This window comes from Copadichromis virginalis, linkage group LG17, assembly GCF_057382275.1.
Source record: "Copadichromis virginalis isolate Kocher_CV1m ecotype Utaka linkage group LG17, C_Virginalis_male_GT1.1, whole genome shotgun sequence".
Lineage (NCBI taxonomy): Eukaryota > Metazoa > Chordata > Actinopteri > Cichliformes > Cichlidae > Copadichromis > Copadichromis virginalis.
In genome coordinates, this window is record NC_140634.1 from 25,709,491 (window position 1) to 25,781,579 (window position 72,089).

The 72,089-nt window shown below is 39.5% G+C and overlaps 2 protein-coding genes and 1 long non-coding RNA gene across 3 annotated transcripts in view; 2 read left to right on the plus strand and 1 right to left on the minus strand.

Moving 5' to 3' along the window:
* The first annotated feature begins 24,982 nt into the window (after window positions 1-24,982).
* On the plus strand, window positions 24,983-34,219 carry LOC146689515 (uncharacterized). Its single transcript, XM_085437129.1, has 8 exons — window positions 24,983-25,350; window positions 25,844-25,912; window positions 27,531-27,602; window positions 28,575-28,639; window positions 28,775-29,767; window positions 29,850-30,011; window positions 33,444-33,539; window positions 33,826-34,219. Exons 5-8 carry the CDS (start codon window positions 28,790-28,792, stop codon window positions 34,132-34,134), a joined length of 1,545 nt encoding a protein of 514 aa, XP_085293255.1. The 5' UTR covers window positions 24,983-25,350; window positions 25,844-25,912; window positions 27,531-27,602; window positions 28,575-28,639; window positions 28,775-28,789; the 3' UTR covers window positions 34,135-34,219.
* An 11,287-nt stretch (window positions 34,220-45,506) lies between these two features.
* Window positions 45,507-47,629, minus strand: LOC146689516 (uncharacterized). The gene is made up of 3 exons (XR_014916016.1): window positions 47,489-47,629; window positions 46,481-46,573; window positions 45,507-46,350 (listed from the first exon to the last, which is right to left on the minus strand). It is a non-coding gene; the product is annotated as an uncharacterized LOC146689516 (long non-coding RNA).
* Window positions 47,630-64,430: 16,801 nt separating this feature from the next.
* Window positions 64,431-72,089, plus strand: part of mtpn (myotrophin) — a 20,850-nt gene continuing 13,191 nt past the window's right edge. The window contains exons 1-3 of the mRNA XM_085436734.1: window positions 64,431-65,051; window positions 68,173-68,286; window positions 69,149-69,232. Of these exons, the coding sequence (XP_085292860.1) occupies window positions 64,980-65,051; window positions 68,173-68,286; window positions 69,149-69,232 (270 nt within the window). The 5' untranslated portion in view covers window positions 64,431-64,979. The remainder of the gene's footprint in view (window positions 65,052-68,172; window positions 68,287-69,148; window positions 69,233-72,089) is intronic.

Sequence of the window (72,089 nt, forward strand, 5' to 3'; positions counted from 1 at the left end):
CCCATCACCTCTGTGGACTCATTCCGCTTCCTGGGTACCACCATCACCCAGGACCTGAAGTGGGAGCCCACCATCACCTCCGTCATTAAGAAAGCCCAGCAGAGGATGTACTTCCTGAGGCAGCTGAAGAAATTCAACCTGCCAACACGGACGATGATGCAGTTCTACACCGCAATCATCGAGTCCATCCTCACCTCCTCCATCACCGTGTGGTACGCTGGAGCCACTATCAGGGACAAACAGAGACTGCAGCGTGTTGTGCGCTCTGCTGAGAAGGTGATTGGCTGCAGACTCCCATCTTTGCAGGACCTGTACACCTCCAGGACACTGGGGCGTGCAGCTCGGATCTCAGCTGACCCTTCTCACCCTGGACACAGTCTGTTTGACCTGCTCCCCTCAGGCAGGAGGCTCCGGTCCATTCGCACCAGAACCTCTCGCCATAAGAACAGTTTCTTCCCCTCTGCTGTTGGACACATGAACAATAACCATATGACTGTTCCCGCTACTAACACATGACCCTACGCTGTGTTCACTGCATCATTCCATGTTTGGCACTGATCACCACCTGCACTCATGTATATATCTTTCAACGTAGCACTCTTAATTCTTATTCTCATGTATATATCTCATGTATAGCTCATGCACATATCTTTCTACGTAGCACTTTTAATTCTTATCCCTACTTTTATTTTTTCATGTCTATTTAAGTGCTATTTATGACACTATGTTTGCACTGGAGCACCGCAGCAATTTCCTAATGTTGTAAACCTGCTCAACATTTGGCAATAAACCCTTTCTGATTCTGATTCTGATTTCATTTGTATCTTACCTTCATTGTCATTCAGCCTTTGTCTCTGCAATTACTACCTCCAATGCAAAAGGTACATTTTTGCATTAGGTAGTACAAAGACTCCTGTGAGAATTGTGATGTACAATTGGATTACAGCTAACGAGTTTGCAATCAATTCACTACCTAAAGGGTAGGAACAGGCATCCCACTGGAAATGTTTGTGTGTTTTCTGCCTGCTATAAAGCCAGTATTTACTTGAGTTTGGGCCCAGTTTTGGTCAGTCATATTAAAGGACTGGAGTCCTGAATGGAGTAAAATAGTCGAAACACAATATGGTGAACATATTAAAAGAACAGAAATAAACAGCGGTATTATTTGCATTGCTAATTACTAATAAAAAGGATTTGTCTTGGAAGTAGGCACAAACCCTTGTCGAGCTTCAAGAGACCACTATACAAGCAAGAACTTGAATCAACTGTAACAAATAAGGCACAGTGACCACTTCTTAAAGTTAAATATCCAGTCACGATGTGAAACCTTTTGGTCAAATTAAGGAATAGAACTGTAATGCTTTCAATAGCACATACCATTAGCCTTGCAGTGCTTCACAAAACACATGGCAAGTAATAGAAAAAACCTTAGATTTGTGTTTTTAACAAGTTCCAGATATATTAAGCTTCTGCAGGCAGAAAGGTCTGTTAACAGTCTATACATGTTAAATAAGCAACCTGGCACCACGCAGGGAAAAAAGCCACAAACCCTGCAGCCTTTCAGTTGAGGTACCAATCAGAAACATTAGCAGAGACATCTGTTTACCTTCTCTTTATCCAAACAACCATCTGATCAATAAACATACCATTTTCTATACACTTTATTACAAGTTTAAGCCATTAAACCCACCCAAATACATATTAATTGACACATGCATGGCTTGTCTAGCTATATACTTGCTATTTGCACTGAGGAAGGTGATGAGCTTAGTATAAACTACACTTGGTGCATAAATAGAGGAGCAGGTCTATTAGGCCTGACTATAGATGTCAGAGTGTGACAATGGGAGTCCCAGAGGTACTGTTATATCTCGTTTCTCAGCCATTGCTGCTCTCTTGACTTTCAATCAGAGCGTCTATTGCTTAATTAGTGATCTGATAGAGCAGAGGGAATGAAGTCGGGCAATTAAATGTCTCAAAAACGACATTTCTGTCACAGAGGTCAACTATGCAAATGTTTTTTGTTTGTTTATTTGTTTTCTCATGTTGCACTGTTTGATACAATTTATTGGTTGGAACTTAAAAGCAGCCTCTGTGCAATGCTCTGTGGATCCATACACAGACGAACTGTAGGCGTATTTATTTGTTTGTTGTTGTGTGTTGCTGAATCTATCCGCAGATGCTTTGATGCTGTATTGATGCACAGTATTGCAGAGGATCATTTGCTGTGCCTGGAACTGATTGGTGCAACAGGAGTGAGCGGGGATCACCTTTTTTTCTTTTCCTGTGTTTACACCTACACATCTTAATGGCTCTGACCAAGCTGTGAGACTGGCTATTGATCAATAACCGCACTCAAGTGATCTCCAAGGAGAAGACAGAGAAAGACGCTGAGTGATATCAACATATAATACACAGTATTTATTTCTATTCCCAATGTGTGTTTGCCCTTTCTTTTATTCCCACTGTAAACACTGCGTTGTTGATGGAACCAATGATAAAACGAGATGTTAAATCATATTGCCTGCCTTTACTCTTTGGGCTCTTTTGTCTTGTTGTGCACAGCCACTGCGAGCATATGATGCGAGCCACTTCATAGTTGAGTTTATTCAGCCTGGCCCGATAAATCCTGAATAGAATAGTGCGTCAAGAGAGCTGCAGAGATGGCATCAGCATTGGATAAGACAGCAAGAATAGAAAATGGAAATTGAGAACACTCACTTCAAAAGACGAAAGCTTGGATTCAATCTAAGTTGTATTCACTGGTCAACTGATGATAGGCGCTGGCTTATGGTACAAAGTTAAGAGAAAAAAAAGGAAACGTAGTCCTGCATAAAATATGGTGATGAGGAGGAAGGATTGTAAAGGTAGTGGAAACATGTTTTGTAAAAAAAAAAACTAATTAGAAGGGCAGCATAATGTGTTAGCGATCCTTGAGTCCTGTGCAGAATTTCAAATTCTCTCCTCAGCATTATTCCTGTTACAGTAATGACTGCTTTGCTCTAGGCCATGGCTGCTCAGGCCAGAGGGTCTTCTCATAATTTACACCTTTCCACTTGCTGTTTCTGTATTTTCACTTACCGCAAGTCAAAGAAAGCACTGTATGATATCATGGCTTGCGCTTGCTAATGCAGTCCAATTTGACCTTGCTCTTGTAGGTCCATGCAGTTTCTGAATGGTAATAGTTATTGTTTTGAAGTCGTGACCTTCTATTTAGCTGGGCCATTTTCATCCAGGCATGAGAGCGAAACTGACAAACAGCCTTGCCTGTAAGCGGTTTTCTATTCTGACCTTTAACCTTACTGTAAATACTGTTATAGCCTGGGATCAGCGTTATTAATTTCACAGACTACTCGAGTTGTGCACACAATATACAGTATGCAGCATTGTAGAACATTCTTGAGATGCCTCATTTTGTTAGGTTTCTTAAGGCTTTTCTTTGCACATTTCACTTAATTTCAGTCCAGTTCCTCTTAGTCGATTTTTACAGAAATGCTTTGTTTTTTTCTTTTTATTTGTTCATCCACTTAACACTGACCTATGAATCATTCAAGCATTAAAACGGCACTTAACTCAAGGGGTGAAACAGTGTTGTGTCTCCACATAACGGACAATTTAGCAAAGAACAAATTTGTATCTTTAGGCACTTGTTACTAACAGCCTGTTGAAAATCAGGTAATTTGTTCCCACTTCTTTAGGTAAATCTATAAAAAATGCCAAACATACCACAGTTTGACAGGCATAAAATAGAAAGCGCCATTAGCTAAAAACTTGTTATATTTCAGATTGGTGCGCAGGGTACCTTTAAAAAATTTGAGGAAACTGGACAATTGGAGCATAAAAGAAGAAGTGGCTGGCCTAAAAAAATATTTACATCATTTTTTAATTGCATACTTTAGCAACAGCTACAAACTTCCTCTTCATTCATTTCTACAATCAGCAAATAACATCAGTTGTAACAGTATGGGGGGGGGGGGCATCCCATGACATGTGTTTCTGCGCTTCCTCCTTGGTTGTCATGTTCTACTTTGTGCGCACATTCACACGTGTACAAGCACAAGAGCACACACAAGTGAGATAACACAGCAATTTTTGTCCCACGATAGCTGCTCTCCATACCAACCAGGCTAAGAGCTTCAGACACCTCAAGTCTTGAATTAGCAACAAGTGCACCCATCATCTATACTGAGTCCTATTATGGTAAAGCTTATGCACGTGAGACCGGCCTGTGGGAAAGAAAGTTCAGAGTGTACTTCTCTTCATCTGTTTTTTATCTCTTTGCCCTCTCTTCAATGACAAAATGCAACCAGCTGTTGTGAAACAATCAGGTGCACATGAGGTGATAAGGATTAAGAGGCAATAACGAAGAGGGGGGCGGGGGGTATTTCATCAGTCAGATTAGTGCATTAATGGAATCAAGGTCAGATCCTGATGCTTTTAAGAGCCAAGTCACGCTTTTTACACTCTCACAAGTTCGCTGGATATATGAGAAGAGCTTAAACTTAAAGGCATTACCTCATCTACAGAAAGATTGAGGCATATTAGCAAGTAATATGCCCCATTCAATAATAGGAATAAATACTGCTGTTGGTTATCGATTAGATAGGTAGGCTGTTCACTAAATTGGAAGAGTAGTTAAGACTAAACACTGGAAAGGATAAAAAAAATAGTTCACCTTAAAATGGGCATATAGTAATTATCAATTTCCTTATTTGTCATAAATGGCAAATGGACAGGTATTCTATATTACCAAGCACTCAAAGCATTTATCTCCCACGGACAATGGAAGGATATATGATTTGTTAAAATGTAACATTGTTTCATTAATAAGGTCAGTGTATTCTTAACTAAACCCTTGCTCTCAGTGTTCAGTTTACAGCTGTTTTTGCTTTTGTTTTTTATTTTTTCAAATAAAAGGGGATATCCCTGGTCTGCTCATATCACTGACAGATCTGGCTGTACATGAGATGATAACAGCAGTCCCACCCACCCATCTGCTGTTCAAACCATCTGTTTGCACAAGGGAGCAAATCAGAAGAAAGATGGTTTAAATGGTGAATAGCCTAAAGGGAGAGAAGCTAAAATGGCTTGTTTTGTACATTTGATGAACTGAGAGGGTGGACATGGTCCAGTATGAGATATTTTCAGTCTTGCAAAGCTACTGAAGTAGTCCAAGGGTAATAATACAAAGACAGAAATGACCACAATATGTCTGCTTTAACATAGCTCCTAAGGCGAGAAGCAAAACTGTTAGGAGTGAAGAGGAGGATTTTTAAGAGGCTTATGAGGCTTCTTAAGCAGAGAAGAAATGGTGGAAAGACAAAGAGCTGAGAGAAATATTCTTGAAACACTATATTAAAGTGAGTCAATCAAGTGCTACAGACTAGACCATGCAGGGATTAGGTTTGTGGTCGATCTCATTAGGAATGAAGTCACGACTCCAACCAAACACATTAATGCTATGATGCCAGAAATGAGAGTGATCAGAGCAGTGGGATGCTTGGCAAACAGAAAAAAGCAGTGGAGCAGTGATGGATTTGATCTGTCACAGCCTTCTATAAAGAGAGTAATCACACAAGCAATTGCAGCACATTAGAAGTAACACTTTGTAAATGCAGTATGTTTCATTTGTTCTATGGACAAAAATATTTCTTAATACCAGCTAAGTCTACAATTAGGTCTATTTATTTTATTGTCCATTTTTTTGCCCTGTTATCCCTAAATTATAATTTTTTTCCTTTTTTGAAAAGTGCAGTAAGTAATTTTTAAGGTTAATAAAAGAAAAAGAATATTGTACTGCATATAAATACACTGATTAGTTTGTAATTACATCTTCCAAAAAGTTGATGTTCTCATAAACTTAGAATTAATCAATTAAAAACATATGAGTGGGCATTGGTTTCATTGGTTTCATCCACTCGCTAACAGAGATTCTTCGCGTTAATGCGGTTATGGAGTTAATGTCATTTTAACAAGATTACCGCTGACAGCGCTAGCATAAACGTGTTCATTATTCCCAAATGAGACATGCAACCGTTCTGTTTCTGGACAGCTGACAACAAGCCGCTAAACAAAACCATTATGCCAGCTAACATTATATCAGCTAATATTAGGCTCAAGTCTCCTAAAAAATCCCACTTTCCTCCTGATAAATAATTTGATATGCATTCGTGCATCATATGAACATTTATTCGCTAAGTGACCAGGTCCAGTTCCAGTTAAAAGATCCAGTTAAAAGAAAGTTTCATTAATGCTAGCTAACAGCAGATAGCAGAGGCAAACACAGCAACACTTGTGGATGGAAAAGTTCAGCATATTCTCAAATGACTCACCACAGTATTGCTGTCATCAGCTAGAAGTGAGCTTTCCTAACTCATCAACTCAAATCAGACTCCTATCTATTTCTCCTAAATAGAAACAGACACCAGTTGAGGTAAAGAGTGGACAGCCTGCACTCACTACGGATGAACGGTAGCCACAGCCACATAGGTAGCGCTTAAACCGAGTGGGTAGGAAAACATCTTCTGACATCTAGTGGTGAGATTTTACACACCATACTTTTTAACTATCCATCACATTTTGAAATGTGATTTACCCTTTCAGTTTGATAATGTTAAAGTTTTGGTCCATGCCTTGCCTTGTTACTGTAGCCTTGTTACTGTAGCTGTCACTTCTGTCATTTTCTTTTCTTTTATTTCAGCTTGACTTCTCCTTGGCAAGCTGTAACCTGTCAATCCATTTATAATTCCTATGATGAATTAAAACTTCTTGTGCTTTGTCTTAGTTTAATTTTACATGGCCTGATTTATGACTTTGAGTCATAAATTGAATTTGAGTAAATTATACTTTAAAATAAAAGGGAAGCCATGCTTTTAACAGCAACCAGGCCCAGGTCATATGATGTATTTTATTTTATTTTTTGCTAGCAGGTGATTGCGAGTATAATTTTTAAACACTTTTCTCAGACATAAAGTCACAAAGCATTGTAGAACAAAGTAACTAAGGACTAGGAATTATCAAAATAAAATAATCTAGAGTATAGCCTTTATAAAGAAAATTTAAAAAGTAGTCCACAGAGTCATTTTGGTGACAGAGACCAAAAGGCTCCGTCCCCCTTAGTTTCCAATCTTGAGGAACAACTAATATTAATTTAAATCCGTTTCTGTCTTCACCCACTCCAAAGAGAGTTTTATGACCTTTGATTACAAAAGCTCCTGTCATTTTCAACTAGTCCTCCAAAGCAACACCACCAGAATACTTGCAGTCCCTTTTCAATAATAAACATCCTGACATATCCTTTAGCAGTATCATCCTCTACTCTCTTTCTGCTCAGTGTTAATCATGTCACCACTATGGTCCACAGCAGCAACGCATACATTTGTCAACAGGAGAGTGCCTGTATCATGGCGTTAGAATGGATCCATCAGGAACTTGCCAAATGTATTTATATATCTATATTTAGAGATACACATGTGCTCTTGTAGTGTATGTTTACACACAGTTTACTGTTTAGAATTTCAATTACGGCCCATACCTGCCTGCCCCATGCTGGAGATGAAATGTTTGGCAGTGTGACAAAAGCAGGTGGATATTATGCTTGTGGAGCAAATGTGGCGAGCAAGGCCTGCGGGAAAGAGAGACAGAGAGTGAGGCAGGGAATATTAACGGGGGAATAAAATGATAGTGACAGCAGAAAATGGCAGCGAGCTCCAACACGGTGCTTATGGATTTATTTGCCTTGTATGTGGGGGAGAGGGGATATAGAGAGGTGGTGTTTCATTGCAACTCTTTGTATGACATTTTGTCACTGCATAGTCATGTCACTCTGTCTGGTTAGGTCTCACCAGACCTGCTTTGTGTAAAAACACAATGATCACTCTGTATGCATCGGGGGCGATTCCTGTGCACCAACATATGATTGTTCAGGGACTACATTTTCAGACTTTAGGGACGTAATTTCCTGAAGTGTGCAAAAACAATTATTTATCTTCTAAAACTCCAGCCACTTGGATATTTCTTTCTTTTTATCTCAAAAAACATCTGTTGGACAAAAATTTCCTCTTCTTCTCAAAAACTTTTTCCCCCCTCCTATCAGTTTTTACCTTTTATCAGTTTATCAGTTTTATTGTTTTCTTTATACAGAGTTTAACCAAAGTTTAACTTTAAATTGACTGTCAAACCAAGTTATTTGGAACCAAAAACAAAGGTCTTTGAGTAATTACAAGCAAAGTGAAGCCATTAGTGAAAATTCACCTTGCTTCAACAGTTTTACTCTCATTTTTCAGAGATTTTAGGGAAGCAAATTCTCCATGTAATCAGTTGTTAGGCACATGAATAATCAGCAACAGACCAATCTGTTAACACGTGACTTTCAGCCAATTACTTTTAATTATGTAAGAGTACTGGTGTTGGTTAATAATATGTCTTGTTTGGTCTGAGATGAACACATATGTGCTTCACTGAAATGAATGAATAGTATACTACAGTTCCCTCTGTGGCCATCCCACACCTGTAATATTAAATTATACATTTGTCCAGTTTCATCAAGATGATCCATGTAATGTGTTTCATTTGCGGTTGCTCGCTTTTTCTGTTTTTCTGTTTTTTTAAGGTACATCTCAAGTGTTCCTATAATTATTTGAAAACAACTAGAGAGGTATTTTTCTCCGTCACCTCAATCTCTCCTTGGTAGGATATGCACACGGAGTCTGTTTCAGCTCTTTTCCCTTCAATTATCTGGTTGCTTTTCCCATGTTAAGCCCCCTGCTGCTGCTCAGTTATCCTTTCTTTCCAACATCCTTGAGGGGGTTAAGTTGAAATGCAGTATTGATTTCTATCACTTTTCACATTGTTGCATTCAGTGGTTGGCTGGCTCTGGTTGTGTTGCTTTAATGCTTTTTCAGCATCTGTCTTTCTTTTAGTTAAAGTTTCACTGTACCTTGTGAGATAAAACAGAGTCATTAAAAGACCTGGTGTAGTGAGTAACTGTAGTAGTGGTTTAAAAAATAATCAAGTGTGGTTGGCAAACAAAGATGAAGAATATGAATAAGTGAAGAGTTATAATATTCGGAGACATCAAAGACATCTGTAAATGTATCTTCTACACCCAGAGGGATTTTTTCTTTTATTTTCTCAACTCTCTTTGTTCACTTACATTTTACACCTTTCATTTCCATTCTCCTGGACAATAACAAGGTATCAGGTGATTTAAGTGTCAGTATGAAAGATTCTTCTGAAGGCTTTCCAGCATGCATTCATGTGCAAACTGGTAAAATCCACAGCTTAAAATCTGACCACAGGTTCTTGTACTCTAGTAAGAATTTCTGTAGTTTTAGTTTTGGACCAAAATATATCCCGTGTAATAATGTTGGGAATAAAAAATACCAAATTTGTGTTTTTTTAGTAAATATAATGACATATAAAGACGTAAAAAGAAGTAAGCTACAAGCTATGCTCTTATTTTAACAGTTTCCAGATCCAACAGAGCTACTGAAAACCAAACAAACAGTAGAGTTTTGCTATGAGGTGATGGTGCTAGCCACTGGGGTGCACAGCATGAGCATCCACAGCAAAGTGAGAAAAAGCAGTAACCACCAAGCTAACTGACATCTAAAGATACCTACCTGAGCCTCAGGGCTATCATTTGGAGGAATAGAAACTTTGCAGTGGCAATATCTGTTCGAGGTTTTAGCATGAGGCTTGAATTATACCTAACTGACTTATTTTCAAGTACAGCAACTACAATAGAAAAGTGCAATCAAATGGAGAACACACTGAAACTGTCCAAAAATATAATTAAAAAAAAGATGCATTACTCTGTCCAAAGGAAGAGGCTCCTAACTTATCAGTTAGGAACTGATGTTAATGATGTTGTGGCGTGATGTATTTGCTACTGAAAAGTCATGATTTTAAACTGGAATGGTTAAAATAATGAGTCTAAAGCCTGGTCCACATATAAAACGACTGGCTCTTCATCCTCTTGCCCCATTGGTAGTCACTTCAGTCATGCCACTTAAAGTTTAAATTACTTTGCCAGTGGTTATTTTGGCTTTTGTTGAATTACATTGACATTCCTTGTTCTCTGGTAGGGTAGAGCGGATCTATCCACATATAGATAGTATTGATCTAATGCTGGTATCTGATCAATGCTAAACGCCTCTCGTGCAGACACACTTTGCTCCGCTCCCCCCTAGCTGCTCTGCTGTGTTCACGATCACGTGACTTAGAGACAACGAGAAGAACCATACAGGCTGCAGCGAGTGAAACAGCAGAGCAAGGTGTAGAGGTACTTTACTGTTGTAAATGAAAACACTGCAAACCGTGACGTGGGAACACCACCAACTTATGTAAAGACATGAAAGAAAAGAAGAGCTTTGTCCTGGAACAAGCAGCAAAAGAAACTACAAGAGGTGAAGGGTCAGACAGACCCAGACACTCGACACAGAGACAGAGCTGTCACAGTCAGTCAGGTAGCTCATATAGTAGTGAAAGTGACGTTTTAGTCATGACTGATGTTGACTTTTCAGCTGAGCTGTCCTCCAATATCTTCAGCTCTTTGTGAATTTAGCCAGCTGAATTCAACAATATATGAACAGATGTTTCATAGGATGTATGGCTCATCGCAAACCTAGTAAAAATATATAATTTGGTTACTGAATCTAATTAGCACCATTAGTTTGAATATAAACTGATGTCTGATACTCTTGATGTAACGCTACAATAACCATGTACAACACAGCCACTTTGGATCACCTTAAATTTCACCACAGTAATGTAGTTTAATACAGTTTACTGTACACTAAACTGTACTAAACTACATAATACAGCATTTTACTAGGTCACTAGGCAGTTAAACAACTTCTTGGTGGCAGAGCCCCTGGGGACCAGAGGGTGTGTTTCAACTATTGGGGGATCACACTCCTGAGCCTCCCTGGGAAAGTCTATGACATGGTGTTGGAAAGGAGAGTCCGTTCTTAGCGAACCTCGGATACATGAGGAACAATGTGGTTTTCGGAGGTCCTGAGTTCAATTCCACCATCAGGCCGGGGTCTTTCTGTGTGGAGTTTGCATGTTCTCCCCATGTTTGCAAGGGTTCCCTCCGGGTACTCCAGCCTTTTCCCACCGTCCAAAGGCATGCAGTTAGTGGGGGTAGGTTATTTGATTAATCTAAATTGCCCATAGGTATGAATGCGGGAGTGAATGTGAGCGTGAATGGTTGTTTATCTCTGTGTGTTAGAGACCGACTGGCGACCTGTCCAGGGTGCACCCTGCCTCTCGCCCTATGACAGCTGGGATAGGCTCCAGCGACCCTGAAAAGGATAAGTAGAAGCGAATGGATGGATGGATGGATGGATAAAGTTAGTGGTTGGAAAAGATGAAAGTTAAGGTTAAAAGGACAATCTATGTACTTCATACTATTTCTGTCTTACTATCCATTTACTACTTACACCTACATATATTTACCTTAATAATACCTCATTTCAGTATCATTAACTTACTTTTACAAGACAGTCAAAAGACAAATCAAGACATTGTCACATTTTGCTGATTTCTCTTGTGAATTTCTTTTATGCACCCTTAATGGAGATTGGGCCACAAATATCCTCAAGCACTGACAAAAAATGAGCAACAGCAGGAAGATCTAATTCACAGGCCATGTCCCTCCCGAAAGTCTGCTTCACAGTGATGGCAATACCGCTCCTTATATTACTTCCATTCTTCCCTCCAGGTGCACAAATGAAGAACAGACTCACTATATTGCTCACCGGCTTTGTTTAAAGTGCAGAACTTGAAAGGCTTTAGACTATCCCCCCTGTTAATTAGGCAATTGAGAGATCTGAGGCATAGGGGTAATTTGGGTTAAAACACCAACGTGTGTCAAGCATTTATCCAAATGGCATTTGCCATCCACAACAAAGGTAAGGGGCAGCTGTGATCTTTCAATATTTCCTCCGCTTACATACGCGCCTGTGTTTATTAGTAGGTGTTGAGCGGATTGGCTGACTTGCTGCTCACTCTACTCAATATTCTCAAGTAATGAATTGGATCTGAATGAAGGCAATGGTAAGATTAGTTGATTTACTTTTTCTCAGCCTCTGAGATTTTTCTCTCATCTCCTGCGCTAAAGTGTGATTACAGGAGGTGAAAAAAAGAAAAAACCAAGATGAGAAAAGGGGGTAAAAATGATTGATTTTAATGGATTTTGCTGGAGGAAAAATGAACCAAGTTCATTAAATAACAATGAGAGAGCATCACAATGTAACTTCAAACGATCCCTTTATGAGTAGGCTGTTTTTCTGTGGCACAGGCACAGCAGCCATTTAATAACTTGTCTGTTATTCATGAAAGAAGCCACAGTAACCTTGAACAAACCTTGTTTTCACAGAAATGAATTTATATCTCAAAATGAAGGAGGAAGAAACTCATACAGAGTATTGCTCTTATCTCTAGTATAGCTTTACTTGAGTGTTGGAATCTCTAAAGAAACTAAGTTATATCCCATTAAATTTGTTTTGACCTTTGCTCTTTTTTTTAAAAAAAAAAGTGGAGCGATCTAAAAAGTGTTTCTGAGTTGAGTTCTGAAGCCAGAGAAAGTTTAACTTCAACTCACGTTTTGGGGATTGAAGGAGTTAACTATTTAATTTACACGTACAATTCTCAGGTCTAATTTGATCCAATTATATTCTTGCTTTTCAAATTCACCTACCGTGACTAAATAGTGGCAGATAGTAAAGTATAAGTAGATGACTTCTAACCAGAAGTGCAGTACACCTTCATTTCTGATGCTTCTTTTCCATTGCTCTTTAGTCACCGTCAAGCAACGAAACTACTTGGTTAGCTTTAAGAAAAGATGAACTGGATTCAAACAATCCCTTCTCCAAGATTAATCACACCTTACCAGGTAAATTTCTGCAACCTGAAATAAGTTTCTCCACCGTTTCTTCGGTTGCTTCTGACACCACACCACTGTCTTGCAACAGTAACGGCACATTTTCCCTCAGTCCATTTTGTCTATTTCAAAGGTTAAGGGAATTCTATTCAAATATGTTTGACTTCCTGTCAAAAGAAATTGCATTTTAGAGGTGCACTGTGTGTTGCAGTTTTACTGTTGTGATCAGGTCATAGGCTAAACAAAGAATGGACACACACTCACAAATAACACAGTTCCCGGATGTTTTGCATTTCTGACAATCTCACTAATCTCCATATAAGAACCAACACTGAGCAGCCACAGCTCTACTTTATCAGCCTACCTGAAAATCATTATTCAGGGAAAAGGGTAACACCACCTGGGTCTGGGTGCAATTCCCCCCTCCAGGGGCAAGGGTACCTAGACCCGGTTTGTAGAGTACGCTTGGGGAGTGTGATTGTGTGTACAGCGTCTCTTTATGTCTGTCTCCACGTTGGTTGAGTGTGGAGTGAGTGCATATGAGAGCATGAGGGTGGGAATGGATGTTTGTGTCTGTGTGTGCCTGTATGTCTGTGTCTATATGTCAGGTTGGGTATCAGACGCCACCTCTCTGGGGACACCTCAGGCCCTCCAAGGTTTGGAGGCCTATCTCCACCCACCACCACTTCCCCTGCCGGTGGCGGACTCCCTCAGGTGTCGGTGTGTTGGTGGTTCTTTGTGTCTGGGGGTGGGCGTCCGGGTACACACCGGCTCACTCCTTGGCGGCCGCTTGTCGGGGCCTGGGGCCTGGGGCTCGCTCGGGCCCCTTTGGAGGTGGGGTGCCCCCGGCCTCTCGGCCTGGGGCTCGGTCACTCAGGCACAGCTGGGGGCCGGCGGAGCTCACGGGCGCGTCACTGCAACTCCCCCTGACTTCTGCTCCGCGGCTGCTGGGCGAGCCCTCATCTGGGACTCTCCTCAGCTCTTACTGGGACAGTGGCGCGGCTGCCCCTCTGTTGGTCTTCCATGGTCTCTTGTGTTCTGGGGGCCTCTGGATGTCTGGAGTTTTGATCTCCTCCATACCCGCTTCACACCCTGGAGGACGGGGCTGTGGCCCCCCCACACTCCCTAGCAGATCATTACATGGAGAAACCTTTGGAATGCAAGCATGCTGATCCACACAGGTATGCACACATGGGTATTCACAGACGCGGACTAAAGCTTTCTTGGCTGCTGCCTCAAAGCACACTGTGCGCTGTCTATCTTGCGTGCTGCACAATATCGTTTATTATTTAGTAAATATTGATATCTATGACTAGCTAGTTTATTGTGATGGTGCTTTGTTTTCTCTATTATTATGTTGCTCTTTGTTGTTTGCTGTCTCCTCTGTTTGTTTTTGTTTGTTTGTTTGTTTGTTTTTTTTCTCCATACAGGTGACCCAGGAGTTCTTTTTTTTTTTTTCTCTCTCTTCCCCCCCCTTCTCACAGTCTCTTCTCCCCTTTGGTTTTCTTTCTTTCTCTCCCCCTCTTTCTCTCATTCATTCCCCCTGTCCTATTTATTTAAAAAAAAAAAAAAAAAAAAATGACAAAGGATGAACTGAAGCTCTGCCATCACGTAATGTCGCATACTGCTGTTTCTGATGTCATTTAAGAAAAAAAAAAAAAAAAAAAGAAAAAAGAAAATCATTATTCATCTTTTACTGCTGTCAGAAATGCAGTAATTTTCTTTCTACACAAAATGTGATGATAAAGTTGTACAAGTCTGCCTATAATACTAAACAAAGAATAACAACAAAACAGAAAACACCTGATTTCCCATTCCTGGATAATCTTCCCAAGAATCTCTGTAACACTTCCAACCAGGTTTCTATCTTTCTATAGAAGTTTTGACAACTTCAGGAGGTCAGGAGCAGACCAGGAGCAAATGAACTGAACGGTCTCAGCACAAAGCAATCTAAAAAATACCAGACACCACGCCCAAGAAGACATCCTTGAAAGGTGTCAAATTTAAATCACATATATTTTTTGATTTTTATGATTTTATAGTTAGATTTATAACTATTGTTATCTGGACTGGACTGCATGAGAGGAAATTATTTCAGTAGATGCTAATGCACTTTATTCAACTGCAAAGCCCTGTGAGTCCTTGAGTCTTCTTTACCATTTATCTGCTCACTGAAAGCAACGGTAATATGCATAAGCTGCTTTTGTAATGTATAGACGGTGCTTAACCTTCATAATATTGGTTGACATCCACTATAACTTTGCCTGATATCCAACATTTATATCAGCCATTTTTTACCCAAAAACATCCTATGTCCAAAGAAAAAACTGAACCACTAAGGCTAACAATTCCCTCATAACAATGCAAAATCCACTCTGCATTCTGACTGAATTATACTTGGCAAAATAATGTTTTATTACACTAATCTTGTTGATGTGCTGTCCATGAGATTTTTCATAGTCAGAAAGATGCGTTCTGAACATAGCTTTAATGCACCCTAACACTTTGGAAGTTTGGCAAGACATCCAGTCTTCATCTTATGCACTTTAGAGGGAAAGTGTCAAAGTGCACAGAAGAATTACCCTGATCACACTAGGGTGAGGCCCCCACAGTCCTGCTCAGTGTCAACATGAATAGGATGTTCTTTCTCTAATTAGGCAGGCCCCATCACATGTCTTTTAGTACACTCAGACGCCTTGGCTCAAGAGGAAAACCCATGCCAAAAGCCCCATTTGAAGGTCTAATCTACAAAACCCAGCCATGTGAGAAGTTGTGGTCAAGAATGATTTCTCAAAAGAGCTTTTAAAAAGCTTTTATACATCATAAAAGTCTAACCTTTTTTTTTTTTCAGAAAATACTCCTCATTATCTCCCCAGACCCCTTTCTCTGTGAAAACCACCAATTTGTTTTCATACCATTTGGAGATGATGTGGAAAGTCACTCCTCTTTAGGCACCTACTGTCCAGACTAGCAGTTGCCATTAATAATTACCTGCCATGCCTCGACTGAGAAATGGGCCTAATTAATTATACATGTAAACCAGACCTTATTTTAAACTGAATTTTCCACCGAATGATACAGGTGTCACTCAAAGGCACTGAGTCGCAGCCAAGTCGCTGAGCATCAGTCGCTGTCAAACTGTCCGCTGTGAGAAAAGGCGGGGGCAAGTTTGCAAGAAGGCACATTTGCACATTTGTCATGTCTGAAATTACAGTTGGATGAAGGACAACTCCCATTAGTTATCATTAGAGAAAAGAGTAGGCAGGAATACTGAAAAATGGGAAGTCCCATCATTTAGACAGTGACATAAAAACTTCAGTTCTCTTGTTGACACTTTTATGAAAAGAAAATCTGCCATCAGAGTTATTATCTAATGTCAGAAAACGTTCATTTTTCTTTTCTCTTTTTAAAAAGAATGTCAGTGTACCTCTTAAGGTAGTATTGACGGGAGTCTAATCCAAAAGGTGTTTTTCTAGTTGGTTTGGTTTGTTTTTATATATATATCATCTTCCGCAACTAGGCTACCACAAGCCCGAAACAGATCCAACCTTCAGATCCAAATGGATGACAACTGTATCCAACTGTAATGTTTGTAGGCATGCAGCAAAAGAGAATCAATCATCACAGATCCTCACAGACTACCTGGAAAAGGGTCATTGTACCAAACAAAGACACTTATTATAGAATTCCTCATTCAACAATTATTTCCAAATTACAGAATAAGTGCATATATATCACCATTGCTCAAATACTGCTCAAATCCAAAGCCCTGATGGTATATACATCCTGCTCTCTCTTTCTCTTGTAAGCACCACTGTTTTGCCTTGGCTTTCTAAACTTACTTTAATGCCACTGTGCTGACAAAATACTCAATAAGACACTTGAGGAAAAGCAATTTGTTGCATCGTTGACATCGAACAGCCAAAAAATGATCGAGAACAAGGCAGGATGTACAAGTGACAGACTTCCCAGCAAGCTCATCGTCATCAAAACCTTTGAGAAAGGCCCATTTTTATTTTTATTCAGTTGAGTGTTAAATGATCAACTACATATTTGCAGATAAAATGGGACACTATCCTGGCTGCACCACCTGAAGCTACACCTTTGAGCAGTAGAGGATGTCTGAATACAAAAGTACATGGGGGTAGAGTGGGGGTAAATACTTATTAAAAGGTTATACTTTTGACCCAAACCCCAAAGAAGTACTAACTAAACAGCGAGTCAAAACAAAAGTTGAATAATGAAAGTGGAAATACTTCTAAATAGGGTAGGTTGTTTCAGACAGTAGAAACAAACAGCCAACATTACTAGGACAAATTCTTTTTTGCAAGCATATACGTATTAAAAATATGTTTGAGAAATCATTAATAAACATTTATTGGGTTAAAAAATGTCACTTGTTATTTAGGTTAAAGCATCAAATATTGTAGTTACAGCCTTTAAAGTCGCTTTTTTTTCTCCTTACCAACTTTTGTTTATTGTGGGTAGCTGCGTTTGGACTATGGATTGTCTATATAAAGATGTCATCATGGGCTGTGGGAGATTGCAAGCGACAACTTATTTGACTATTTTCTGACATGTACACAAATGGAAGTTCATAAACCAGAATATGATCGGCAGATTTTTTGCACATATACAGAAAAGAACTCGTGATTTCAGCAGTATTGCAGTTAGTTACAGCATAATGACATCTCTCTTGTCCTCCCACACTGAGCCATCGACGCTACATGGGTGACAGTGAATTCATGTAATCTTTCCTGGTTGCTTTATTCCTTTCTGGTGGCAGACTGCAGCTGCACCGGTCATCTTCGCCCCATGTTCACAAACCACTGTGTTGTTCCCACCCCGTGTTACTTTCTCCGTCCCTCACATCTGTCTAAGGGCTTTGGAGCCCCTCTCTTGATGGTTCATTATGATGGCAGACACCAGGGCTCATTGGCACACCAAGTGTGTCCAGCCAGAAAGCTCCCAGCCACCCACTTTCCTCTTTGACACGCATCTTATTCTGCGACATCCTGCACTCACACACCACCCACTCTATTTCACCTGGCACCCAAATGCATCATTGTAATCAGAGGAAGCTAAAGAAACTTTGAACGCTATTTAGTCCATATCAACAACAAAGTGTAGATGTACTCTGCCAGGTGAGGCAGAGTTTGATCAGAGGAGGCAGAGAGTGTGATGCCTATTAAAATATATAAGGAAAGAGTCTCCATGTTGATCCCACCACAGGAATAATTTATAAGGGGTAAATCCCTATGAATTAATAAATCAAGGAGGATTACCCCTGGAGGATTAATAGATGGGGTCTTACCACTGGTGATGAAGGAGTTCTGAAGCAGTGCACTCAGTAGGGATATGAATCAGAAAGACAAATTCAACTAGCATCTGATGAGAAAACTTGTTAGCGTGAGCTGAAGATGCCAAAGTCAAAGATGATTTATATTTTCTCAGATTCAATCAGGAATTCATGGAATTCAGAAATGAACACAGCAATCAGAGTGAGGCTTATTATCAGAAATAATTACCAATCAGACATTGCACCAAACATCAGCTTTGGTGTAATTATGTGTAGTGTTTCCAGCACACACTTTTAGCGGCATAAAATGGAAAAATGAGAAAGAAGTTTCAGAGTAACTAACTGAACTAAATTTAATTATACACTGTATTACAAAGTTACAAAATAGCTGTAATAAATACAAATTGCTCTAACTATAGATATATTGCACACAATAAAAATAGAGTTGGCATTGAGATGCCCTTCTTATCACATAATACTAGCCAGTTTACTGAGCTGGCTGGATTAGATTAAGTTGAATATCACCTGAATCCAGCAGCTTCTGGAATGGTAGTGTTTCACTGCCGCTCAGTAGACAGTTCCCAGTTAATCCTTATTTTAATACATTGGTTGTGAGGTTTCCACTTTTGCCTGACAGCAGTAAAGACCTGACTTCAAAGCCCACAAGAGCCCTTCCATCAGTGCATTCTTCCCATGCTCGTATGCACTGGGTGTTTCAGTATCCTCTCACATGCTGTTTTTACATTAAAGCTGGTCATTTTGTATCAGAATACATGCAGATGAGTGAAATGCACTTGTCATTTAGTTACATGAAAAACTTTCCTGTCTTAAAAGCTGGGGTAAACTCCAGTCCATTAAAATGTAGCCACAGTCCTGACATGAGAAATGTTGCGGGGGAGGGGGCAGCCTTCTTATGAGTCTCCGCTGTGTGTCTTTGATGTGAGAATGTGATGAATTTCTCCTTGTTCCTCAGATGTGCCAAACACTCCCCAGGTTCTGCTTTTGACTAAAAAATTAAAGGCGCTGGATGTGGTGTGAACAGCAGCGGCATCAGCATAGTTTTTGAGGAAGAAAGAAATTCCTCCAGAGAAGGTCAGTGGCTCTGCTGTCCACCATCAGGGGTCTTTTTGTTCCCTCATTGCTCGTGTGTTCCTAACATTTATCTCTTAATTAACCGCACTTTCTGCAATTCAATTAAAGGAAGTGTAATGGTGTACAAAGTGGGGAATGGTGTTGATCCTTTAGGCAATCCACAGTCTCTCGACAGTTATCTGGCCTTGTACTAGAACTGTCTGAGAGGCCAAAGGATTATTATGTGAGGTCTTTAGGGCACAATATAGCAGCAGAGAAATAATATCAATTTGAATTTAGCTACTTTGGGTTATTGTCCAAGACCGACTGACTCAGTTGAATTGTTTCATAGCTTTATAATTGAGCTGAATATGTGCCAAAGTAGTAATTTCATTCATTTTTATATTTGAGCCTTTCTCCAGGCTAACTGGTGAACATTATGGTGCAAAGTGGAAATATTATAGATTTAAATATTTAAATGTAAAACTTGATGCTTTGTAGTTTAACATACAATCTTAAAACTGAATTTGAAAACTGTTTGTTTAGAATTTCAATGGAGTATCACTAATCTTGAAGGGTTCTGTGAAAGGCAGCGTTATCAGCCTGTGCGCACATTTACATGCAGCTAAATCTAAAAACCACTTCGCACATGCCTTGAAAGTTAAGGTAGAGACAGTTAAGGCGTGATCCTCTGACAAAGAGCCTAACGCCTTGATTGGAAGATTTAATGCGGACAGGGTGAAGACCAGAAGATGTGTTTATGTGCTTTCATCTTATGTGCGACTCTTCTGTCTAACCCTTTTTTTGGCTTTCATCATTTCACTGCAAACTCAGCAAAGTTCCCCTCCCATAATGTACCTCTTCTGGAGTTAATTAATGGCCTAATTAGATGAACTCATTAGCGATGAACTGTAATTCTCTTATTTCATCTACTCATTAGCCGACAATATTCATAATTAGTGGCATTAGTGACGATTATTGCATGGCAGGTTGGCCTGCGTCAGGCTGCGTTCCCTGCTGTAGGCATCCAGCTGTGCAGACAGGGAGGCCTGATATTGGCTTCATATTTTATAAGTATCAAAGCTTCTTTTAAAAAATGAAAAAGAAAAAAAGAATGACAGCATGGGACAGAGAAAAAATGCACTACTCCCACTAGCAATGTCATTGCAGGTCAGTTTCTTTCCCAAAATAAATAAATAGATTACCATCATCAATAAAAATGCAGAATACAAGGGCCAGCATCTCTGGTGCTGGGTGGCTCATTATGCATTGAACAGCATTAGTTGAATCACAGTCGTTAGCAAGCACGCTATTGTTCAGATGTCAGCACTGCTCACCTCCACGTTGCTGTCCCATGCTTTTATCAAAAAGCTTTTTTTCTCCTTCTTAACAAAAGCACAGTTGGAGCCGCTTTTTAATTTGTGGCATTTTTTCATTTGGGTTATTATCTTGTATTACAAACCTGTTTCAGAAACACAGAGAAAGGAATGTAACTGCAAAACAATTAGGATGTGTTTATTTATTTAAATCACCATTAATCATGCACAGCTAAATAATGTGGCTGTGTGGCAAATCTGAGCTGTGCTGAAACATCATTTCAAATGTTTGCTGCGTTTAGTGCTGTTTTAGTAATTGTAATTAGGCTCGGATCCAGTAAGAAACCAAACGTGTCTACGCAAGAGGGATGACGTGTAAGGAAACATGAATGAGTGTGTTAATTACTACACTGGACTTGGCTGACAGCTGCCTGCCACGGCACATGTTTTGATTTATGACAGCAGCAAAGAAAGACACAAAACTGTTTTCCATCATCTTGAAAGGAATAGGAGATGAGTGTATGGTTCATCGCTTGATTCATTTCTCCTGCATTTGTTGCATTGGAGGGTATAAGGCGGAAAAGAATATATTCTACTGCAAGTGTTTGTAACAAAGCCCCACGGGTCAGTTTGAATAAATGACACGGGATTGTGGGATGTTGTTGTTTTACAGTTCTGTTAAAAACAGGCTGAAATGGAGACAGGAGCCAGACAAGCAGGTAGTGAAAACAAAGAAAACTAAGAATAAACTGCAGGTACTGCAGGGAAGAAGCATGAAAAGTCCAACAAAAGTTCAAGCAAGATAATCCAAACTGACAGAGATAAGATAAATCCAAAGAAACATGAGAAACCAGCCAGGTACAACGCTGGACTACATGTTATTTCCACACTAGCACACACTGCTGAAAGCTGGAGTGCTTCAACAAAGTTTTGTAGTGGTTCAACTCGCAGCCTACGGACATCTTTGCAGACTGTTTCTACATGTTGTAACTGTTCACTGTCACCAGGGGGCAGTGCCACAGACAATCTGTCTGCAGGCTACTCTCACTTGTGCTGTTGTCGGTCCATCAACCAGCTGCAGAGAGGAGCAAAGTTCTAACATCAGGAAAAACACCACCACTACCACAGCCAACATCTGTGCTTCTCATGCTGTATTTTTTCATTTTTAAAGTATTTTTGTACCTCACACATTTGTGGTGCATGCTGCTGTGCCTTGCCTGGCCTGCCCCACCTTTCAGCCAATCAGCGTTTGACCTGTGCCCATCGTCAACCACATCGGGCTGTGTTTGTTGGGTGTTAGGAGGACTGCACACAAGCATGTTTGTGTAGGTGGAAAACCCCCGTAGGCTCTGTGTAGAGACGACTGCTGTACCATGAAAAAAGCATAACAAGACTCAGACCAAACTAATCAAAATAGATGGAAGGTGGGGAAAAAGTGAAACACATGACACACAAGCGCATCATTCAAATGGCTGATTAGAGCTGATTAGATTAGGTCAATTTATAGTCTCTTACTTTTCAACCATAGCTTTCATCTACAGGGAGTGCAGAATTATTAGGCAAGTTGTATTTTTGAGGAATAATTTAATTATTGAACAACAACCATGTTCTCAATGAACCCAAAAAACTCATTAATATCAAAGCTGAATGTTTTTGGAAGTAGTTTTTAGTTTGTTTTTCGTTTTAGCTATTTTAGGGGGATATCTGTGTGTGCAGGTGACTATTACTGTGCAGAATTATTAGGCAACTTAACAAAAAACAAATATATACCCATTTCAATTATTTATTTTTACCAGTGAAACCAATATAACATCTCCACATTCACAAATATACATTTCTGACATTCAAAAACAAAACAAAAACAAATCAGCGACCAATGTAGCCACCTTTCTTTGCAAGGACACTCAAAAGCCTGCCATCCATGGATTCTGTCAGTGTTTTGATCTGTTCACCATCAACATTGCGTGCAGCAGCAACCACAGCCTCCCAGACACTGTTCAGAGAGGTGTACTGTTTTCCCTCCTTGTAAATCTCACATTTGATGATGGACCACAGGTTCTCAATGGGGTTCAGATCAGGTGAACAAGGTGGCCATGTCATTAGTTTTTCTTCTTTTATACCCTTTCTTGCCAGCCACGCTGTGGAGTACTTGGACGCGTGTGATGGAGCATTGTCCTGCATGAAAATCATGTTTTTCTTGAAGGATGCAGACTTCTTCCTGTACCACTGCTTGAAGGTGTCTTCCAGAAACTGGCAGTAGGACTGGGAGTTGAGCTTGACTCCATCCTCAACCCGAAAAGGGCCCCACAAGCTCATCTTTGATGATACCAGCCCAAACCAGTAATCCACCTCCACCTTGCTGGAGTCTGAGTCGGACTGGAGCTCTCTGCCCTTTACCAATCCAGCCACGGGCCCATCCATCTGGCCCATCAAGACTCACTCTCATTTCATCAGTCCATAAAACCTTAGAAAAACCAGTCTTGAGATATTTCTTGGCCCAGTCTTGACGTTTCAGCTTGTGTGTCTTGTTCAGTGGTGGTCGTCTTTCAGCCTTTCTTACCTTGGCCATGTCTCTGAGTATTGCACACCTTGTGCTTTTGGGCACTCCAGTGATGTTGCAGCTCTGAAATATGGCCAAACTGGTGGCAAGTGGCATCTTGGCAGCTGCACGCTTGACTTTTCTCAGTTCATGGGCAGTTATTTTGCGCCTTGGTTTTTCCACACGCTTCTTGCGACCCTGTTGACTATTTTGAATGAAACGCTTGATTGTTCGATGATCACGCTTCAGAAGCTTTGCAATTTTGAGACTGCTGCATCCCTCTGCAAGATATCTCACTATTTTTGACTTTTCTGAGCCTGTCAAGTCCTTCTTTTGACCCATTTTGCCAAAGGAAAGGACGTTGCCTAATAATTATGCACACCTGATATAGGGTGTTGATGTCATTAGACCACACCCCTTTTCATTACAGAGATGCACATCACCTAATATGCTTAATTGGTAGTAGGCTTTCGAGCCTATACAGCTTGGAGTAAGACAACATGCATGAAGAGGATGATGTGGACAAAATACTCATTTGCCTAATAATTCTGCACTCCCTGTATATAATGGATGAGTGAGCGAGTGAACAAGTAGACAATTTAACAGAGCCAAAGGAAGTACAGCAAGCAAGGCAGGAATGTGCAGGAAAGAGAAAGAAAACAAAGGGGGAAAGGGGAAAAACAAAGAAAGAAAAGAAACAGATTAAATACTGGTGTGATTGGTGATATCATATATAAATATATATGCATATGATTGCTGTCATTTTGTTTCCATTTGCTCATATCAAAGAGGTAAATGAATAACTTGTGCAATTTCTGTCCTGATAGACTAGCACTGTATAACAATGACAAGAAAAAAATACGGCTAGGCTAAATATCCAAGCAATCACCATAAAACATTAACTGACATGAGCAAAGATGGCTATTTATAAATCTGATATTTTTAAAAAGGAATTTTCAGTTTCAAGTGTTGACATAAAAAACGTGCAAAAGTCTCGAGTTACCCATCATTATTTATAGTTTGTTTACAAGGAGCCAGATAGTCTTTTTGATTTTTTTTTTGTGTTTTAGGACTTTAACCTGCCAAATAAATGGCTTGCCTTTTGTTAGTGAACTCTGTCTCTTAGTGTGTCTGCATTTTGGGTGATGCAGCACCCAAGAGATGAATGTGGCACTTCGGTTCATCCAAATATTGCTCACCAAAGCCTCATTACAAATGCTTTCAATGGATGTGTGTCTTTCAAGAAGCCCTTTTTTTAAAAGAAAGGAAATGGGAAAAAAAGGTTAAGGTGTGCCAAATCTCGCAAAAACTAAAAAAACAATGGTAACAGATTTAATGCATTAAACACAAATTTTAAATATTTGGTTCATCAGTATGGACTGTCATATTTTAATCCACCATGAAATACCATCTGGAAAGGATGTAATTGGTAACTGACTCATTTTTCAAAATGACAATGATCCCAAACACACTGCCAGTGCAGTAATAGCATACCTGGATAGAAAAGCACACAGTGGAACGCTATCAGTCATGGGCTAACTTCGCCCAGAGCCAAAGAAGAGCTTTGAATGTCCTCCACAAAGCCCGGAGAACTATTCCTAAAGACTAATGAAAGGAATTACAAGTAAGTTTGCCTAATAGAGCTCAGGCTGTGTTGATGAATAAAAATGGTGATAACAAAAACTAACTTCCAAGCTTCACTGTAAAACCCAACAGTGCATCTTACTAAAAGAAGTAAGTTGTTCTTACTCAGTTCTGAAAAATAGTTAAAGTAACTTTCATGAAGTGTGTTAGGTAGACCCAAAAGTATACATATGTTATAATAACTTTATTGTAATAAGTACACATGATGTTTTTGTAATGTTTTAAGTACTGTTGCTTTAAACTGTTTAAGTAGTGTTAATTCATTTGTATTAGTCATCATCCACGGCCCCGCCCCCAGCGTTTGCCTGGACTTGTCGGCCATGAGACACAAGTCTCGTCAAGAGAAATTTTGCAAGAGTGGAAAGTACAAGATAAACGTTATTTTTATGTTTTTTTGTTAATGCTTACTTCTAGCGTACATTTATCAGACTGCTTTGTTTTAGTTGTACTTTGTTGTAATTTATCAGACTACTTTGTTGTAGTAGCTCGTAACTTAGCTTGCCAGCACACAATTCCCGCCTAGCGCTGTATGGAGTCTGCCTTCACAATTTAAAAAATTAACGGTTGGTGGCTTGTTTCAATCAAATAGTTGGTAAGTAGTCTAATTTTTGCAAACTGCATGCCACAAAACCTTTGGTAAAATCAGTGTTTAGGCTTTTCTGACTCTGAACTTTATCAAGTTCAAATGTAGCCTACTTTTGACACAGTGAAAATGGTAGAAGATTTATTTAGTGTTCATTTTAAGAGTTTACTGGACAAGTTCACCTTCACAAATTTAAAATATGATGCTTAGTGGCATTTTAGTCGTGAAATAATTTACCTTTTCAAAGCTGCACTGCACCAAACCTAAACGTTTCTGACTCTGTACTTTCCAAGGGTTAGCCTATTGTGTACTTCACTTATGTAAAATTGCTTTATTATTTCATAACATTTAGAGTAGTTGACCAACCTGAATTGAAAATGAACTGTAGTTACTGTTTTCAAAGCTTGTGTTATCCAGGTTGACTGTTTTTAAGTGAAGTAAAAGTCTAAAAGTAAAAACTGTTCTGCTAGCTTTCTGTCCTCATGGCTTTGTGTTATTACAGTCTGACGATTGAAGGAGCAGTAGCATGCCGAGAGATCATCCAGCACTGCACTAAAGACAGCCAGTAAAGGTGATTTTAAAACGATTTGGCATCAAAATGTGGAATTGCAAGTTGTGTAGTTTTTCTACTGCCATAAAAGTCATGTTGTTGAAGCATTATCGGCTCAACCATGGTCAGTACTCCACAATTTCACCCTTACCCTGTCTCTACAACACATGCATGTGTACATTTAGTACATTTAATTCATTAAAGATACACATGTCAAGAATGCACACTCCCACACAAAGAAAAGACGGTTCTTATCTAGATTTGAATAAATATGGATTTTGTTGCCCTGTGTGTAATTTTAAGCAGCCATTTATTGAAAGCCAAATGTTTATCCATCTGAGGGGGCATTTAAAACGAAAAGAAACTGTTCCATGTCCTTTCAAGAACTGCAATTTTAAAACCAATGTATACTCAACCTTCAATGCCCACAAATGCAGAGACCACCAAAATTCAACAAGTTACAATGAAGGCATTGTGCAAATGTAGAACAAAAAGATGACATGCAGCTTGATTCAATAGAGTCATCAGATGACAATCAAGTGGCATCCACCAGTGAAATCAGTGGAATTGAGGGTTTAGAAGAGCAGTTGCAATACAATCTGGCTGGATTTTTCTTGAAAATGCAGACCATTCTCCATGTGTCTCAGAGAGCAACACAGGAGATTATTGAGCATATTGATCAGTTGTTTTTGTTATCAGTACCTCTGGTTAGAAAATCAGTTGTAGATATACTGAAAAAGCACAACTGTACATATACGGACAAACTGGTGGATGAGATTTGTCAGGCAGTTTCTGATAGTAATGTTTTACATAAATGTGTCACATCTGAAGGACCACTATCTACAGCAAAGAGGAGGAAATCATATTAAGCAAATTTTCCATATGTCAAACCTGTGGAGTATTTAATTGAATCGTCAAAGCACACTTATATGTATGTGCCTATTCTCACATCTTTGCAATTGTTGTTGAAAAAAAATGATGTGCTTGAAGAAATTAAACAAGCACCCACACAGATTCCTGGACATTTCATGTCATTTTGTGATGGATCCTACTACCAGGAAAATGTTCTACTGTCACAAGAGGGACAGAAATTGTCAATAATACTTTACGTGGATGATTTTGAAATCGCAAACCCACTTGGTACCTCAAAGAAAATACATAAAGTTTTTGCAGTTTATTGGACACTGGCAAACTTTCCAGTTAAATCTCGTTCTGCTCTACACTGCACTCAGCTTGCTCTGCTGTGCAATTCCAATGATGTACGCCAGTTTGGGTATAAGGAAATGTTGTCACCACTCTTAAATGATCTGAAAACTCTTGAAGAAGTAGGTGTCTACATTGAGACTCTTGGTGAATGTCTTAAAGGCACTGTCTACTCTGTTGTGGCAGACAACCTTGCTGCCCATGGACTTGCTGGTTTCAATGAGTTTCAGGTCTACATATTTCTGTAGGTTTTGTCATGCCACCCAAACAGAAATGCAAACTGAAAATGCTGTTACAGGGAATTATGTAATGAGAACAAAAGATGCTCATGATAATCTTGTGCAAGAGCTTCAGAATGATGACATTGAGGAAAACTATGGTGTTAAAAACCCCTGTGTTCTTTCTGACCATCTCTCTTTCTTCCATCCTGTCACAGGCTTCCCACCTGACCTCCTACACGACCTGTTTGAAGGTGTCGTTCCAGTGGAGTTGGCACATTGTTTAAAAGGTTTGATTTCTAAGAGATATTTTACCTTAGAAGACTTAAACAGAGCAATTCTGCGCTTTCCCCACCAACATTCTGACAAAGTTGATCGCCCTCATCCAATACCCTCAAATTTTGCCAGGCGAGGGACCATTGGTGGGAACGGGCATGAAAATCATGCCCTTCTTAGACTGTTGCCTCTTCTCATTGGCTCCAAAGTTCCAGAAAGAGACACTTTTTGGGAAGTGCTAATGGATTTAAAGGACGTAGTTCAGCTTGCCATGTCTCATACTTTTAGTGACGAGACCATTCAGTACATGGCCTGTAAAATATTAGATCACAGACAACTCTTTCAGGAAGTGTTTCCTAATGTTCGATTCAGGCCAAAGCATCATTACATCGAGCATTACCCACACTTAATAAAGTGCTTTGGTCCCTTAGTTCATCTTTGGACAATGAGATTTGAGGGAAAGCATAAGGTTTTCAAAAAAATAGTTCATGACACTCACAACTACAAAAATGTACTAAAAACTTTGGCAGAGAGACATCAAAGCATGCTGGCATTTTATTTGTCCTCATCAACGTTTTTCAAACCACCTGTGCAAACATCCAAAATGGAGTCTTTGTACATTTCATCATTACCTGCAGATACACAATTATTTATTTCAGGTATTGCTGACAGTGACACAATATATGCAACAAAAAAGGTTACAAACTTTGCAATTGGCATGTTTGTATGCACAGGTGCTTATGCTGCATTGCCAGAGTTCAAAGAGATTCTTAATGTACTGCTCATCAGAAACAACATTTATTTTCTCTTGAAAGACTATGACACTTATTACGTTGAGCACTTGCGTTCATATGAAGTAGCAGAGAATCAACAGAGGGGTCTCCGTCACAGTGTAAAATCTCTGTGCCAACTGTCTGACCACATGCCGCATGTTGCTTACAAGATAGCAAATGAACTCATTCTAACAACAAACCATTTCATTCCAGTGTCTGACTAAAGAAACAGAACTGAGACATCAGCTGATTCCACCAATTTCTGAACCAATGCAAAGGTAATTCATCTATTCAGTTTTTTTGTATTCACATAAATGTTTTTATATTTTTGCACAATTAATATTTTGCAAATAACTGTAAACACAAACATGTATTAAAATGCCACTATAATATGTGAAACCTGTCTGTTACAGAAATAACAAATTCAGATGGAGGCAACAGGAATATTGAAGCTAAGGGTCATCCTTGATAAGGATAACGCTGAAAAACTTATTTTGCCATCTCGTCCAAACAGTGTGCAAGCCCTCATAGATGCGATCAAATCTAGGCTAAATTTTACTTTTGACTTTCGGCTTCAGTTTCATGACCCAGATTTTGATAATGCCTTGTGTAATTTGGTTAAAATAGAAGACCTGCCAGCTATAGCATCTGTTAAAGTTGTCAGGTTAGTTGAGCTTGACCGGATTTCAACGAGCACTGATGACACAATCCTTCAGACTGATAGCACTGATACCATAGATTCACCAGAGCGTATTAGTAGATGGCCAGAAGTTTTTATTGTTCCGCCATTTTCTTATGAAGTGGAACATGTATTAAGAGAGGGTAATGCAGCATTTGATAAAAATGGGAAAGTAATTACGCTGACACGAGATCAAAAACACAACATACTTGAGACAATGGGGGAAGAAATCTACAAACTAAAAGCATACCCTAGTACAACACAAATTGGCAAGGCTGCAGAAGCTTTAGTTAGAAAACATCCCTGTCTGAAAGAGAGGAATTCTGACACTGGGTGGGAAGGGTGGAAGAATAGCCTGAGATATAAAATGGGAAACCAAAGAAAGAAGTTGGCTAAAGCTGGCATCATGAATGTTGCTGTGAATGCTGGAAAGCGCAGCAGAACAAACCCAGATGGAGCTTCACCAAGGGCCAATATTAAAAGACCTAGGAGAGGTGAGGTCAACTTCCTTCCTTCTTATCCTTCTGGAGAAACAAGGGAGTCTCTGGAAACCAGAAGACTTGAGATGGTAGAGGAGTTCAAGAAGACCTCAGCAGAAAGAGACATCCCTCTCATTCATCAGCATATGATGCCCACTTTTGCCCTCCGGCGTGAAGAGATTGTCACCACTTCTCCTCCTGTATCAGAGCTCAAGGACAGATGGCCAGCACTCTTTCATGAGACACAGGTAAGTACAACTACATATATAACATTTGCTGTTCATATAGTATGCTGTGTTTTGCTTATAATATTTTTGGAATTCTCCTCAGCTCTACTTTGAATTTCATCGGATCACCAATCAGAATCTGCCACATGTGTTTTATGCTGCACTGGATGATTATGCTCCTCAGCTGATTGGACTTTACAAAAAGAGGAAAACTGGACGGGTCGGTGAAAGGATGGAGCAGCTTTTGTTGGCATATGGAAAACAGGTATTTAAAAATACTAATTATTATTCTGCTTGCTTGGCAGTTGCCATTGCTATGTTTATATATATATATATATATATATATATATATATATCAACCTGACGCGGATCAACAAGGTCCGCGTCAGGTGTTGAGGAACCAGGGCACCCTGACGAAAAGTGGGCTACTGGAACAAGAAGGCATCGGTGGGCAAGGGACGAAAACAGGGCGTTGTTGGAATGCTACTACGCAAGTAACCCCGGCGGAAGGGGCTACATGAATAGGATGAGGGACCTATGGATTCTTCGATACCCAACATCCACAATGACGGCGAAACAACTAGTAGCTCAGTGTTCCAACATTCGAAAGAAGGGACTGCTCTCACAGCTAGAGATTGACGAGGTACAACACAAATGCTACGGCAAGGAGGAGTCAGGACGCCAGGTCAGGGGGGAGATATCATCACCCCCACCCGAGATTGGGTACATAGCCCCAAGTGCGATAGGAGAAGGATCGTTGAGTGCCAGAGGAACTGACCTGAAAAATAGGATCATGGCCAAGCTTGAAACCTGGATCCCCCGTAGCCGGTTACCAAGATTACGTGAAGTTCCCTCAGAAGGTCTGCTAGATGATGTTAATGCAGCACTACGGGCAATACCTACAACCACGATTACCGACACTAACAAGCTGATCTACAATACGGCAGCAGTGATCAGTGAGATGCTTGGCTACAAGTTGAACAGCCACAAGGGGCAGTACCCTCCATGGAGAAGGAGGCTAGAGGGCAAGATCAAAGTAGCACGGAGAGAGGTTAGCCAACTAACAGAGTTGCAGAAAGGTGCGACGAATAAGGTGCCTAAGAAATACAGCAAGCTGTCCATACCTGAGGCCTTGGAAACTGCCAAGCAAAGACTCACAGCCTTGGCCAGCCGCTTGAGGAGGTACACCAGAGAGATAGAAGGCAGGAGAATAAACCAGCTGTTCTCCACAGAACCAGCAAAGGTGTACTCTCAGTGGCAAGGGAACAATAAGAGAACAGCACCACCAAGGCTGGAGACGGAGCAATACTGGAAGAGCATATGGGAGAAGGATGCAACCCATAACGGCAATGCTCAGTGGCTAGAGGATCTGAGGGCAGACCACAGCGACCTCCCTGAACAGGGTCCAGTAACCATCACAGTGGCAGATATCCAAGAAAGGGTCTCCAGTATGAAGAGTTGGACAGCACCAGGGCCCGACATGGTTCACGCCTACTGGCTGAAGAAGCTAACTGCACTCCACGAGCGTCTGGCAGCACAAATGAACCAGCTGCTAGTTAACGAGAGACACCCGGAATGGCTAACTGAAGGCCGGACGGTCCTGATCCCCAAGGACCCCAAGAAGGGACCGGTCCCCTCCAACTACCGACCAATAACCTGCCTCAGTACTACATGGAAGCTCCTGTCAGGCATCATATCGGCTAAGATGAACAGGCACATGGGTCAATACATGAGCGGGACACAGAAAGGAATTGGCAAGAATACCAGAGGCGCAAAACACCAGCTACTGGTAGACAGAACAATCAGCCGAGACTGCAAGACCAGACTGACCAACCTGTGCACTGCCTGGATTGATTACAAGAAGGCCTATGACTCAATGCCCCACAGCTGGATACTGGAATGCCTAGAATTGTACAAGATCAATGGGACCCTAAGAGCCTTCATCAGGAACTCAATGGGGATGTGGCGTACAACACTAGAGGCCAACTCCAAGCCCATAGCACAAGTCACCATCAAGTGCGGGATCTACCAAGGAGATGCTCTGTCCCCACTGCTGTTCTGCATAGGCCTGAACCCCCTCAGTGAGATCATTAACAAGACTGGCTACGGATACCGACTACGGAACGGAGCAGTTGTCAGCCACCTCCTGTACATGGATGACATCAAGCTGTATGCCAAGAGTGAACGAGACATCGATTCACTGATCCACACTACCAGGCTATACAGCAATGACATTGGAATGTCGTTCGGACTGGAGAAGTGTAGTCGGATGGTAACAAAGAGAGGGAAGGTAGTCAGAACTGAGGGGATTGAACTACCAGAAGGCAACATTGCAGACATAGAGGACAGTTACAAGTACTTGGGGATCCCGCAGGCGAATGGGAACCATGAAGAGGCCGCTAGAAAAGCTGCAACCACCAAGTACCTGCAGAGGGTCAGGCAAGTCCTGAGGAGTCAGCTGAATGGTAAGAACAAGATCCGGGCCATCAACACGTACGCCCTGCCCGTGATCAGGTACCCTGCTGGGGTAATAGGCTGGCCAAAGGAGGAGATAGAAGCCACTGACATAAAGACAAGAAAGCTCCTTACCATGCATGGAGGGTTTCACCCCAAGTCCAGCACCCTGAGGCTGTACGCTAAGCGGAAGGAAGGGGGCCGGGGACTGGTGAGTGTCAGCACCACAGTCCAGGATGAGACAACGAACATCCAAGAATACATTGGGAAGATGGCCCCAACTGACCGAGTGCTCAGTGAATACCTCAGGCAGCAGAAACCCAAGAAAGAGGAGGGAGACGAGGAACCATCATGGAAGGACAGAGCCCTGCACGGTATGTACCACCGGCAGATAGAGGAGGTGGCTGATATCCAGAAATCCTACCAGTGGCTGGACAAAGCTGGACTGAAAGACAGCACAGAGGCACTAATCATGGCAGCACAAGAACAAGCTCTGAGCACAAGATCCATAGAGGCTGGGGTCTATCACACCAGGCAAGACCCCAGGTGCAGGCTGTGTAAAGATGCCCCAGAGACAATCCAGCACATAACAGCAGGGTGCAAGATGCTAGCAGGCAAGGCATACATGGAACGCCATAACCAAGTGGCCGGCATAGTGTACAGGAACATCTGTGCGGAGTATAACCTGGAAGTCCCGAGGTCAAAATGGGAGATGCCCCCAAGGGTGGTGGAGAATGACCGAGCTAAGATCCTGTGGGACTTCCAGATACAGACAGACAAAATGGTGGTGGCTAACCAACCGGACATAGTGGTGGTAGACAAACAGAAGAAGACGGCCGTAGTGATCGATGTAGCAGTTCCGAATGACAGCAATATCAGGAAGAAGGAACACGAGAAGCTGGAGAAATACCAAGGGCTCAGAGAAGAGCTCGAGAGGATGTGGAGGGTGAAGGTAACGGTGGTCCCCGTGGTAATCGGAGCACTAGGTGCGGTGACTCCCAAGCTAGGCGAGTGGCTCCAGCAGATCCCGGGAATAACATCGGAGATCTCTGTCCAGAAGAGCGCAGTCCTGGGAACAGCTAAGATACTGCGCAGGACCCTCAAGCTCCCAGGCCTCTGGTAGAGGACCCGAGCTTGAAGGATAAACCGCCCGCAGGGGCGTGCTGGGTGTTGTTTTTTTATATATATATATATATATATATATTTTTTTTTTTTTTTTTATTTATTTATTTATTTTTTTTAGGACAAAAACGACATCTATGCAACTAGAACAGCAGCTCTGGCCGGCCTACCAATGTACCTCAAGGAGGATTCTTCAGAGATTTTCAAAACATGCAAGGTACTTGGGTATTACAATAATTTGCACATTTGAATTTAAAAAAGGTTGAAAGGAGTTTATAAGTCATCTGGACTTGGGTTGAAAGTTGAAGACGTGAAGTTGAATGACTTATAAACTTCTTTCATCCTTGATTTGACTGGATGAATGAAAAATGAACCTTCACTGTCAATTTAAAACATGTTATGATATATAGAATTTGAAAAACTGAAGAAAGGTGCCTGACCATTTGTATTTATACTTTTAACAGAGGTATTACAGATGAATAATTGTGCACTGTGTATTATAGGAGGAAATTGAGTTCTATGAAGCCACAATTGCTCTGGTTGCTGATGTCGATGAAGAGGAGGTGCCTGGAGGAGTTCCTTTCTCACCACGCCAAGTGTTCATAGTACTTGAAGATCAGGTTGTTATGACTCATCACTCATGGACTGATGCCCTGGTGTGTTTGTTTGGGCTAATCTATGCTCTGCATCTGAGCTATCCTGAGAAGTGTACTGGCTTTTTTGAGTTCATTCAAGTAGTGTTGCTGAAGCTAGACGATGAGAGAAAGCAACTAAAACCAAAATTGCAGACACTAAAAAATGAGCTTGTGTAGATGATGTTTGTTTTTCACTGTCAGTATATTCGTGCTTTTTCAGTTATCTGTGAATGGCTTCAATAGTTTTATTTGTTCTGGGTAATTAGCTTTCTAAAAGGCAATGTGGAGAAAGCTAAGAATAAGGAGACAATCCATATTTGACGTTTTGTTTGTGATTGAAAAAAATCTTTACATAGTGTGTAATCTTAAGCTTATTTCTAAAAACACCTTTTAGTTACATGGAAATCTTTTGGAAGATAACTGATAATTAGTCAATATGTACAGTATACTTTCAAGCTTTATTTTTTAATTGTGTGATGAGTGCCAGTTCACTTGACTCGAGGTCTGGGCAAAACTGTTGAGAAGCCACAAATACCTTTGAGAATATTTTTTGTTAGTTCAGCTGTTTTCTATAGTTGCATTGCTGTAGTGCATCTGATTTCATTATTATACTAAATGTTACTTAAAATTGTGATTGTTATGGCTCTAATTGCCTCTAGACTATTGTTTTTTATATGATGTACACCTAAATGTGTGTTTTGTATATTTAATTGATTTTCAAAATGCTACAAAAAACATTCAAAATTCCCTAAAAGTGCAAGTTTTAAAATGCCTAATTATTTGTTTGTTTGATAATGGCTTTAGCAGTCATAGGTTATGACTCAAAGTATGGTTGTATTCATTCTGTATTTTCTCTGCAGTTAAAGTTAATAAAAACTGAATGGAAAGAACAATAGCTTGTTTTTGTGTTAATAGTACTTGAACCATTTGGTGCAATCGGTTTCCCCAAATGGATTAAGTTGTTTAAATACAACTATTTAAGTTAATTTAACTTAATTTGAATATGAGCATGTAACACTTTAAATAAGTTTGAATAAATACAGCATCTTAGTACAACAAATTTAATGGTTTAAGTTAAAACATACTAAAAACAATGAGTAAATAAACATAATGCATTTGAGTTACATTATCATATTTGCTTTGGGTTCTTGGGACTCTAATAAAGTACTTAAATAATCCAAAACTGTTTAAGTTATAAAACTTGAATCAATTGGTGCAATCGGTTTCCCCAAATCATTTGAGTTAACTTAACTGGTCAGGTTTTACAGTGTTGTGAGAATTATATGCATAAAAACAGTTTCTGCCTTGTATACTGTATATCCATGTGTATTTGCATATGTTTCAATAAATCACTGCACCTTCTATTTTCACAGCAAATTATCAAGAAATGAGGAGTTGCTCAGGAATTTTGCACAGTAATGTATAGTCTAGTGGGAGCAATACTATCAGTGTGCACTTTGGCTGTAATAATCAGTGGACACTAATGCATAACAAATATCCTTTGCATTATATATAACCATCTTGATTGAGACAGCTTAAAGATTTTGCACCCACTACAAGTGGAATTTGTAAGAAATGTAGTGATGCCATATTTTGTAGGGGATCCATTTGTAAAAGGTTAGTAAGCTGTAACAAAATGATTTATTAATGAAATATACATCATTTACTAATGATTTACAGGTCAGGTAAAAGCCATCCATTAGTATAACATTTCAGTAGCCATGCTGATCCATTATGGCATCTTCTTCATACTTTTGGACTTTATGACTCAACACTAGCCCACTCCATTGAAAAAGACCAGCAAGAATAGCAAAAAATAACAAATCTCAGAAAGATTACTCCTCTGCTTTCCTCTGACATCCACACATATTCTCAAGCAGACATCCTTACCTTGCATTTAAGGGTTTTTCTTTTTTTATATAATTCAGAATAAATAAAAGGTCTGGCACTCCTCTCCTGTCACTGCACTGGTCTTAATCAGCGTGCCTCCTGCGGTTTTACTGAGAAATCGGGCTGCCTAGGCAGGCAATGATTGGATGCTGCCATTTTGTGGTTCTGCAGTGTTGTCTGAAAGACCTCGGGCATGACGGCTTCTCACAATCTTGGAGGCAATGTCAGAAAAGCAAGCAGCAGTGAGAAAGTATTGACAGGCAGCTAAATCTTTACCAAGTTCAGTTATTTTAAAGACTACTTGTTCACAAAAATGTGTCCCTGGCAGCAGTTCAATAAAACTGTAGTAGAAATAGATGTGCGCATTCAAGTCGATGAAAGAAAGAAGGCTGTTTGCGATGCAAGCGCAACTCCCAATAAGACATCAACCTGTTCATTCTGTCCCGAGTATATATTAGAAGTTCTCAGTAGCCCCCACAGGCCATGAAATGAAAATGTGGACTCAACCAGTTAAAGCTGGACTTTTTTTGTCCCTCAGTTATTTCTCTCTTCATTGACTCTCCCCAGCTTTCATAGCCAGAAGTGCCTCTTTTTTGGATAGAGTTATTCATAAGACCAGGACCTCTTCGATTATTCTCAAGGAAAATGCAAGCATGGCCGTTAATCCGGCCTCAGACCAAGATTAACTCTGCTGCTGCCTCCAACTCTCCCTTTTGTTTGTTTGTCTATTTCACACATGCCCCCTTTGCTTATCTCCTGAAATGGTAAATGCCATTTGTTTTGTTCAAAGTAATTCGGGGTGTATTGGAGTGTGATTGTGTTCCTGAGAAGGGCTGCCAGGGCATAGATAAGCATGTCAGTACTACATCCTCTAAAATAAGGCTGGAGTCCAAGACCCTTATGTATCCCTATATTATGCATACAATGAAGAATACGGCTGTCATATAAATGCATCAGCCATAGAGTAAAGCTGGAGGTTATGATTGGATACTTGGATATTGAACATCTGTGTCCTTCCTGCAAGGGTGTCTTGAGCCAGCGTATAAAGTTTTGTAAGCTCAAGGCAGGATAATAACTTTCTCCTACTACTTCAGGGCTTCTTTATCATTTATTAATTTAATTAATTAATTTTAATTAATTTTTTTGTTTTGTTTTGGGTTTTTTTTGGATGATTTAAATATATATTTTCTTACATTTGATAGGCAAGTCTGAATAGTTAGACTTTGTAGTCTTTGCTATTAAAAAACAAAACCCATCAGTGGTTCACAAACTGTGGGATTGGCCCTTGTGTGGTGGGGCGCAGAGGCACTTCCAGCAGGAGCAGAGGAAAAACATGTTGACTGAAACTGTGTTTTTTGTTTGTTTTATTTGAGCAAAAATTATACAATGAATGCTGATGCTGTCATGCTGACCTTTATTTCACTAAAGTTCAACCTTATTTTCCTTATTTTTTTTTTTTATGTTAATGACTGCGAAAAAAAAGTGCTGAATTTGTAGCATGAACTTGCTTCCATTAATGTAAACAACACTCGCAGGGATATTTTTTTGTAGCAGTAGTAGTTACAGCAGTAGTGCAAGTGTCGCTATTTGTTTCATTCACATCTCCTGCATGGACCCCTTACACTCACTGGTTACCCAAACTCTTGTTGTTTATGACGACTCAGGACTTAGAGCCTACTATTCACAAGGTCAGTGGTTTGATTCCAGCTGTTGCATCCATATGTTCAAGTGTCCTTGAGCAAAATATTGATCCCTATCTATCCTCCAATGCAAGCATCTGAGTTTGCGAGTTAAAAATGTGTCTGTGAATTCAGTTTAATTCAGAGTAAAAAGTGCTTGGAGTGCTACATAAGAGTGAAGAGTAAAGCCATATATAAATTGCAATCCAATCCAGAGTAAACTAGAAGATGGTATAACATTAACTAACCTTATAAACTTTTAGTTAGATTAGTTATATGATTTAGTCAACAGAACAAATAGCTAGGCACCACAGCAGTGTACTGGTGACCTCGCAGCAAAAATGTTTGAACCTCTCCAAAGACACACTTGTGTGGTTAATTGGTGATTCTAAAGTGGCTGTTGGTGTGCTGGTGAATGGTTATCTGTCTCTCTGTGCTAACCTGTTAAAAAATTGATGGCAGGGTGTTCCAGCAAGAGAGTGCTTAGCCAAGGGTAAAGGAGTCTTCACGCGTCGAATACATGAAATTCACTGAATCGCGCAGAAACAAATTGGCACCAGATGAATAACAAATGTCTGAACCCAGCTGTATGCATCACAGTGTTAGCAGGGGGGGTAGAAGGGTAATCCCTCGACCTGCACAGTATCCTGCAGATGAAACTGTCATCAGATCACTGGAGCAAAGTGTAATATATGTAATATAAGTTTTATTTTAAGTTTTATGGTGATAAATTGGATTTACTTATAGTCAAACATATAAATCAAGAAAAGCACCTTTGGAATTTTTCTAGTGATTCTGTACTGAAACGGCTCTTTTCTAACAGTAAAATCAAGTCGGGATTTTTCACATGAAAACTCTGAAAGGACAAACATGCTCATTTTTCCTTCACTGTAAGTACTGGGGGGAAAAAAGACTGATGATTTTTTTTTCTAAAGTACCTTGAATGAGAGTCACCAAAAAAATTCCTATTCCAATATCTTTCAGTCATTTGGACAGTCTATTCAAAGGCATTTAACAGACCCAGTGGGTGGCATGGCATAGTATATTTAGAGGAACACACTTAGTATGTCCAATTCCATCCATACTATAAAATAAATACTTTAAAATGTTAAATGTAAGTATGCGTGAATCTAACAAATGTGTAAATGTTCACTTGCAAATATGGTGCATGTGGTGAAAATGAGCCTACATCAGGCACCATTCATTTGTCAGGCACCATTCATTTGGCGCATCCCGACCAGAGGTTTGCTATCATTCTGATGAAAAATGACCTCATCTGTGCAAAGCCTTATCTTCCTCACTTGTGACCTGCACTTGCTCCCCGAACTCATTTACAGAAACATCCTATCATCTACCACCCGAAACCAGAGAGACAGAGAGAGACAGATGCTTGTTATAAAAGCCATAGTTATAGTTCAGTGAACTTCTATTGGCCCACTGAAGGTTTACAATTCATTTTCAACACAGAGTGAATTGTCTGTGTAGTTACATTATGATACCTATTCCTCTCATTTACTGTAGTAGCACCTACTATACAAAACTCAGCTAATGGTGCACATCCAATACAATTAAATGAGAATAAATGAACAACCCCTCCTTCTAAATGTATTCTGCAGAACTGCCTAAAGGCCTGGATTTGTATCTGACCAAATATATAATTTTTAAAGTTCACAGAAATCTGTCTGTACTTATGGTGACAATAAAGTTATCTAAAAGAGTCAAATTACACATAAGTCAAATGTCACATAGAGACTCTTTGTTGTCAAATTTTTAATCCATTAGAGTACTTTATTTTGATCACCTTTGAGATGTCTCTCCTCCTTCACTGAAGTCCATCTATTTTTTAATTGGACATATGTGAAAAGGAGCACACCTGTTTATCTAAGACCACAAAGCTAACAATGATGTTGTTGTAAAAAACCAACGGTACTGTATTTAAAGCTGAGCGGTACAAACCTGGAGACGGCCATAGATTTAAAAAAAATCTGGTACTGGGCTTTGATGAGCACGGAGAAGTTTGGAAGAACCAGGACCGTTATCTGATCTTGCCACATAAACAAACTGACCAGTCCAAGGATGAACTGCCATAGTGAGAGAGTGACCAAGAACCATCTGATCACCAATTTCCCTGCCTTGACTATCTGCTCAGGTTTGTTATGTTCTAAGATTCAACGACTTCTCTTGTGAGATCAGTAAAATGTCTTTGTGTCTATATCACTCTGGGTGAGGGTCAGATTTTCTCGGAGAAGCGTCCAGAAAAACAGTAACCACTGGGACACTTCACTGATCAGATGCATGAAGAAAGAGTTTTCTCTGGTTTTATTAAGCAAAGAACTGTAAGTGTTGTGACATGAAGAAACTACCCAATGCCATACCAAAGGTTTTTCAGGGATAGTCAGGGTGGTCAGGGTTGAGGAAAAGTTGAACTTGACATCAGACTTGCCTCGAACAGAATAACAACCCTGAGCAGATAGTGAAGACAGCAGCTGGGCTTGTTAAGGAGCTGCCCCATGAATGTCTTCGACTGGCCCACTCAAAATCTAATCAACTTTTAGGGAGACTAAAAAGTGTCTTTTCACAGATATACTATCCAACCTGAGAGGGACTCGGACTTTCTGGTGAAAAGTGAAAATCCTATCATCCCATACCCAAGAAGACTTGAGATAGTAATCAGACTCAGGGGTGTTACGACTAAATACAGAGTCTGAATATTTATTTTTCATTATTAATAGAATTGTAAAGATTTCAAAACAATTATTGTGTTTTATGATGTCATTATGGGTTTTAAAATAAAATAAAGTAATTAATTTAAATAATTCTATAGCATTATAGGCTGCATTATAGCAAGACTCAAAGGGGTCTGATAATTTTAGTCTGATAATTTTATGAATACACCTGTTTTTCTTCCATTCCATTTTTGTTACCTACAGTCTTTTCAAACCCCACGTTTTTCACTCTTTTGTGAATGCTCTTAACTTTGTTATTTTCAGAGACCATTGTCCACACCGGCCATCAATGTTTGCGTTTAATGCTCATCTGTGGGCTGCTTCAGCGCCAGATGTCTTCAGAACAAATGAACATGTGCAAACACAGAGAGAAGGACGATCAAAAGAAAAATAAACAGGTTGGAGCCACAAAAATAGCAGCATGCAGACTGAAAGAATGACGGACCTTGTTTTACTTATTCTAATAAAATAATTATTATAGTGAGAATGCGACGTCTCCATATATGATTATTTTTATTGTGAGTGTTGAAGCTCAGGGATTACATATGGCTACAATGCAGTTATAATATCGTGGCTTGAACAGTTCCGATTTTACCTAGCTGTAATAAAACATATTCAGTTGTTTAGGCACAAACTATATTTCCAGTGTATTTACAGCATGACGATAACTGAAAATGTCAATATAATGCAAATTTCTATCCAGTAAATACATCTTATTAAAAAGTTTGTCCAAGGTATCTCAATATAAAGTAAATTGTGCAGCCCTGGACTTTCAAAGCAGTCACTTTGAATAATCCAAAGCCATATCCTCTTTTTTAAAAGCTGATGCATCTGATTTACATTTAATTTGCATATATCTTTGTTTTAAAACATACTCATTGTGGTTATGGGTGACCAGTCTCGGATTTTCAGTTTTTAGCTATTGTTTTCCTGACACTGTGGTCTCTTCAGCTTCAACATACCGAGTCACCTGACAATAAAACGTAGACCTTGTAAAGGATTTTTTTTTTTAAGTGATGGGCTTCCAGGGAGAGGAGTCAACTTGAGTTCCAGATGGCAGCGCTGATATGAGAGTTAAAGACCATTTTTAGGTTGACTGCTTTCAAGAGCAAGTGACCCTAGACAGTGTTTTGCATGAAGAGATGTGCCAGGTTATCTCACATGCAACACACCAGCTGGACTGCAACCTTAATAGGACACCAAGAGGGCTCGCCATTGCCTTGAGGTCTGCCTCAGGGCATTGTCTGAGCCTAAAGGGACTTAAGCACTGCACTGACTTTTGTGGCTGTAGCTGTATTAATGCTGAACTCGACTGTTTACTTTTTCGGGCATATTAGCATTATTTTGATCAGCTAAACTGCAAGTAGCCCCAAAGGCTTTGGACAAAGTTTTAGTTGGAAAGCACTCTTTCTGCTGCAGTTGTACGATTAAGGAAATAGGTTGTTTTTGTTTTGTTTCTTTACACATACTGAGTCTCCTGACTGTTAAGAATTGACCTATGACAGTGCCCTTATGTGATTAACCTCACCTGTGAATACTCGATCTGCTGTTGTTGCACCAGTTGCATAAATGTCTTTGTAGGTGAAATGGCAAAGCTGTAAACACAGCTCGCTGCAACAGCACAAACCAAATTAGTTAGGGATGCAGCAGAGGAGAGGATTGGAGTTGGGGCGCGGGCTGTTTTCAGTTTAATCAATCATTCCCACTGAAATCCAAGTTTGGAACAGGGGGAGGCGAGCAGTAGAGGCTGGGAATATGTGGTGTTTTGCTAGGAAAAGGAATCTCACTTTTTCCCCTTAAGGAGCTGCACTGAGCCAGCTCATTTTTCACCTGGGTGCGGCTCATTCATTCATTAGGCAGAGAGATAGGGACGTATACAACCGATCTGTGGAGCTGCTTCATTACTCTCTGAAGCTGGGCAAGATCGGACCACGCTGTGGAATATTTAACCCCCCTCCCCCGCGTGCTTCCTCCTCTTCCTCCTCCCTGCCATGGGAACGATGTGTGTTCAACAGGGTTTGGGTCTCTGCTCATTATAGAGGCATGATCATAACTCAGTGATGGGTGCTTGCTACATGCTGAGAGAGCAGCACTTGCAAAGGCAAAGATATGCTGATCCAGTGAAGGCACTGCTGCCCTGAAGAGATAAATGAGAGATGTGGTTTTGACTGAAACGTGATCACGGAGGAAGACAGAACACCTTTCCATAACGGCATGTATCCACTGAGATGTTCTTTCCAACCCTTTAAAGAACAGATTTATTAAAGTTGGCTCCGTTCCCAGAATATCCCAGAATAAAAATAGAGGATTTTTCTTTCCAATGTATTCAGTTTGTATTGATTAGCACACTGAGACAGCTTTATTACTTATGCATTTGGTGGTCAAAGGTCTCTCGATTAGCCTCCAGTGCATTAGCACAATGAACATAGCTGCAATGTGGCTATTAGGCATATCCACATCCATTACAGCGGGTAATATGGATGTCTTTACTGCCTCCTTTGGGAACTTGCACTCAGATTTTATATTGCAGTTTGGTAATTGCCCACTGTTTCTAGATAATTCTTTATAAAAAAGTAGGAAGCAAAATAATATGAAGTCCCTTCTAACAGGTAGAAATCTCCAGCAGAACCAGGCTCAGGGAGGGGCGGCCATCTGCCGTGATCGGTTAAGGTGAGGGGAGGAAAATGGAACAAAAGACAGAGCCAGAGATTAATAATAACTAATAATTAAATACAGAGAGATGTGTGAAAACACACAGTGAGTGAGAAAAGTGACTGAAGAAGAAATACTCAGTGCATCATGGGAATCCATACACTTATTGCATCGTAACCAAAGGAGGATTCAGGGTCACCTGATCCAGCCCTAACTATACGCTTTAACATAAAGAAAGGTTTTAAGTCTAATCTTAAAAGTAGAAACAGTGTCTGTCACATGTGTTACTACAATCATCATAATTATAGTTCCTACAATTACAATAATTATATAATGTGTACTAGCACAGGAGTGAGGACTTCCTCACTGACGAGTTGTAAAACTCTTATGTAAAAGCACAATTAGCAAATAATAAACAGTTATGCTCATGCATGCATTATCACTTACTAGCTCTGGCATAGTTCAAAATACAATATATAATTCATACATTATGTATTCATTAAATTAATATTTTTAATTAACCAACTAAAAACATAAATAAATTATAGTTCATGTGTAAAGCCAGCATTTTCAGTTCAGCACCCAAACTCTAAATATGAAACCATGCTGTTTTAATAGCTGCTGTATTCAAGTTTAGTTTTATCATGCTCAAATATTCAAGGTCTTTCCTGAAAAACATGCTTTCAGAATGGGAGCGTATGTTGTTCTAAAACCTGCATATACCTTTCAGCATTATGTTGCCTTTCCAGATGTGCAAGCTGTCAAATTGCTGAACACTCATGCAGCCTCATACTATCAGAGATTCAGGCTTTTTGAACAGAGCACTGATACCAAGCCAGATGGACCATATCTCCTTTAGTATGGAGGACGCAGCACCCATTTTTTTTTTTCTCAAAAAGAATTTCAAATTTCAGCTCATCTGATGACAGTTTTCACTTTAAATGAGCATTGGCCTAGAGATTTCATGTGTTCTTCTTTGCATACGCATACTTTAACCTGCATTTTCAAATAGTTCAGTGAACTGTGTACACAGACAGTGATTTCTGAACGATTTCTTGAGCCTGTGTAGTGATTTCCATGAAAGAATCGTGTCTGTTTGAAATGCAGAGCTGTCTGAGGGCCTGAAGATCACAGGCATCCAATATTGATTTTTGGCCTTGTCCCTTGCACACATAGAATTCTCCAGATTCCCACAGTTTAGTCTTTTTTCTTATTTTGTTTTGCTTTTCAATTAGATTATGTAATATGAATGATTAGATATTCCAAGTGTTCACAACTTTATGTCGAGGAGCATTCTGAAATGGTTGACTCAGATTTTTGCAGATTGAACTTCTGTCCATTTTCACTTCTGAGAAACTCTGTCTCTCAGATATGCTCTTATTATACTTAATCATGTTATTGAGCTGTTACGAGTTAACCTACCTAATGTTTCTATAACGTCATCTAAATCACTATATAAATAGCATTTATTTACTCTACATATTAATGTTTTATTGATATTGCATCCTCCAGCGCTGCAAACCCTTGGCATTATCTCAATGAACTTGTGCAACTTGTTTAGTCACCTGAAATGCTTTTCACTTCACAGGTGTGCCTTGTCAGGGCTCTTTTATCGAATTCCTTGCCTTCTTAATAGGATTTGGACCATCAGTTGTGTTTCATTTTGATGCATGCTCAATCATCCAGGTAAGTAAAGACATCAGTTGTGTTGTGCAGAAGTCAGGTTGGTACACAGCTGACAGCCCTATTTGACAACTGTAAGAATTCATATTGTGGTAAGAACCAATCCTAAGAACCTAAGAAAAGAGAAATGACAGTCCAAGAACTAAAGGTCAGCAAGTCTGGAAAATTGCTAAAACTTTGAATGAGTCCCAAAGTGCAGTTGCAAAAACCATCAAGCGCTACAACAAACCTGGCTAACATGACGACCGCCCCAGGAAAGAAAGATCATGAATTTTCCCTACTTTGTTTTCTGTTATGATTAATAGACTGTGCATAAATTATACAAGTGTCTAATATTTTTTTCATGAAGTTCCCCAATAAAAGTGTTTGACTCTTATTAGTCTCTAAAACAATAAAACTTTCTGTGTATATGTGAAAGTTTTCATATTTACTTAATTAAAGGCATATGAATAAACCACTGCAGGTGTTGGCTTAGACAGCTCCGACAAGTCTGAACACATTATTTCAAAGAACACGTTGTTGTACTGGCAAAAACTGGGAGAAAAAGTTCTTTTTTCAAATTTCCACCACTTATTTCAGCAGATAATGGCCATGGAGGATCTCTGCTCTGCGGTGACTGCATATAAGCAGGATGTCAAGGTGAAAGCAGGCTCGTGGCAGGACTGGCTGGTACACTCTAAGAAATAAAATGTTGTATTTACTCCACCCAGTTATGTCAACCAGTTCCACACAACTGGGTTAGTGAAATATAAAATGTATGATATATTTAATTTGAACAACAAATTTTAAGTAAATCTGATAAATCTACTCACCCAAAACACGCTCTACTGAAACTATAGGATTAAATCACTTTAACAGAATTGCAACTTAGTCTATTTAAGTTTGTAAATTAAATAAATCGAACACAAGTTTATTCAGTTAACCTAACTTTAATAACACTTTGTGTAAAACTTGTTGAAGCACACTTTGAGCAATTCAAATGCTTCTAGATCTTTTTCCCCAAACAATCTTTACATATATTCAAGTGCATTTTAGGTGCAGGAAGACAAGATACAGAATGTCATGTTAAACTGAAATGATTAAAACTGGAAAGTGTTGTGATTCCAACATTTTTAACATTAACATGACTTAATTTAAACTTGATTGGGCTACAATGAAAAGCCCACAATACAGCCCTGCAAACAGCAGGTAGAAATTACTTTTGTGTCATTTTTGTCCATATTTAGAAAAATAACCTTTGCTTCAAAACTTAAACTGAAGTCCAAAGTTAGGAGCAGTCTTTTTCAGTGTAGTTGGATGTTGGTAAAGGTTCAAGAACAAAGAACGCAGAAAAGTGAAAGGCCTTGCAGAAGTTCTTGTGGCAATTCAAACTGAACAGTTTATGAAGTGCAAGGAGAAGGGTTCGAGAACCTTAAAGTTCAGTGTCCTCTATAGTTCACTGCAGGCTGTTTCACTCAAGCAGTTTGTTTTTCAGAACCTGCACCTTCATGGATAGGTTGTTCCCATCCAACTCCATCAGCACCTTCTGAAGAAATTCAAATGTGTATTTCAGGTGCTTTGGGTAGCTCAGATTTAGACTATAGATTAGTCCAAGCAGGAGGGCACAACCCTTTGCCACATCACTAAGAGCTTGCAGCACAGTGCATCCTTCTATGATGACACCAATGTCCTCAGGTGTATCTGCAGAGTTTGCTCTCATGTCTGACAACATAGACTCCCAAAGTCAGCTGCTCTGTTTCTCTGCTTGCACCAAGATCCACATCCTTTAAATAAAAATTAAAAAAAGATAAGTTAATTGCGTACATATACATATGGACAAGTAAGTCCACCTTCCATTTCCAATCCCAAATTTAAAAAAGGAAAATAACTGATCGTTTTCCTTTTTTAACTTACCAAGAATTCCTTGAACAGGTCATCTGGCTTTTCATTTAAGTAGACACAGACAGCTTTCAGAATGCATTCCTGTCAAACATCAACGCTGGGATTCTGGTGGAGATAAGAACTCAATATGAGAGAAGTTTCCTATTTTGGTTCCTTTCAACCTCTTTACAAAACAAAGTCAAAAATATTAACACATAGCAGATATGTGATTAAGCAATGTTTCATAACTCACATCAGTGATGTGCAGTGAGGTTCATGATTGGTAAGGCACTGACTCCTCTGTGTCAGATTAACAAATATATGAACCCAAAAATCGAAGCTTTTCAATTTTGACATTACGTGAAAGCTTTCATTTTTGCTTTAATCAATTCTAGATTGTTCAACAATATATTTAATAATTGTGCCCCTAAAAATATTAAAATTAAATAGAAGATTAGAACTGGGCAATATGGACTTAAAATCCTATCATGACATTTTGTGGATAACAATAAGTCTGTGAAGGTTCACAGTCATCCAGGTCATCGTAGTCTAAGGAGCTTGGAAAGAAAAGTGAAGCTTCTTCAGTGAAGATTTCTGACACTAAACCAGAAATCAACATGGAGTCGAATTCTTTCAAACAATGTAGCAACTTAATTGATGCACATTTCTAAAATACACTACACATTCATTTCATTCTTCAAACTACAGGATCGCTGGCGCTCCCAGTGGTCATTACTGATGTCAGGGAGCAGGTGCGGTAGATGTTGGGAGTAATTTTAAAACTGTCGGTCTTAGTAGGCAAGTCTCATCTTAACAAGAATCGCAAAAGATTTTGGAAAATTACACCGAAGCGGGTTCAACAATATTTGTTAAATGTTTTCATACTTCTAACATGTGAGAGAGGTATACAAGCTAGAGTGTTAAAAAATTTGCCAGGCATCATTTGTTTAAAAAAAATGCAAAAGTATTCCCGAAAGTGTCAGATGTGTATCAGTTAGTATACATTAATCAAATTTGTCATCCTTAAATTGTTGAACTTACCAAATAATCCTCAGATGGCGATGGATTCTATCCAGGATGCTAAGCATATGCAAGTCTCAGTTGAAAATGGCGGATGATCAAACTTCCACACTGCACATGTGCAAACTCAGAAGTACGGAGAGCCTATTAGGACAATCCTCTTTAAATTAAAGTGCTCTTCATTTTAAATGAACTTTTTACATTGGATTTAATTTACTGCATTTTGTTGTATTGAAATATTATGTTATTAATTAAATTCAAAACAACATACTTGTGTTTAAAGTTAAAAATCAATTGGTGGCATTAGTTTTAACATGAAGCATTTACATAATGCTACCAACATCAGAGTGTCATTTCTTAGAGTGTAACTTGTTGACATCTGTCATATGCATTTGTTTGTGGAACAAGGCTTTGCCACAGGAGAGACAGATACTCTCCAGAGAGTGACTGAGCACAAAGCCCACTCTTTTTCTGAAGAATGAGACACAGGTCTGCTAATATACAGACTCTATACCTGCACATATGGCTGACTCGTGGACGGAAAGCGAGGGCAGCTCAGTTATACTGAGATGGTCTCTTTATCTCCTATTACCGAATGATTTCTGGGGATTTCATTGTAAACGAAAGCACAGCAATGATTTATCTCTTTAGACTGCTGTGATAAATGATGCTTCGGTGCAAAAATACTATTTGTGTAATTGGATCATTCTTTGGCCCCTGTTCCATAACTCCTCCGTCAGGCTGCTGGTAGAGTTATGTGCACTAGTGGCAGGTAATGTTTTTCATTATATGCCAGGCCAGTTTTATATATAGAAAATGGGTAGGAAGGGACTGCGTCTAGCCTGCAGACATTTGCTTGGTTAGTCCCTGTAGGTGCATTCAATATTGATTGCTTGAGAGTAGAGCGCTATCCCCACAGAAAAGCTGCATATGTACTGTACGCGCAGAGTGGAGATACTTGGTGTTCTCGCTTGGCTAAATTTAGAAGGCAAAGCAATACTCAACATGACATCCTCCAAGCAGAGGTGCCATAGAGTACACTTTATAGCTATGGAGACACAAACAAACACAACTCCATCATAGGCCTTTGAACACAAAGTAAAAAAACAAACAAAGACTTGAGCTTTGCTTTCATCACACTCAGTATATATTTTAAGTCTAATTGGTTTTCAGCTGCTGTGAAGGTAATGCCCTCTGCAACTACTTCAGCGCGCATGGTGACAGGGTTGGTGAGGTGAATAAATTAAAGCATGAAGATGCACCTCCTAGGAAATGTTTGAGGGTTCCAAGGCTGTTATGTAAACAGCCTGTCTGCTGATTTCAGACGTCTGATAGCAGCTCACTTCCTCAGATAAGATTTCCACGAGCCTCAAGAGAAACTCGTACCTGCATATTTATCTGTCCATTAGTCTCTGTCTCTCACCTCATCATCTTCCATCTCCAGGTATCAGTTACACCACAGAGCATGGTAAATATTTGAGATTTCCCCCCTGCCAATGAATCAAGTCTCATTTTCAGAGTAGGTGGGCATATTCTGGAGGAAAAAATGACAGTGTTTATCTCCATTTTCAGTGCTCTGCTGCATGATGGGCACACTCTATAATCTAACAGATTAATTCAAGGCAAAAGTTCCCAATTTGCATTCCTGAGGTTAACTCTCGTCTCATCCGATTTTCCCTTTGAGCTTTGATGAATCTGCGGCTGAATAGTAATATTTTTTTTTCTTTTTTCACACAGTTAATGTTGGATTAAATGAAAGAGTTGTCAGTTTTGAAGAGCTGGTAGTTTTTGGCTGTCAAAGTATCCTGCATGGTTACTGCCATGCTCAGCAAGTGATTTTTCTAATCAGCACATCTCACGTGAAAATAATTAAACCAATCTCTTCCATATGCACTCAATCGTGAAAAGAAAAGACATAAATGTGAAAAGCTAAGCCTGGTTGGCTCATCTGTGTTACAGAGCTTGAATGAACAATATGGAGTCTGGACAAATCACCACTGATCTCAATGCACAGTATATTTTTGTGTTGTTGTCTTAGGTGACACTAAAACAATACTTTAGAAAGGTGTTTGTAAAGACCTTCTTTGAGGTCTTAATTCTTCTGTATTTTTTCTCATCCTCAGATGAAGCCTTTGTAATATTTTTAATTCTTTTTACAGTGTGAATGGTGCCATGCAAATACATTTTTGTGAACAATTTTTAGGCACTACAGCTGAATCTGGGTTTGTCCTGGCATGAGATAAGCTGGATACTTACATATAATAAGGATGCTCAGTGGAAACCCACAGAGCAGGCGAGAAAAAAAACCCTGGAGAAATGCATCAGAGGAAAGTCAGAGGAAAAAGTGTTTGGTCAGCAGGAATAAAAACGCCTCTGATTTTCTTCTTTTACACGCTCATTTTCCTCTCCTCAAGACCCAGTTCAGGCAGCATTTAGCAAAACCTGTCATTAAGGAAAGCAGGATTTCTAAAGCTGTAACTCACCCAGATTTTGCACGGTGTTTAGACTGGGCAATTTAAGTGATTCACAGTTGAACAAGGAAGATGGGAAGAAAACAGCCTTCATACCTGGGGCAGCAGCCGGTCTTCTGCCCACACAGGTAATTACAGTTATGTAAATGAAGCACACAGTCGAGGCCTGGAACAAAAGCAATGCCACATGTGCAAACTGAGAGCCTGACGCCGGCTCACCTGTACATGCAGAAGCAGATACATCCAGCGAGGCAGATTAATTATCATTTTGTTGGAATAAACAATTAGAACAGCCTCTGCAAAATCACGAGTCTTTCTCTGGGATCAAAAATCACTCTGTGAATGGCTTGCAATCTTCTTTTTCTTGTTTCAGTATCCGACTGCAAGATTGCTTTAGCAGGAAACTGAAGGGTGAGAGTGGTGATTAAGAGGAAAAAGAGAAACCTGGCAAGGGGTGATGAGTTTTGGACAGGAACCTGATGAGGCTCAGGTGATGAAAGGATGGTGTTCTCTCTAATTCATTAGTGGGCTAAAGCAAGATGCAATGAGGTGTTCTCTGATGGCACCATTGAGCACGAAGCGTGAACATGCTGAATACAACATTCGGTCACACTGCCACTTTTCAGTGCTACATTTGAAGTGAGTGTGCCACAAGAAGACAAGAGAACCAACTGCAAAGACAAAGTTCACCATACTTTAATTGATCCGGCCAGTATAAAAGGAAGTGAAACATTGGAACACTTTATTAACATAATAACTATAATTAACTAACTTAATTAACTAACTAACTAATTAACTATGAGCCACAGTGGGCGACCGTGGCTCAGGGGGTTGGGAAGCGTATCTGTAACCGGAAGATGGTCGGTTCGATCCCTGGGCTCTCTGTCCTGGTCGTTGTGTCCTTGGACAAGACACTTTACCCTACCGCCTACTGGTGTTGGCCAGAGGGGCCGATGGCGCGATATGGCAGCCTCGCTTCTGTCAGTCTGCGCCAGGGCAGCTGTGGCTACAACCGTAGCTTGCCTCTACCAGTGTGTGAATGTGAGAGTGAATGAATAATGGCATTGTAAAGCGCTTTGGGTGCCTTGAAAAAGCGCTATATAAATCCAATCCATTATTATTAATTATTAATCCCCTGCCAAGTTTGGTGCCACTGATTCACACGAACAACTCCTAAAAACAATAAAGCTTCACCTACCTAGTCTTCAGCGGTGTACCAGGCTTGAGGCAACTTTAAACACAAACTTACACAGAAAGTGAGTGAGACGCACAGAAGTGATGGATCCTATGGACGCATAACCCGATTCCTTCAGATTCGGCAACTGTTTGTCACAAACAATGCCTGTTAACTCTATTTTTGACATTAAGCTGCATAAAGAATATAAAGAGGACAGGAAGTCACAGAAACACTGCTGGTGGTTGCTGATTTTCAAAATAAAAGACCATGCACACTGTATGCTGTGCTTCTGAAATTCAGAGTGATTCGAAGCAGAAGGGAACAAAACTACATCAGAGATGCAACATTGGAGGCATGCATCCAGTGTATTCCCACGGTAATAGAGAACATAATGTAGGCCAATTACATCCCAGCAGCTGAGGTACAATATTCCTGGAGCATCTGAAGAGGGAAAAATCATTCAATTATTGTGATATATCATTGTGATATATTATCAGCCCAGCGTTACAGTATCACAGCATTCAAAATGTAAATATGACTAAAAACAGCATCCATGTAAGCACTAAAGCATTACACTGTGTCTATACAGTAGGTATAACTTTTCTCATTCATTGGAACTGAGGTGGACTGAGATGTATTAAATCTGTACTGTCACTTGTTACTATGAGACAGCAAACTCTTATACTGCAGGATCACATTTCATTTCTCTATAACTGATGCCTATTGAAGCTGCCAGGATTTCAGATCCCAAACCAAAATGATTTCTTACACTTTTTGTCCGATGATTTTGTATCATGGTTACTTCTTTAGCGCAACTTCCTGCTGAGACTAACCCTACTGATTTACTGGGTAACAGAAATCAGACACAGGATTTTAGAAAAAATCCCTGCATGAGCTCAAGGCACAGCTTGCTGCGCTCATACACGGCGGCTTTTCAAATTCAAGCTGATGGTTACAAATTGAACATTTTTTTTCTCTCTTAATTGTAAGAGTTTCAAATTTAATTAAAGCATTTAAAGCAACTTCTGACAATATACCTTTTCTTAAAAATGTCACAGTTGGAAAAACAGATATTACCATCTGACTGCCTTTCCTGTGTTGCCTATAGTACAGAGATTCTTGCTGAGTATTCAGCTGACTGCTAATGAGCCCATCTCCTGTTAATTTAATTTAGAGCGTGGGCTCTTCCATGTAGCCACCACTGTTTCTGCTGCAGGGCCTTTAATCCCTGCACAATTAATCTCTGGTCTGCTGTTGGTGTGGCACCTTTGTTACATCCTGTCTTTCCTGTCTTACATCCTTGTGTTTTCTTGTAACCCAATGCATTATAATTTACACAATTAAGTGCTCAGGTAACTTCCCCAACAAATACAACAACAGATAGCAAGGATCATCAGGCGATCCACACCAAAACTGTTAAAGGAAGCACTGTGTACTACTCGATGTGTATAATTTCCTAGGTAGAGATGCAATAGGATGTTGCGAAAGGCATTTCATGTTTTTAATGACACTGACTCTTATTGTGTAAGTAATGATCCTTATCTACTGATCATTTTCATTGTCAATGTCATTGTGTCTTCAGCATGCCTGTGAATAATCAGCCAAAGTGGACTCAATGTGCATCACCTTGAAAAATAACAGCTGAGCTGGAATACGAAAAGAAGGTCAACACGCATTCTCATTTTCCTTCTCATATTAGAGTAAATGATCAAAAATGTGAAATTTAGGTAGTATTATCAATCATAATATGTCTGCCTGAACCAGAAATCACACATCCATCCTTTTCTCCTCCTTATTTTCAAGGTAGAGCTGTCGCTTTGAAAAAAAAAAAGCACAAGAATGAAAAGGCAAAATGTAACTGCACTTTTAGAAAATCACATTTTCTGCATCATTTCCATATATTTCCAAAAACAATCATAACATCACAGATATATCACAGATTTTGTCTGGCAAGGCTTTACTGTTTCCAAACAGGGCAACTTCATATCCTGAAATTGCTACTATTTCATTTTGCTGCTACATCAGTCGCGCACTGCAAAAACTGAGTTGCTATTTCTTTTTGCCGTCATATACTGTTGTGTTTGCAGCCACAAAGGGATTGATGTCTTAACTGACGTGAAACTCGTTGTTTCGTGCAATACAAAGTTCATCTGCTGTGCCGATCAGTGTGGTGGAGATGCGCTTTGTCCTCAAGTGGAGCGCATATCCTAAAGGCGTGTGATAAATCTCTCTTACAAGAATCACTTGAGCCTTGGATACAATTTATGCCTTTTTGTTTTGTTTGTTTGTTTGCTTGTTTTTTTCTGTTTTTAGAGATCAACGATCAAATCCTAAAAACAGAAGATCCCACTTCTGTAGCTGTAGAAGCGACTTTGCCTCTTTTCAGACCTTATACATTCATTTGAATATATGCAAAGAAAAGAAGTGACTTATGGAAATTGTCCGTGCCTTCTGTCTTTCTTTTCTGATCTCCCTTTGGGGTGGGGGACTGTTAACAAAGCCAGAATGAATGCTGCTGAAGTGAGAAGGAAATGTTAATGCATGAAATGCTTTTTCGGCTCCACTCTCTCCATAATGCTTCTCAATTTGCCCAAACTTTTCTCAAAGAAATTGGGTGATTTTCATTTTGCTCTTGAGTGAAGAGCTTCGGGAACATGCCTGTGTTAATCTCTTCAGGATTCCCTCTGTTTAACCCCTCACTGAGACATACTGACAAATGGGTTTTTCTTCTTCCTCTGTTGCGCTGAAATAAATCATTGCACCCGAGAAAACCAGAGTGGAGTTATTATTTATCCTTGGATTAATTTATTATCTCTAAAGCCAAATGTATTTCATTGCCTTCTCGTATATTCCTGTTTCGTGATGGCCAAAAGTATTTTACGGTGAACCGCTACAGTTAGTGTCCTGTGTACTGCACGGTGTGGACAGGCTGATCAGCTATGTCATGTGACTTAATGTGACTTGGCATTAACAATGGTCCAAAGTGACAACTGTGGTTGTTTTTGTCGTGAGCTTGATACTATTCATTAATGACAGGACCAACAATCCAAGCAACAATATGTCCCCTAAAGCTCCTGTAGTAGAGCGCTGAGGGGAGGGAATGATAAAGTGTGAGAAGGACCCAGGGGCTTTGAATAAAAAGAGATAGAGGAAAAAGTGAAAAAGAGAATTCCACCCATGATGAGAACCACAGCTTGGGGCGCACATCGCTCACATGTCCACCAGAGAATGAAAGTGCGGCCGCCTGATTTGTGCCTAATAAAGTTGTCAAATCCTATCAAGACTCACATCTACCATATAAAGCACTGGCCCCCAGTCAGAGCTAGTCAGGGGTGATCAGGGGTAGCCGGTAGTGGACAAAACCTCATAGTGATAGATGATGTGATAGCACTGCCTTATGGAAGTGGAGGCCAGATGATAGAGGGTGAAATGGGTGAACAATTGACAGCCACGGGTGTTTCTGCTCAATTTATTAGGAGCTGTAAGCATCCAAGAATTATAGTGATGATCCTAGTCTCCTGGTAGCAAATTCATCACAGACTCTGTGAAATGAACAAGTCTTGGAATATATTTTCTTCACACCTCAGTGCCTGAAAGCCCACGCTCACAGTGGCTGATAGGTTGGCAGGAATGTGGTACACATCAGTGTGCCTGTGCTTGCAGACAGGTCCTGTTCTATGCCTTCCCTATTTCCTCATGCCCACACTCCCATTAAGGAAGGCTGTATCTATGGCCTGACCCCTAGGGGGAGGCAGTGCATGGTGTCAGAAGAAGCAGCACATGTCTGCCCACAGAGGACACACTGACCGCTCCCTGTAACAATGACGAGTCAGCCTCAGATAGATCAGACCAAACAGGATATTTAGAGAATTAGCTACTAGTGGTCACCATTTGACCCCGAGGGCATCAGGATCTTAAAAGCTTCAGGTCCTGTTTAAGATAATTCAATCACAGTTCTAAGATAGACTTTTTAGAAAACCACTGACAGCTGAAGTGAAAATGTTGCTTTTTAATATTAACTTTAACAGTCAAATGTTTCCACAGGTTGCCTGTTGAAAACTACAACCTAGAGCTGTTATGCTATCTAGCACGACTACCCATTGCTCATACAGTAATATTACTTTATCTCTGCATTGCAGACTTTGACAGAGATTTAATTTCTCTTGAGATTACACTCAATAGCTCATGGGTCCATCAGATGGAAAATTATGTACTACTAATGTTTCCTCTGCCGCTAAAACACAACACGCTCTCCCGCAGTTACCAGTTTTTATTAGTCTTCCAAACTGCTTTTTTCTGCTTCACAAATTCATCCGAAAGAGTTTTGACTGAACTCCCTTTATCAAAAGTTTTCAAATTGTGAAGCTGAAAAACCAGATGATGCTCGCCCTTTCTGTCACAATACATTCCCAGTTTACAAACCCGATTTGCTCCATGTGCAATATCTGAGATCAACAGGGCAGCTGTGATTGAGAGGGTTGTTTGAGGTCTAAATCGGTCTAGGGTGGCACGTTACAGGGAGTTAGGGAAATTGCTTTCATCTCTAACTTGGTGATGGTGTTTTTACATTAAATCTGTGATGAGACACACATATTATAACTTCAGATTCACAAAATGAAACAAAAAGTATCCTGAAGTTGAGAGAGTTGTATAAGCTACTGGATCATTATTTTTTTATATATTCATATGTAATATAACTGATAATAAAAAAAAATACCCAAAAGCTGTAATAAAACATATAAAAATAGTATACCCACCAGCTGAAATATGAAGTTTCTGCCTAATCATGTACAGGTCCACTAGCGCTGCCTCAACATCTCTAATCTGTGTAGGCAGGGGAAAGACCTGTGGGGGGATTTCTACATCAGGAAGTCAGCAACAGATCATTTAGGTGTAGCCCAAAAGCCCATTTGGCTTGATATGATTAGGATATGGTTAGCTGGGAAAGCAGGATGACTTTGGTCTTTCTTTCTCAAGCCTTTCCTGAACAGTTTTTGTAATTTGATTGGGTTCAAAGTCATGGTTGAAGGACAAACTTGGTCCAGTGAGATTGCCATGTGGGTTTGCTTGGTAAGCAATCAGTACCCAAGGTTACACAGATGACCGTACTGCAGCAGCTTCCAGTGCTATTTATTTCAGCTATCAGTTGTTTTAGTATCTGTTTGGCGCGATGAGTAATCTGTAGATTAACCAAGGAGAATTTTTTCTGGCTCACAATTTAACTGCTTTGGCTGCCTTTTAGCACTCTTATTAACATTGTTTCTAACAGCAGCAGGTTGACTTTTTCAACAAAAACAAAAAAGATCAAATGAACCTAAATACATTTGCAGCACCAACGAACTTTAAACGTTATCATTAGCTGGTGATTGAAATCCATGTGTGAAATTTGACACCATCCCAAGCTTGTTCAATCAAACTAACACACAAATACAAAACTGTTGTCCTAACTGACCTATCACACTGAGTTTTCAGATGAATATTATATTTTATAATATATTTAAACATTGAGAAACATTTTTTAGTTTTTAGTTATGTATACCTAAAGCCATCATTATTATTATATTACTATAATATATACTACATTTGTGAGGAGCATTCAACTTGCAAGGGAATTTCTCAGATCTTACAAGCTTATTCAATTCAGGTTTATTTCTATAGTGCCAAATCACAACAAAAACCACCTCAATGCACTTTATACTTTAAGGTAAAGACCCTTCAGTATTCTGGAGAAAACCCTAGCAATCAAGTGGCCCACCAGGAGCAAGCACTTTGTGATAGTGGGAAGGAAAAACTCCCTTTGAAAAAGAAGAATCCTCCAGAAAAACAAGAAGGAGCCAGCCATCTTTTACAAGTGAATGAGGATGATGATATGAAGCTGATGCCTAAGTTCAAGAAGGAAGATCTGTCATCACTCATCTGCCTGCTTTCCTGAGTTCAGCTGACTATCGCTTTCCCACATTGTCAATCTCAACACTGACATCATTTCTCTAGTCCAATCATCTTCTTGCTTGCCTTTCTTGAGCCAATCAGCCTCCACTTTGGTTTAAATCTGTGCTCTCCGTCATTCTCCATTTTCAGATTCTCTTTCGTGCAACCCACTTCTTCTATGAACCACAAGTAAGCCTGCAATCTGAGAGTGAAGTGCTCTGTTAACATAATATACTACGGTATGGTGTTGTATGGTCTTTAAGACATGATGGGTACCTTTCAACATTCATAGGTCCATTAGTTTTTACAAGATCCCCCAAATCACTGGCTGAAACCCAGACTTCAAACATGGCAGAGCTTCCACTATGTGGATAGATGGCTGTGGATATTCACTGTACCTCTCTTCTGATTTCATCTGCACATACGGCAATTTAAATCAAAACGTAAAATTTGGATTCATCACTTCTTAAGACCTGTTACCACTGATTTTTTACAGTTCTTATGTAATTTGGCATGCCTCCACCCTTTTCCCTGTTACCCTACCTTAAGAAAGGCTTCTTGACAGCCAATATTTCAATGAGACGATTTGTAATGAACCGACGAGCAAATCATAGATGGATGAACTGAAGGATCACATGCATCTCACAGGTCCTCTGTCAGACATTACAGTGAAGACGTTGCTATATCTTACGAACATTACCAGAGAAAGTCACAAGGAAACTCTGGCTTCTTGGAAGTAAAATATAAAGAAATGATGGGCAGCTCAAGACTTTTGCACAGAGTGAAAAAGTTATTTCATGGTTTCTAAGAGGTCTCTCAACTCACACCTTGTTGCACTGCCCCCCAGTGTCCAAAAGGCAAATAACTGCAAGCTTAAAGTAGATATGTATATGTGGATGTAATTTTTCATTGATAGATAAACATACACACCAACACAAAACACAACACAAAACCCTCCATCTATTCTGATAATTTTGAGGCTACTGATAGTACTGATAGTACTGCTGCATTCTAAAGGTACATAAACTTGTATGACTGTGTTTCTTTTCAAATTCTGCATATTTCTCCAAGTAGTTATCTCTTTTTGCTTAAAAGGAAGAACAAAATTAAAAAGAAAAGAATATTTCAAGTGGGAGAAATTACAGTGTAGAGTGTAGTGTATTCATTTAATTTAAATTCATGGCTAATCATTACAGACAGTATTCAAGAATACGTTTGGAAATTTTCTATATTTTCAATGCTATTAAAAGAGAAAAAGCTAACAATTAATTGATTCCACTTACAAACAGTATCTGTATATAAAGATTGACATAACGTCTTCGTGATAAATCAGAAAAGTCCTTTAAAAAGAGCTACTCAGTGTAACTGTGTTCACTTTCACTCTGCATAAAAAAAGTCTTCAGTTCTGGGGTTTCTGGGGCTGCCAGAGAACTTTTTTATTTGCCACTATCTCCAAGCTCTCTGAGCTAAGTGTACATCTTAGTACTTTTGTCATGTTTTATGGCTGCAATGTAAGTTTATCTATATGAATGCCAGACTGAATAATGTATTGTGGTCAGTGTCACCAAGCAAAATTTTCTAGGGCTGAAATATTAAGGCTAATATGGCCAAAAGAGTGGTCACTTCAGCCTGTCTCCTAAAGAAAGTCTATCCCCACAGACCTCCATGTGAAAATAACCAACGTAAAAGCAAAGACTTAAAGTTATGAGTGAAGCATGCTAACTTTTACAGTCATCTATAAACCACTTGAAAGTGATTAACAATGAGGTAACTGCATCTATGGATGTATGTTGCTAACTAAGCTTGCTAGCCCTAGCTAGATAACTCTCCATCTGATACTGTCACTTTTGGCTTCAAACCACCCAAAATGGTGCTAGCTGAAAAGTTAAGCTTAGTCTTTAAAACTCGGGGTCATAAATTAGTATGTGACATCAGAGTGACTAAATCCTTTTTTTACATACAGTCTATGGGTTTTACACATTGTCATAAATCGTCTGGATTCAGGAGTTCTGCGGAGAAGCTCTTGCAGCTTGTTGCTTTGTTTTCTGGTCTTCAGCTGCTTGTACATATAGTGCCCTTATCTTCCTTAATAAATAAAAGTTATTCTTTAAATTTTGAAATGTGATTGTTGAAGACTATATGCCCTCCCAAGTCCTGACAATGTTGGACAAGCAGGTTGCTTTAGCAAATGCTGTCTTTGAAAACACACCTGACATTTGGGTGATTTTCAGTGTGTCCCCAGGATTGTGCTGAGACTTTAGTAGATACCTTGGGTGCCTGTGACAGTGACAGCAGGCCTCACTAATCACATTAGATTTGGCTATGGCAAAGACAAGGCCATGAACAACTAAGATAGATGGATTAAAGCAATTTAGCAAGTATGGATTACCCTTCACTACAGTGATCAGCGTGATAAGGATGGTCTCGAAGCTGGATTCTCAAACTCTCCAGCTGTTAGTTTGTATTGTGTGTGTGTGTGTGTGTGTGTGTGTGTGTGTGTGTGTGTGTGTGTGTGTGTGTGTGTGTGTGTGTGTGTGTGTGTCTATATATTGTTTTTCATTTTGCAGCAATTTTATTGAAACATTTTGTGATATTTATCTTCAAAGTTGCTTTATGAATAAAATGTTACTTATGTATGTAGGAACCAGTGTTCCAAAAATATTCAGTGAGACTGTTCGTCCCCAATTTTCTGTCCTGTAGAGGAAGGTGCTGCCTTTATTGGATATCACTGTGGGGAATGAAACTCCAAAAATAGTCAGTTTTGAAGGTTCTCAGACCTTGGTATATGAGGTATGATGACAAAGTTCTAGATGGCAGTTTGGTGTGATAGCTACCACTATCTCTACAAAGCAACAATCTACCAGCCATTGACTAACCAAGTGTGTCTTTCTGTGTGGGGTTAGCATTCTTCTCCGTGTGTCTGTGTGGATTCTCCCTGGGTAATGCACCTTCCTCCCACTGTCCAGAGACACGCATGTGGTTAGGTTAACTGGTGGTTCTAAACTAGCAACAGATTGGTGACCTGTCCAGTGTATAGCCTTTGAAAATGACTTATCCTCTTTATACCAAAATGAAATTCAAGGTTAAAAGTTCAGACTCAATGGACGCAGTACAGTACTAGTGAAGTATCGAGGTTTGTGCAACACAGCTGCTCAGTTGTTGGATACACTGGAAAAAGTCGATTTAACGGACTGTTTCAGAAAGATAACTTGTTAGTTTTTGCTGGAAATCAGGGACGAAGTACCAGTCTCTTTTCTTCACAAGATCAAGTCTCGTACCACTGAGTCCAAGGACTGGTGAGAAAATTCTTTCAGATTCAGGTAAATAGATTCTGATTTCACAGGTTAAGTTCTCATTGATTTCCTCTGTTCTCCCATAGGCGTGGGTTCAGGTAAGGGGTATTTTATTTCTATTGGCATAGGCTTGGGTGAGAATTTCTCTACAGGGCAAGAGTGGGTCAAGCCAGTATGTTTGGAAGGCAGACGCACTAGAAAGGACTCTGTGCTGAAAGAGGACGGGCAAGGCAAGTTTGCAAGTTAAACTACATCACTGTTTAATTTAACAATGCAACAAGGAGTGGAATGACATGCCCACGGTTACATACTGCATATGATTATAGAAGGTGTGCCAGTGGATCTGGGGAAGTCACACCCATTGCTGGAAAGATTTAAGCAGAGTTAGACAGAGAGAGATAGTTACGTAGGTAAAGACATAGAGAAGGTGAAACAGTACCCGAGAAAATTGGGAGGGGGGTAACAAAAAGACTAGTTATAAGTAGGTACTAAATTTAAATCAGGTTTTGACTTTTATGGGGACTGCACTTTATAATATCACAGTCCAGGCTTCGTTAAGCATTTATGCGGGGAATGACATGCATTAATTTGAGACCTACATTAATAAGGTCTACACTAAACTTCTATTAAGATATTTATCATTTTGTATTGAAATTAAACTTCAGGGGACTTAGATGAGGCTGAATATCTAGAACAGACAATTGAGTGAAATATTCCTTCATCAGTATATGAGCTTCAGTTGAGTCAATGCCACATACTCTGGCCCATCTGGTGTAATTAAGACTCCACCAGATTTGTATTAATCCACAGATAAAAATAGTCCACCATTTTACAAATTTACCCCCCCCCCCGCCCACACACACACACACACACCCTTTTTTAAATTGAAACTCTATATTTATAACCTGATGTGAAAGACTCATCTTTAGGGCCAGTGCACTTAAAGCAGACAAAGACAGACTGGAATAGACAGAGACTATCCAGAGATAAGTTAAGCATTGCCTGTTTTTGAATTTGGAAACAATATTCCTAAACTATTTGAAATAAAGGTAACAATCATAGAACGTGTATTCATTTACATTTTTTCCCATATTTTAAAATAAGCATGAGCAGTAATGTTTTTCCTGCATCTTACATTTAAATTTAAGGCATTTAATGTGCACCGGTGAACAGCTGGAAACTGGTTTTATGCAACATACTGTCTGGCAGTGTGGTTAAACCTTTTTTATGGTTTTATCTTAGGAGAAACATAAATGGAAAATGGGATTGAGGTAGCTGATTTACATTCACATGGTGAGGGGATTTAAATTTGAGATGCTAATCTAGAGTGTCAGTCTGAAGTTAAGTAGAACACATTTTTTTCCAAGCTTGATAGGCTAAAGTGTTATTATTTAAATTAAAAATGTACTTGTGGAAGTCCTTGTCTATTCTTTGCTAGATAGCGTTCAACAAAGTGTTCGTGCACAATTAGAGACCCAAAATGTACAATTTTAACTTTAAAGCATCAATTATAATCTCTCGGTGAGGATAATAGTCTTCATAAAATGGCAGCATTTGATCCATGAAGGAATGTCTAATTGACTTACTGCAGAGGTTATGTGAATTAATTATTATTCAAACTGACTGTAATGGCTGAGTGTTCTTGTAGTTATGGGGAGGTATATGTGCACCGTTGACTGAGTATTATCCCCATGAATGTTTTGAAAAGCTAGAGAGGAGGGAGAATGTCTGGACAGTTTAATGGACACAGTTGCATAATGTATTTCTGCAGCCTGGGCTGCTAATAGACTGAAAAATGGAGGTGCCATACTGTCATGCCTATGGATAGAATTACTTTAACATGTCTGTCGGGTGGAAAATTCCACTCTGGTGCTTGTACATTAAAGAAATGTGCAGCACTCTCACAAATTTGGGCCTCCCTTTTGACACAGCTAAAGTATGTTTTTATGTTCTCTTTAAGTATGGTAAAAGTGTAATTTAGATCTTTATTACAAATAATGATTAATCGAAAACCTGGAGGATTTTATTAATTTTCTATCCAGCTGTGGGTCATATGAATTGAGGATATGTGATGAAATGCTTAAGCAGTACATTCTTCAGCACCATTAGTATGCAGATGTCATCATTATAACCGTGAATACTTGCAACTGACTATAATTAATTTAGACTTCACATGAATTTGTAGCCCATTCTGGGATTAATTTTAGTCAAGTTCTGTGTGTCACATTAGCATGGGGAAATCTGGGCAATACTCATCTCTGTCCTTATCAATTATTAGGGTCTAAAATCGGTTGCATAGACTGGAAAAATCTGATTCTTATTGTCACTTAAAACGGTTTTAATAATTGTGTTTCAGCTACAAGGTCTGTAATATATAGATGTACATATTGGAGAGATGATGGATACTATGCGAGGTACAGTGATAAAGGAAAGAGGAAGGCAGAGCACTTAAATTTAACCAGCGGTGTTTTAATTCACTATAGCATTTTCTTAGAATTGTATCTTTTACTGTTATCTTCTTCGTCTAGACTAGTTCCAGGGAAGTGATTTCATCAAATGAATGTGTGACAAGACTTTTGTCCTCACCTATATTTCACAAAGATGGTACATTGGAGATTATACACTTAGTTGGTTTCACTGGAAGAATGAAAGCAGATGTAGGTGTCTCTAGTGGCTTAATAGGCAAAGAGGCAGTTGTAGGCTTTGAACTTATTGCTCTGACCTTGAGCCTTTATAGATTAAGGTTATGTAATGATTGATCTTTCTACCCCTTTGGAGTGTTGCTTTCTGCAGCTGACCCTATTCATCAGGAGCTGTTGGAGCTATCCTTAAATGGCATAGGTCAGAATACGGATAAATATGCAACACATGCTGCGTTTGTTTTCACCACTGCCTTAAAAAGTAATCATGCACAGCCATGCTCACGTAATAGGAAACATTCCTCAGGGATTTTGATCCATATTGGCATGATAGCATCACACGGTTGCTGCAGATTTGGCTGCTGCACATCCCATTCCACCACATCCCAACGGTGCTCTATTGGAGATAGATGTGGTGACTGTGGGGCCATTTAATTACAGTGAATTATATACTTTAATTATTTATTTAAGCCAGGATGGGCCAGTGCGTTCCTATTATTTATGCCAAGCTGACCTGACAACGATTTTACAATCTTTTATTGTTCAGTTCTGCTGAACCCCTGTCAACTGCAGCCTCAGTTTCCTGTTCCTGTTAGCTGACGGCCAGTGTAGTTGTCTGCTCTTCTGTATACTTTGGTTTTAACAAGTAACAGATGTGAGTTACGGTTGCTTTTATATCAGTAGGGCCATTTTCTTGTGATCACTGACATCAACAAGCCATTTTTGCCCAGAGAACTGCCATCCACTAGATATATTCTCTGTAAGTCCTACACATGCTTAGCAATTTCTCAAATACTCACAACAGTCATGGCATTAAAAATCATGCCATGATCAAAGTCACTCCAACCACCTTTCTTCCCTATTCTAATGCTTGATTTGAACTTCAGCAGGTCATCTTGAACAAGTCTGTAGGTCTAAATGCGCTGAGCTTCTGCCATATAATTAGCAGATTAAATATTTGTGCTAGTAAGCAGGTGAACAAGTATACCTAATAAAGTGGCTATTAAGTATATGTGACGTCTTTCTTTTTTACATATCTTCAGGTGTTTTTTGTGTTCTAATAATAAACCACTTACATGTGAAGATAAAAAAAAAAGGACTGCTTTAAAGTGGAAATAATGTAGCTCAAACCCAGGCTGTGCTCTGAATAAAAATTAAACTTATGTTGAAGGCCATGTCAGTTCACAGCAATTTGGAGAAAAACGAATATGGTGTTTGGTCATAGCTATTTAAAGACATGTGAAACTATAATTTTGACTTCCCTTGGTTACTGTGGCGCTATGGCTTAACATGACAATGTAAAAAGAATGTAATATAGTTTGCATTTGGATTTTGTAACTAGGCATATGGGTTTGTTTTCTTACATCGTTAACTGTAGTGGAGTTGAATGTTTTTGTCTGTTTATTATTTCTATTATTAAATTTTTTCAGTTAAACATTTCTGAAAAACAGTGAAACGGTGTATACTCAGATGTGAAGACAAAGTGCGAAAAAACTTAAATGCAGAACCAGATAAGGAACGAATTTCCGTTTTACTTTACATGGTAACATAGAAGCTTATTTAATTATACTTTTCTGTATATGTTTATTCAGGAACTGTAAATAATTGTTACAAATTAGGATGTTCAAAAATCCTGACGAGTCATATGCGTTGCATTAAGTAACTCCTTATCGTCACAGAACAGCATAAACTTCTCCATAAATATTCTCTTCCGGGTAACGGCATCGGAAATATTTCTGGATTGCAGAAAGGCGGATACCTGTTTGCTACTTTGCCGTTTAGAACTTTTCGTGAACCATTTTTCCCCGTCACTCGTCATTGAGTCGCCATATCGAACAAAAATTATTATTCTGAGTATTTTTATTTAGCTGAAACTGTATTAGCCTCGACGAGAGTAGTAGTTTTCTAGCCTCAGCTAGCTAACTTTTAACACACTAGCAGATAAGTTGTCAAACCCCCGGCAGTACAACAAGGAAGGTGCAACACCGAACCGACAACAAAAAGATGTGCGATAAAGATCTGATTTGGACACTGAAGACCGGGGACCTGGATGAGGTCAAAGCCACCCTGCAAACGGTAATTTAGCTGTTATTTGACTTGCCCACTGTTGTGCTTTTTTTGACTACAGTCAGCATAGCTAAGGTAATCAACGCTAGTTCGTAGAGCTGCTAGCGAGCTAGCGTTAGCTGGAGTTGGGCAATGTTAAGTTAGTAATCCAGAATTGAAAAGCTGTTGGGACATTCTGGGTCTGTAACATTAACGGTAATGTGTGCACCTTTAAACTGGCTTTAATTCGTCTTACGGGTAACGAGACGTGTTTAAAGTTAATCCATTATCACTTTCCGCTGAGAGCAACTTGTTGGTTAGCTAACCAACTATGGTATCTGTTGGTACGTAACACGGGTAACGGCTCTTGACACCAGTAACAATGTTACTGTAACTGGGTGTTTTAAGCACAGTATGTACGTTACTAGAAAACGCATATTACAGTCTTCTATAAGCGTGTTGTTAAGAGAGCTGAGGCAAATGTCTAGCTATATGCTAGCGGCTAATCGAGCAGACAGGGCCAGTGTCTAGTCAGCTTTACTGGGCGGTGGTCTCAGCTGTAGTCTAGGAGATGGAGGCTTGGCTAACAGCAACTGCAGCGTTCGTTAATGCCAGCATGCTCTTTTTGGAGCAGCCTGATGAGAAGGTTTCTGCCTATGCTTACCACGCAGAGATGTTTCTGTAAAACAGCTACCTTAGGAAACACGCCTGCATTCGGATTTTGTAGTTGGGTAGTAGCTGGATAGTTTTACTGCCACATGATTTACACTCAGTTGTTTCCCACAAATGACTAACTGAATCTATATTTGCTTCCTCATAAAGTAGAGCTCACTAATGTGTTTAAATTGTAAAATGCTAGTTTCCAATGTAAGTTTTACAATACGTGAAACTAGTAGTAGTAGTATTTATTTATTGTCATTGTCATATACATATATATACATAAACTACATATAGTTTTTGATCAAACTCTTAAAGACTGATAATGCTCAGGATGTTGGTGACTTTTGGGAAGACAGAAGTGTTTTCTTTTTTCTTAGTGTCTTGTTCTATTTGTGTCATCAACTATTAATCACGTGTTTGTATAAATGACTGTTTACATACACTCATCGTGATCGTCATGGTAATTTGGTACTTTTAACTATTTATTTCAACTGTTCTTTTTCTAGGGTGGAATAATTTTACAGCATACAATTTTCCACACAGGGTCAAAACTATACATACCGTCTCCAAGTATGTGACATATTTTAAGATTCTCTTACATACAGCAAAAGAAGAAAAAATTAATTTATTTTTTAGGTTGTCTGAGGTAACGCTATACTTGTTCAACTTGGCACCATAAAGTGCTTGCCACTGTTTCTATGTAGTCACTGATAGATTTCTTTTTTTTTTTCCTTTTTTTTTTCACCTTGAGTCTGTGACGTCAAGAAAAGCACAAGTTTTTAGACACAAATAACTGTCCTGTTAATAATATGTATTAATCAAAGGAGCTTGCAAAGAAAAGCGTCTGGACTTCTTTAAGTTGCTTGAAGACGTTTCACCTCTCATCCGAGAAGCTTCTTCAGTTCTAAGGTCAAATGGCGGCGAATCCCAGATTTGTCCGCCATTTGACCTTAGAACTGAAGAAGCTTCTCGGACTGATAATTTTTGCTGCCTAGTTCCCACATTACCATTATTATTATTTTATTAGTAGCCATACCGAATAACCTTCAGTGTTCCTGAAAGGGCAGCTTTAGTGACCTCTTCAAATTCCTGACAAATTGTTGTTCAGTGTTGTGCAGATCAATTACTTGAGCTGCCAGTGTAGGAGGGACTGTGTGAAGTTTTGTGTGCGTGTGTTAACTGCAGGAGGCGAAGACCGCACTTTAAGAACTGTTGATATAAACCACCACTACAAATGATTGACACGAGCTCATGATTACAGTTGGTGACTTCTGAGAAGTGAGGTTTCTTGTGTTCAGCTGTAATTGTGTCATTGACGAAACATGTAGATAAAAATAACTAACCTTTTTCTATAGTATAAATGGAGCACGTTTAATTTTATCAACCACTGAAAGTAACATTTAAACATTTTTAGAGAAGTTTGAGGTTTGATATCAATCAGCTACAGGACTTAGCAAGATGAGAGGTAAGGTCAAACATTGTGTTCAGTATGCTGAATTTGACCTACAAGGATGTTTTTGATAAGGCAGTGCTGCGGTGTGGATTCTGTTTCAGAAATATCTAGTGGTAATAGAACAGAATTTGTGTGCAACTGACCATGTTCATCTGACCCCAAGAAATGGCAGAGTAAAAAGAAATGTGGTGTTTTGTTTTTTTTCCAAAGTGTAACCTTAAGGTTTTAGGTCTACATAAAACTGGATTTATTTTATGTACAAGATTATATTGAGTCCTTTCACAACAGTTATTTCATGAAACTAAATATATATGTGACATTACTGCCATATTAATTCAATGTGTCTGCTTCGAAAAATTCATATTTGGAGATCCGTAGCAGGTTGAGTCTTCATTTTATGCTTTCATGGTAAATATTGTAGCAAATTTAATGTAGGAATTAGAGTCAGGAGATGACTATAATATTAATAATAATGTAAAAACTTGAGGTCATATGTAATCTCATACAGTTTTGATATCAATAATGCACAGTATTTCTCAATGCTGTTTGCCTAGTCTGTCCATTTTATTGCTATCTCATTAATGTTGATCTTAGTTGCCCCAGGAGAACCAACACCTGAGCCTTCATCCCCAGCTTAGGTGTTTATAATATGAAGGTCTTGTGTTACAAGATATTAATGCATCTTCTAGGGCTTCCTATACTTCTATATTCTTGATAGTATACCCATTTTTCTGAGCTGATGAATGCTTTTCTTGCTTCACTTCCCTTCGTCCTTATACAGGCAAGTAATTATTCATATACTTCTGGGGAAAAAGTCAGGACTGACAGCCCTCGCTGGGACCAATTTGTGTTTTATTATGGGTCCAAGCAGCAAAAAATGATTTAATAGATGTTACCTTCTTTTGAAGGGCTTTGATTTGTGTTTTCTTTTTTGTTTTTGTCTTGTTTTTTTTAAACTAAGAGACACCATACTGGCTTGTGGCAATGCCAAGTTAGGCGATCTCATCCCTGTTAATGTGTACTTTTTCCCTTCTCTAGGCTGAGCATGTGAACCGGACCCTCGATGGTGGGAGGAAGCCGCTGCATTATGCTGCAGACTTCGGTCAGACAGATGTGGTGGAGTTCCTCATTTCTAAGGGGGCAGATATCAATGTAAGAGTTACAACTGTCTCAGCTTCATTCTTTTTGCATTAATTTGCCCACTGCTCAGCACTACAGTGACCACAAAAATAACAGAGCCTGTGTCTCCTTCCTTTGACTGTCTAATGTCTGGTTAGAAACAAACCATTATTTGTGTAAACAAAAGCAACCTGGCTTTAATAAAACGGAGTTTATCATATACATTTCTACCCACTGTTCATTGGCTGTTTTTTACCAGTGAGTTGGCCAGGCCTCAGCAGGGGTTTTTTTATGGGTCATAGTGGGCTTCTCATGAGACGCACATAACCACAATTGATCCGCTTGCAGTTAGGGCAGTGAGTCTGTGTTGCCTTACTTAACAGAGGTCTATGCATTTCCTGTTATGCTTAGTAAATTAAGCCCCTCTTAAAAAAAGTTCAGTAGTAGTTCAGGTAATCTTCCTTTCGTGTGAGGCTAAAACCTCTTTGAAAGCCCCAAATTTTCTATGCTAGAAAACCCCTTCTCACATTTAACCTTGATGGCCCCTTGAGGCTTGTAGTTTCAGAAGGTGTGGTAGTGGCCTGATTCAACAAAAGTCTTTTAAATTGCTTTTTACCTTGAAAGCATCATGTGTTAGTAATTTACAATGAGACATGGATGCTTTAACTCTAATGATCAGGAGTAGGAAGTCTCTAAATCTTCATTGCACAGGAAGACTCACATCAGCACGGTGCATCTCACCCTCTGAAAATTGGTATCTGCAAATCAAAAGACTTTTTTTTTCTTTTTAAAACAAGAGTTTAAAAGTGTAACAATATACAATCTTTGCTTTCCCTCCAAAGACCAAAAGTCTTCTTCTTCTCACTCATTCCTCTCTCATCCTCTTCTTCCACAGGCTCCAGACAAACATGGGTTTACTCCACTGATGACTGCCTGTTTTGAGGGTCATCTCTCATGTGTCAAGCTCCTGTTAGAAAAGGTTGGTGCCCTGATTGCGTTCATGTATGCGTATGTAAGCATCTGCACAAAGGAGTGCACTGGTGTCTTTCACCCACTAGTGCATGCTGATGTATCAGTGGTTCCATGTGAGCCATGAGTGCTGATGAGGTAACTCATTGGACAAAAAGCCCTTTAACACATTTCTATGGAGGCTGTGCTGGAATGTTCATAGAGCATCGCAGACTGTCGCTGCTGTGCACTTGCTTTTTTGTTGTTTGTTTCTTTCATTCATAGGAGCACTGCCGTTGGCTTCATCTAAGTCTCTGCTCCATCCCTCCAAATTAGCCTCCCTAAGGTGTTTAGCTCTGGAAGTACCTTAAATGCTACTTGGGTCCAAAAAAATACATGCTGCTATGTGCAGATCTAGTCACAGCTGTGAGGAGAGGCACAGAACAGAGTCAGGCACAGCTGGCATTGGCTGTAACACTACAACATAATAACAGGAATACTATAATAAATGTCCAATCTATCCAGCGTCATCTGGCCTTAGAATACACATTTCTGCAGTTCCTTCACAGTTAGACAGACTCATTTGTAAGTGGTGAGCTTTCTTTTACAAAGTCAGTGTTTCTTCTTGCATGTCTTACCTGAATGTTAGACTCAAAAGTGTATGCACTCCTGGCATAATGACACATCTTCTACCCATCAGGACAGCTGTAGCTACTGTTTCACTACTGACCAAATGAGCCCGACTGCAGTTGAATTGATGGCCCTGTGGAGGATGAATGTCACACATTCATTTTAACACACACATATCTTTTTCTGTGTACCCCTCCACTAGGGGTGGGCGATAGAAACGATATACGATAGAAACGATATAAATTTGGCCAACGATAGAGATTTTGACTATACCTCTCTATCGCGATGGCGCATGTTGATGATGTCATCAAGCTGCGCCTGTTTTGGTTTAAAGCATCGCAGCGGCTAAAACCATTATCACCTGCAAATTATGCCAGGCGACAGTCATAGCAAAGAGATGAGGCACTTTTGAAATATGGGGAAAGCCAAAAACTGCGCTTCCTTCACTTCCGTAACATTGATTCATTAATGTTGAATTCTCTCGTAGCTTTTCTATTCCCATGTTGTTGCAGTATATTAATAACTCACCTCATATTGTGGATGAATAGTCTTAGTTGTTCTCCTGACTGACGTTTGCCCCATGTATAGCATCCTGCTATACGATTGCATTTGTCCCTGACCACCAGAATCCCTCACGTTAACTTTTAATGAGTGGAAAAAAAGTTGGTGTTCATCCTTCAGCTTCACTGTGCTAATGTTATGCTAACATAGCTGTGTCGCTAGCAATCACGTAGCACAACATTATATACCAGGTAGTCCAACTTCAGTAACCCTACAAACGCCACTGCTGTTTAGTTTTCTGTCTTCATTTATTTTGGAAATGGTAGCAGAGCTGTACGTTTTATTTAGTTTCAAAAATCTCTCAGTCAGAACATGGTATGTCATGTTTAGGTGGAAACTAGGGAGCTAACTTCCTTTCTAACTTTTAACTCCGTTAAATTTAATAAATTAAATGGATGTTAAACTTAATTGTTACACCTGCTAAAGCAGCAACGCTGATGATTTTATTAAAGATTAAGGAATTTAGACAGTTTTTAACTCTTAGTGTTCGTTTGACTTTGGGACCTGAAGGGGGAGTTTTGGACCCAGATTACTCCGCAAAGCTCCTCACTACGGCAGCCGTAATGCTCTGACAATCCATCAAGCAGTGCGGCTTACCAAAGTTGTACTAAAATATTTTTTAACAGATTTCTGCACGCCAAAATCGGTTCGAGGTCAGTAAGCACAACCAGAATTCATACTGTCGTGAAATCAATCAATGTAGAGCAGTGTCACAAACCACGGAGGCCCCAGAAAAGTGCAATCAAACGATGAGTTTATTAACAGCCCGGAGAAAACATCAACATATGTCTTCTAACCAAAATACATGTTGTGGATACTTATAAAGCAGTGGGGTACACGCCCCCCCCATAGCATCAATGACAGATTAAAATAGGTTCCAGACATTAGTCACAGTTAATCGTACATCTTTAATAGCTATAATCAGACATAGAACTTCTCTTTTCTATAACACCTTCCATACAAGGTAATAAACTTCAAGCCCTCGGGGTCTCTGAGGCTAATTATTGACTCTGGTCGTCTGTTACCAAGTAGAATAAAATATAGTAAGACACCAAATGAGTTGAGGCCTCAGGCCGGACACATTCCTAGATTATATGTATTATATGTACTGTAAGCATGCATTGCAGTTATCCTTCTATGTTCTAGTTTCCCTCAGCATGTATCACCTGGACAGTCATGCCAGTGAAGCTTAAGACCCTTAATGAACTGAACATCAACTCAAAATAAGCACAGATATGCAATGTGTATAAAATACTTTTAACCGTACTTGTAATAAAAGTTAACATAATGGAAGGATCCTCAAATGGACATCTTCAATAAACAACTGTAATGCAGTATCAATACTGTGAGAAATATTATTAGATGAAATAATGCTGTAAAGAATGTTATTAATGCAATTATAATGATGCAGATTATATGGCAGCAATAAAATAATTTCTGTATCTCCACAATACATAAGGCACACTCTCGATTTTTGAGAAAATTAAAGGATTTTAAGTGTGCTTTATAGTGTGGAAAATACGTTATACAGAAGAAAAGAATATCGCGATATATATCGTTACCGCACATGCTTCAAATTATATCGTGATATGAACTTTAGGCCATATCGCCCAGCCCTACCCTCCACCTTATAACACTCATGATGTTTTAAAGAAGCAGGCAGGTATATAGTTGACTGGGTCCTCTATCTCGGTACA

Coding starts and splice junctions, on each gene's coding strand:
- LOC146689515 (XM_085437129.1), top strand. CDS start 28,790: ATGGAGGCAACAGGAATATTGAAGCTAAGGGTCATCCTTGATAAGGAT. Junction 29,768..29,849: donor CACTCTTTCATGAGACACAG/GTAAGTACAACT, acceptor AATTCTCCTCAG/CTCTACTTTGAATTTCATCG. Junction 33,540..33,825: donor AGATTTTCAAAACATGCAAG/GTACTTGGGTAT, acceptor TGTGTATTATAG/GAGGAAATTGAGTTCTATGA.